This window comes from Anomaloglossus baeobatrachus, chromosome 1, assembly GCF_048569485.1.
Source record: "Anomaloglossus baeobatrachus isolate aAnoBae1 chromosome 1, aAnoBae1.hap1, whole genome shotgun sequence".
NCBI classification, from domain to species: Eukaryota; Metazoa; Chordata; class Amphibia; order Anura; family Aromobatidae; genus Anomaloglossus; species Anomaloglossus baeobatrachus.
The window spans coordinates 636,245,297-636,317,385 of NC_134353.1; the positions used below are offsets into that span (position 1 = coordinate 636,245,297).

Below are 72,089 nucleotides of genomic sequence, written 5' to 3' on the forward strand. Positions count from 1 at the left end.
TGTCATGAACGTATACCACAAAAGAGTTTTTTTTATAGTATAATCAGAATTTTACTATTAAAAAGTCACAAATTAGGACACTTTCCGCTATCCTACAACCTTCATCCAGTGCAGTGCTTAAGGTTAAAGAAGAGGATTACAGTCAAGAATCTAAAGACGATTTGACGCAAAGGTTATGAAAGTATAATTGTAAGCGACACCGTCTATCTGTGTTAACATAAAATATCTTTATTGCACTTGTAGGTTTACATTTACAATCACACAAAAAAGCACAGGAAAGAATTGACAGTACGGCATTCAGTGCATGGTGTACAGGCTCGGAGAGGAAAGTATTTACATAGCGTAAGCGGAGAGATGACAGGTAAAGTGGTACGGGAAGAAATAGAGAAAACGTCTTCGGGAAAAGAGCCTATTCCAATGATGTTATTTAACCTGTGGATAAAAAGAGCAAAAAAGAATCATGTTAATGTGGTTTAATATTAGGTTAAATAGTAACACAATTTTACTCAATATCTATATCACATCTATATCATTTCTTTTCTTCTATCTACAATTAGGAAAATAAAAAATTAAAGGAGCACCAAATAAAAATGATTGTGAATGAAAGCCTCAAAATCACTGGACCTAAAGATCACCGTATATAAATGACAAAACAAAGCAGCGCGCCCATCAAATCTAAATGGAGAAATAGGCCTTCTTTATTAGCAGAAAAGGGAAGGGTTGGATCCAGCACCATTCCAAATTAGATAAAAAATTCCATTTCTTTTATGAGTTCACTTTAAAAAAACACATGAAGACCACAGATGAAAAATTCAAGTCATAGGTAGCCTTTACGCGTTTCGGACTTCATAATTAAAACAAAAAAACTTTTGATTAAGGACTCGTTTTGTTTTTATTATGAAGTCCGAAACGCGTAAAGGCTACCTATGACTTGAATTTTCCATCTGTGGTCTTCATGTGTTTTTTTAAAGTGAACTCATAAAAGAAATGGAATTTTTTATCTAATTTGGAATGGTGCTGGATCCAACCCTTCCCTTTTCTGCTGTCCATTATATGCTGGTCAGGACTAACCAGCGGATCTCGTGTACCCCTAGGCTCTAGCAGTATTGGGTGACAGGTGAGCTGATTTTTTCTCTTCACTCCTCTTTATTAGCCTATGTATGCAAGCTTGAAAAATGCCCATACACATAGGGCTAAAATGTTATGTTCATGGGCAAATAAAGGAAACCTATTAGGCCACCTAAATATGATGGAAGTGCCCCCTATCTACATAGCTGATTACAGAAAGAAATCCTTTCTCTAACATTCTCATCATCAGTGGCCATCTTACATACCCAGAAGCACCAAATACATTCACAACTATCGCTAAAAATCTCAAATGCATATTTCATACCAAATAATCTATAAATTATGTTAGGCTAGGTATACTCTGTTAAAATGGTAATACCTAATAATAGTTATGATCCCTTAAAGGGATTCTGTCACCAGGTTTTTGCTCCCCCATCTGAGAGCAGCATAATGTAGAGGCAGAGACCCTGATTCCAGTGATGTGTCACTTACTGAGCTGTTTGCTGTCATTTTGATAAAATCAATGTTTTCTCTGATGTAGATCTAGCAGTTATACAGAGTTCATGAATATGCTGGGTTACCTGATAGTACGCCAAGTTGTCCTCTATTGATAATCTACTGCTGATTAAAAAGTGATTTTATCAAAACTACTCTAAGGGTACTTTCACACTTGCGTTCAGCGGAGTCCGTCACTATGGAGAATAGAGCAGTCCGTTAACGCACTGCGCTATTCTCCATAGACTTGTATGGACAACGCACTGTAACGCAAGTGTCAGCGCTGCATCCGCTGGATGACGCAGCGTTGTTATTTTGACGCTGCGCCGGGCGGAAGGAACGCTGCATGTAACTTTTTTTGAGCAGCGCAATCCGCAGGATTTCACTGCGCATGCTCTTTTTTTTTAATCACAAACTTTATTTTGTTACTCGGTGGCCGAACGCTCAGGTGAGTGCCCGCCCGCCGGCATGCCCGGCCGCAGGCATGTGAGAGCGCTCAGCTGAGCACCAGACTGCCGGCTATTGAGAGCGATCAGCTGATCGTTCACAATAGTTTTCTGCCGGTAAAACTGTTAAGAAGAAAAAAAAGATAAAAAAAAAAAGCTTTCCGTTGTTTTATACGATCCGTAGCATCCGTTGTGCCACTATATGCAACGCATCCGTTGCATCCGTCACACAACGCAATGCTACGGAAGCCATCCAACACAAGTGTGAAACTTGCCTAAGCAGCCCAGTAAGTGACACAATGCTGGAATCAAAATCTCTGCCCCTATTTTATGCTGCTCTCATATTAGATGGAAAAAACCCGCTGACAGATTCTCTTTAATTAAATACATTAATTGCATTTTAGCCCCCTCATCCCCCTCTGTTACACAATTATCCCTATTTGAAATATAGATGATATGGGGGGAGGGCACCTAAAAATGATTACCAGAGGAATTATGAATTACTTATTCCTTATCATCTGCTATGCCATGGTATGGAGGAGTGTGAATGGCGCATGGATCAAACATCCATGCTGCTGTTTCTTTATTTAAACTCAATGATAGTAGACACTTATGTAGCAGAGTACAGTTTAAGTAATTTCAGTAACGTTTGTGTACAGTAGTATCTTGCATAATCACTCCCTGCTCCATGCAGTCTCTTCACTCCCTGTCCATTCAGTCTCCTCACAGTAGTTTTATGAATGAAAAGAAATTAGGAACTCTATACTCTAGTTTATAATGATGAATCAGACCCCCAGCAATCAATCACCTATCTTGGTTGATTATCTTGTATAAATAAAACCTTAAATATAACTAATTATGGGTAATTTCCCATTTTCTCTAGATAGTAGAATTAAGGGAAACTTTAAAAGAGAACATATTAGCAGGTCCTTCTAAACATGGCCTGACCATGAAACACTCTGTTTCGTGAAAGTTAATTTTTTTGGTTCTAACATTTGATTCTGTCTTTGGTAAGGGCTGTCTTATCTAATAAACTCATAATAAAAGATAGTTATAGGTATTTGACTAAACCACCCATCACATATATACAGTAATTCTCCATGTAGCATTGCACCAAGAATATATGAGGTTAGATACTGTCATATATGTAGATGTGTTGGCACATATTTATCTTAAAAGGTCATCTCAGGACCAAGAGAACAACTCATGTATTCTCTTTAGTTCATTGTTGTATATTATTACACTACATCATTATCTATGAAAGGACAATCTAACCTAACGCTGGCAAGCCACATGTATAGCATAAATGATCAAGCTTGAATTTCAACTAAATCCCAATATGTTAATATTCCTAATCTCTAAATCCAAATTCACACATCCCTATTTCATGGTACGGATAGGCAACTGGTCTCCTGGTATGAACTTAACAGCCTCAAAGTCATATATGAAGATGTTAACTTCTTGTGACTAGCCCGTGCATTGTGGTCCGTACTTGGATTGCAGAACATGAGTGTGTGAATCTGACCTTAAAAAGGTTGTCCAGTGTATAAAGGTTAAAAACAGAAAAGCAGAGATGATCACCATCATGGCCTCCAAACCTCCTGATCCAAAGCTTAGCCAGTGCCAGCTGATCTTTACTTCCTTATTCCATCTTGTTTCATCGAAAATGGCAGGAAATAACCGCTCAGCCAATCACTGATTTATTTAGGTAATCATTGAGGCCAGGGATTGGTTGAGCAGAATTTTGTACTCTTTACTGTTTGGTGATTTGGGACCAGTTGGAATGGGATTTGTAGGGGATCATTATTGATTTTTTTATATATATATATGTAGGCTGAGGTCTTTGAGAAATTATTTCTATAATATCTTCAGCACCGCCCTTAAAAAACACTGCAGCCTGCTAGAGGTCCAAGCTTAGGTTTCCCATTTAATAACTGCTCCTGAATGTATCATTTTATGAAATTACATAGACTGAGACTTTATCACTCTCCAGTTTCTATGAATCGCACCTTGAACAAAGTGACAGTGGCACTGTAGAAGAGACTCAGAAGGAATAGCACTATGAAAGTGGAGGCTGTGGTCCACAGGTTATCAATATCATCATCTTCCTCTATGTAAAGTATACGGGCTGTGGGGATGTGATAAAAATATGAACATTAATACCACCTAGTACATAAACCTCTGAAAGACATGGGTATAACAAAACAAATGGGGGAACTTTAGGCCATGTTCACACATTGCGTAATTGCAGTGTTTTTTTCATGTACCAAAAACCAAGTGTTTGGTAGGAAGAAAACGAAGGACAAGATGAGTGTTTTTCAAGCATTTTTATGTGCGATTTCAGTGTTTTTACTTGCGTTTTTCATCCAAAACTCTGATAGAATTAATTTGTTAAGTCTTTACTAAAATGTAGGACTCCAAATATGAGCAGAGATAGAGCGTGTGCATGAGATTTCCGAAATCTCATTCATTCTGATAGCACTGTAAATGCAACATGTGAACATACCCTAAAAGGAAACATACATTACATTCATTCACATAGACACATAGAATTGTCATGTTCCCTCACATCTCATGGAAAGCCTATAGAATAATGGACACCAATATCTATAGCAGGGATAAACTAATATTTGAGGTGGGGATGGGAGGGCACAACATCAGATACAGTTTATATTTGGGAACTTTTATATTAGATTTTTAGGCCAGTAAAAGTAGTATGTCCTAGTGTTGCGGTCAAAGGCAATGATTTAGTGGGTGGTAGCCTGAAACCTGGTCTTTTAAAAATGATAATGAAGAAGCCCCAGGTGCTTGTGTTTCCAACTTTCCTTAAAATACAAAATTTTGTTTTTTTATCTTTTTACTATTAATTAATCACCGATACAAGGAAAATTCCAAAATCATTAGCAAGCCACCTGTAATGTAAAACTATGTGGTTTGGTGCATTTGACCACATTTGACTGATGCCATGGATGAATGTGCTCTTTCGTTTCAAGGGTGGAATCATAATTTGAACCCAAGTAGGAGATGAAATATTTTGGTTTCTTTTCAACCGCCACTATAAAATTATGGACACAGCACACTACTGCACATCACTTTTGCACTGATATACCTCTATCAAGGTTTTTTCTGTTGATATCACCATAGTTTTATTAGCTAAAATGTCCAGTTTAATTTGGCACAGTCATTTGACTATTAAACTATTAGAGCATCTTTCTGAGTGCATGCACGTAGGATTAATTCTGGAAACCACCTAGGTGGTAAGACATCATCAGATATTATAATGTCCGTACAGCGCTGCGGAATATGATGGCGCTATATAAATAATCATAAATGAATAAAAATATAGGTATGCCAAATGTATTTATATTTTTCAGACATGGGTACTGGTAGTATACACAACGCTAACGTCGTGCACCGTTAAATTCACCTAGTAGACCTTGAAATTTGTCTTTTTATGTCAAGACATACATGTTCAAATCATTTCTTTGTATATGTATATACCACATTTATGACTTGAAGTTTGCACCATTAATAAACCACCATTCTGGTTTGTATTATAATCATTAGAAAGTGTATTGAAAAAATATTCTTTATTTTTTTGTCCACATCCTTCGCCCTATTATTGTATGTTGTATGCTTTTGTTTTTACTACATTTATCGGCTCTACCGATCCACTTCCAATGGCTGATGGTGATCATTAGACATAAGAGATGACTCCTACATATATTATGTACATAACTAAATCTTGTATAATAAATGCAGTTGCCATTTACTTGTTGACAAATTGTATAATTTTAGCCTTTTGTTTTTTATTTGATTGATAATTTATATAGGAAAGCCATAGTTTTCTGTTCTAACATGCCAGCTTTTCCCTAATTGTTCCAGTTTCTATCATTAGGGCTTGGAATGTATTATCGGTATTAATATGTATCTTAATTCTGGATAGACCCTAACTGATGGTTCAGTCCAATGTAAAACATCACCCTACTGAAATATTATGAAAAATGGACTATATATGGTCTTATTTGTCCTCAAAACTACACAAGAAAGGCAGCAACACACACTCCAGACATAAAAACAAACATTTTATATATATTTTTTTTATTTCTACTTTTCATTATGCAGACAGAGTTCAATCAAGTTAATGTACAAAAAAAGACTAACAAACACTGTAATGACATTTCTTCCTCTTTCTCATTCCACACATGACATGGGGGATACAAGAGGTAGACCTTTTTTGGAAGGAATATTAATAGGAATCAGACATAACGAGGGACACATTCACGGAAGTTGGTTTACCAGTAGTTTTGTCAATGCTCCTCTGGGTGGCCTGTAGTGGTAATGATTCATGGGCAACCACACAGGTATAAGATTTTCCAGAGTTCCAGGCGTCAATGTTTGGTATAGTCAATGTGCTATATAGGAAGTAGGATTTCTTGCCAGAAGAATAAGGCTCCTGCATAGGTTTCGTGGTCACGACATATCTATCTTCTACCTGATCGCTGCTTGTCCACTTGACAAATATGTCTGATGGATAGAATTTCTTAACCAAACATGTCAATGTGACAGATTCTTTTCTATTTAGCTCATCTTGGTGTGGCGGGTAAAGGAAAACTGTAGGTATCTGAGGTTCCTGGCCTGGAAAAAAAAAATTAAAAACATATTGATCATCTAGGCTGTATTAGCAATGTAAATTAATATATGGAATCATGTATATATTCTTGTTAAAGCTTGATTTTTGACTAATGAAATATGAGAATCCTATATTGGAGGTTGTGTAATATCAAAATTAAAGAGGCTTAGCAACGAAGGAATTTTAACACAAATGTGAGAATATTACATGTATACCTGAAAGAAATCTATTATGCTTTGGAGATTTTCTCTAAAATCATTACACGTATGGTAGAAAATGATGTCTCATAGAGAAACCATTCAACAGCATATGACATACCTATAGACCTACACAGACCTCATGAAGTGCCTATAGACCTACAGAGAACCACATGAAGTGCCTATAGACCTACAGAGACCCACATGAAGTGCCTGTAGACCTACAGAGACCTACATGAAGTGCCTATAGACATCCAGAGACCCACATGAAGTCCCTATAGACCTACAGAGACCCACATGAAGTCCCTATAGACCTACAGAGACCCACATGAAGTCCCTATAGACCTACAGAGACACAGATGAAGTGTCTATAGATCTACAGAGACCAACATGAAGTGCCTATAGATCTACAGAGACCCACATGAAGAGCATATAGACCTATAGAGACTCTGCATGCCACTCTATAGTGCATTTGACAAATGAATGTGTACAGACTCTTACATGGTTTGGTCGGGATTATAAGGAGATGGAATGGAAACAAAGCCACACCTGTATATGGGTTGTGTCTGGTATTGCAGATTAGTCTCTTTGCAGTCAAAGGATTATTCTCCTTAGTGATCTTCCACCACACCTCTGCCTACTAGCTTCCGCCTTGCCTAGGGGGGACAAGGGGTGCGCTCCTGAATAGTTGACAGGACAGTTCAGACTAGCTGCATAGTGGCAATGCTGGCCTGAATTGTGTGCTCTCACATCCTGAAAGCAGTAGCAGCTTTTCCTCTGTAGCATAAGAGCAGTGCATGGATACTGAAGCTCACCGGAATCAGGAACCTGGTCAGCTTCAGAACACTGCTTTCAAGTGCACACTTTTTGCTTAGGAAGCCAACCACCTCAGAATTGGCCGGTAACCTAGGCAGTGTGCCATAAGCTATAAAATGTAACATTTCTCCATTATTGAGACCGGAGAGGTACATAGGAGTAAATTGTAAAGTTCCCTATTTTTACAAGCAATTTGCAATTTTACACATTTATGGTAAGAAAACTCTGTTAAAAGGGCTAAGCTGCAACACCACACACAACCTTTGGTTTGCTGTGGGACTCTTTTTAGAAGAAAGCAGCCATGCCTTTGTAAGTCTGGAAAAGCATTTAAGATTAATACAAGTAAAATAGTTTAAAACATGTCCTTTGGGATTCCAGGATACAAGATACCATCAGTGTGTCATTACAAAGCTTACCATTATCTTTCGCTAGGGTTATTTTCTTTGGAGAAATAAGATCAGGATGTTTCACTATGCACTCAAATGACTTTGTATTCCAGTCATCAGCACATACTGTAGCCGTGGCTCTGATTGAAAATGAGCCATCTTTGTAGTCAGGATTATCAAGACTGGTGTCAAGCTTGATGTCAGACCCCAATTCATACCAGGAGGCATCTAGTCCTTCCACACTCAACATGTTGGAGATGACACAGGTGAGTGGCGCCTTCTTATTTAGAAAGATGCTCTCAAAAGATGGAGGAACAACATCGACTTGGATGAGTCCAGGCGCTGCTGATGAATCTACAAAAGAAAGGACGTTTTGTACAATAAAAGAAGTTTAGAATATTTCTTGTACCATTGATAAAGGGCTGAGATTTAACTATCTACTGTGGTGAACTACAAAAATTACAGACGAAAGATCTTTGCAAACAGTTTGAAAATAATAAATTGCCATTTAACTTACCACATGCTAAGGACTTGCTCAGATTCCTAATTTCATTGAAGCCAGATGCAGAATGATCAACTACACAGGAGAAAATGGTGTCTTCATCCCAGTCCTTTTTAGATATTGTTATAAATGAGCTTAAGACATATTTTCCATCAGCATTTGCACTGGCTTTATCTGTCCTGGTGTTGAGGGTGGTCTCCACGAATTTTTTCAGCCATTTCACTTTGATGTCATTAGGATAGTAGTTACTCATGATACACACAATTGTTCCATTACCATTCGTATTGAAGTCCTCTTTTACAGGAGCAGCCATGGTCACTACTGGACCTACAGTTTGACTTGGAACTGAAATCAACAGATTTGGTACATTTGTCAATGCAAGGACACTCATTCTATCATACTTTCTATTAAATAAAGTTAAGGGGGTTGTCCAACAGTGAAATATTTTTTTTATTTAACCATTGATTGATGAATATAATAAATTGGAGGTATATTCATCTTCAGTCACCCTAGCAGTTTCAATGCAGACCACTCCTCGCGGTTGCAGAAGCAATATCTGCCTCATTTGGTAGATACAGTACCGCTGCAGCCTGTGATTGATTGCAGAGCTCAGGTGATTAGGAGTGATATTTCAACAATGACACACTTTTCTAGTCACCTGACCATTAAAGCCAATTTTAGGTTGCAATGGTGCTGGCACTGCCAAATGGGGCAGACACCTCTTCCAGAGTCGGTAAAGACCTTGGTTATGGCCTGGTCACAGGGGTGCTGGTAGGCACGTATCCCTCGGTTTATTATATTTAATCAACCCAACACTATTGAACAAACCCTTTGAGATAATGCCCATCAAGTGAACTACAACAAACGTGATGTTTTCTTAACCCAACGATTTTCTCTTTTTTTATTTTTTTTTTAAAGCAAATGATATGAATTTCAGGTGTTTTTATCACAAATTTTTGGGTGGCATATTTTTCTTTTGCTCTTTTTTCCTATATAAGGACTCCTATGAGAACATACCATATCTAAAGTATGTGCAATTGGAAAAAAAATGCCAAAGTTCGAAGAACAAAGAAGCACTGTGCCTTTTTGGTAAAACGTTTGCCCAATTCATGAAAGAAATGTCACCAGAATTCTGCTGTAAATCACTATGGAAAGTCACAAAGTTTTAGAGTATCATAGAGTTATAGAAAAATCTTGTGACTTTTGACATTTTCCAAAATGTGTGGAGCTCATGAAGACTGGCATGTGTGTGATGTAATCCTAATACACAAGGTTAATCATTTAATGATTTTTGAGTATGAAAAATTTCTTAACTAAAATTATTTTGAAGAATTTTACTTACTAATAAAATTATATGCCCTAGTGAGAGATTCAACCTAAGGGGCAAACATAAGTTCTTGGTCTGAGGCCACATCATGAATTATACAAGTTAAAGGTAAAAAAATATATATTAAAGTTTGTATATATGATAGACGATGAACTATATGTCTGAAATCAAGATGGGATGCCATACAAGCAAAGCAGTGCAACTAGCGTGAGTCTATAGTCTACTGCAATGTTAGCATGGCTTAGCTGGAGTTGGAATTCAAGCCCCTATTTCTGGTCTACTGCTTCCAACTACTGAGTTCCACTATTTCTAAAGTGCAATACACTTTAAAGACATTCTATAGTTGTTAGAGATGCCATTCTGTGTAATTCAAGGCATTGCACATTGTAGCAGAAATTTCCATCAAAGGTGGCTCAAAATGGCCTCTTGAATATGCCAACCCAATGTTCAACTACCCTTCAACAGACGTATGTACTTTGTACTTATGAATAGTGACAAAATCTGAGGATCATTCAATATTCTTACCTTTATTCTCAAGTTTCACAACCTTGGTGTTTAATGAATGCTTTGCCATACAGTAATATGGGTCAGGGTGCTTCCAGCTTTCGGACGTCACTTGGATTTGAGAGCTGGCTGCATAGGTACCACTGGATTGCAGTATTGATTTGTATGTCTTGAAGCCATTGGTAAAGCTGTTATTGGACTTATCGTTCCAGCTGAAATTAATTGTTTCTGGAAGGAAATCTCTGGCGAAGCAACCAATGGTGACGGTAGGTTCCTGAGACGTGCCGCAAGAAATGAGTGGAAAGAGAGATGGTGCCTGCTCTGTAGCTGAGAACACAAGCAAAAGGTGGAAGGCATGAATTCTGGGTTAGGAGGTGAAATTTGCCAAAGCTAAGAGAAGATGGTATGAAAAGAGCTTAAATTAGCTGTAAATTAGCAGTTATAGCCAAAAATTAGTGATAAGGATAGAAAAGAACATAATCTATAGAGGAATGTTACATAGGAAAACACTGCACCAGATGAAGGATTGCAACTTCTGAGAAATTCTATAGAACTATGATAATGCTGAAATGTGGATTATTGCTTGTCTTATGGATTCCCAGAATACATTATACCAGTAAGAAGACGTCATACCACTCTATAGACCACACAATGTATGCCATGTTTTAGCAGGAATGAGTTTTTCACGATATTCTAAGACTTGGTGATGGGTGTGAAGTAGTGCCTGTATAAGTAACAGGCTATTTGTTTTATCCAGTAATTAAATTATTATGGAATTTTAATTGAAGTAACTATTCACCCTGCTATTCTTGAGAATTTGCTCATTTACATTCCTGTGTTCACTAATAGTTCTGCAAACAAGCGCGATCACCTCAATATGCAATTTCCACCTAGATACCTATCCCCATGGATCAGAGGTCATGTTCTTATGAGCTTTGCGCTTTTTTATAATATGACAAAATGGCAGCTCACAGTAAGATACACATGTGAAATCCATGTATGTGCACACTCTAAATGTATAGTAATTTAGTACCGGAGATATGTAGCCCTACCTTTGTTACATAGCTTGCAGTGCTAAGATATGACCTAATTGATGAGATCCTATAATACCTGCTCCCATAAGTTTCAGCTGATCAGTGCTACTGTATATAGTAACAAATATACATTCTTCTTAATTACACTGGTACAATCCTAGCACTGCCAGGATGCTGAATGGCATTTTTCTTGAGTAGTTCATATGTAAAATGTCTAACCAGCTGTAATGTATTACTACTAACTCCTCACCATCTAATGAGGCAGGCCCACTGTATGTTTAGTCTATCGGTCTGCATTACTGTATGGTTCCATGTACTGCTCCTGTTCGGGTGTACTATGGTCCCTACTATTCCTTCTGAGGCTGCCTCCATCAGGTCATCGGTGTACTATGGTCCCTACTATCCTTTCTGAGGCTGCCTCCATCAGGTCATCCTGTATTCTATCTGTTCATCCATACTACATGAAATGGTTCTGGGTACTGTCCCCATGTGATTGCTGCTATTCTTTACCCGGAGCTATTCTGGTCCAGCTTTGTGCTCTACCGAGCTATATTGGACTTGCTGCATTCTGCTGCCATGTTGTTTATCTACTATGCCTTCTGTTATGCTATACCACACTATAGCTGCAAGGTTTCTTCTAAGTTGCCCAGTAAATATTCTACATTCTTCTGTGCTGTCTGGTACGTAAATTTCTGTGCGTATATGGTCCCTGCAATGCTTTCTTCTATGCTGTACTATATGTCCTTGATTTTTGCTATACTGTGCCTGCAATATTTTCTACTGTACTGTACTAGCTATGCTTTTTTCTATGCTGTACTATACTGGCTATGCGTTCTTCTATGCTGTATTGTACTAGCTATGCTTTTTTCTATGCTGTACTGTACTAGATATGCTCTCTGTTAGGCTGTACTGTACTGGCTATGCTTTCTTCTATGCTGTACTGTACTGGCTTTGCTTTCTTCTATGCTGTACTGTACTAGCTATGCTTTCTGTAATGCTGTATTGTACTAGCTATGATTTTTTTTCTATGCTGTACTGTACTAGCTATGCTTCTTCTATACTGTACTGCACTAGCTATGCTTTCTTCTGTGCTATACTGTACTAGCTATGCTTTCTTCTATACTGTACTGTACTAGCTATGCTTTCTTCTGTGCTATACTGTACTAGCTATGCTTTCTTCTATACTGTACTGTACTAGCTATGCTTTCTTCTGTGCTATACTGTACTAGCTATGCTTTCTGTTATGCTGTACTGTACTAGCTATGCTTTCTGTAATGCTATACTGTACTTGCTATGCTTTCTTCTATGCTGTACTATACTAGCTATGCTTTCTTCTGTGCTATACTGTACTAGCTATGCTTTCTGTAATGCTGTACTGTACTAGCTATGCTTTCTTCTATGGTGTACTGTACTAGCTATGCTTTCTTCTATGCTGTACTGTACTAGCTATGTTTTCTGTTATGCTGTACTGTACTAGCTATGCTTTCTGTAATGCTGTACTGTACTAACTATGCTTTCGTCTGTGCTATACTGTACTAGCTATACTTATTTCTATGCTATACTGTACTAACTATGCTTTCGGTTAGACTGTAGTGTACCTGCTATGCTTTCTTGTAGGATGTACTTTACCTGCTATGCTTTTTGTTAGACTGTACTATACTAGGTATGCCTTCTTCCATACTGTACTATACTAGCTATGCTTTCTTCTATGCTGTACTGTACTAGCTATGCTTTCTTCCATACTGTACTATACTAGCTATGCTTTCTTCCATACTGTACTATACTAGCTATGCTTTCTTCTATGCTGTACTGTACTAGCTATGCTTTCTTCTATGCTGTACTGTACTAGCTATGCTTTCTTCTATGCTGTACTGTACTAGCTATGCTTTCTTCCATACTGTACTATACTAGCTATGCTTTCTTCCATACTGTACTATACTAGCTATGATTTCTTCTATTCTGTACTGTACTAGCTATGCTTTCTTCTATGCTGTACTGTACTAGCTATGCTTTCTGTTAGGCTGTACTGTACTGGCTATGCTTTCTTCTATTCTGTATTGTACTAGCTGTCATTTCTGTTATGATGTACTATACCTGCTATGCTTTCTCCCAAGCTGTATTGTACCTGCTATGCTCTTCTATATATTGTACTTGCTATACTGAACTGGCTATGCTTTCTTACAAACTGTGCTATACCTGCTATGCTTTTTCCAGAGCTGTACTGCACCTCCTATTCTTTCTCCCAAGCTGTACTGTACCTACTATGCTATTCTCTATATTTTAGCTGCTATACTGAAGCGGCTATGCTTTCTCCAAGCTGTACTGTACCTGCTATGCATTAACCTAAGCTGTACTGTCCATGCTATACAATTCTCTATATTGTACCTGCTATGCTGAGCTGGCTATGCTATGCTTTATATCATGTTGTAGTATACCTGCTATGCTATTCTCTATATTGTACCTACTATGCTGAACTGGCTATGCTTTCTCCAAGCTGTACTGTACCTGCTATGCATTAACCTAAGCTGTACTGTCCATGCTCTGCTATTCTCTATATTGTATCTGCTATACTGAGCTGGCTATGCTTTATCTCATGTTGTGGTATATTTGCTATGCTATTCTCTATATTGAACCTGCTATACTGAGCTAGCTATGCTTTCTCCCAAGCTGTACTGTACCTGCTATGCTTTGTTCTAAGCTGTACTATACCTGCTATGCTATTCTCTATATTGTACCTGCTATGCTGAACTGGCTATGCTTTCTCCCAAGCTGTACTGCACCTTCTATGCTTTCTTCCAAGCTGTACTGTACCTGCTAAGCTATTCTCTATATTGTACCTGCTATACTGAACTGGTTATGCTTTTTCCTGAGCTGCAGTGTACTGACTCCACTTTTTTCTGAGCTGTATTTTTTGGCTAACTATTCTATCAAGCTATGCTGTGCCTGCTATGGTTTTTGCTGAAAATTGGTATACCTGTCATTTTGAAGTGAATATACTTTCTGCTGAGCTTTACTGTGCTGGCTATGCTTTCTATCAAGCTGTACCGTGCTTGCTATGTTATCTACTTTTCTGTACCTGCTATACTGAACCAGCTATGTTTTTTGCTGAGATGAACTAGACCAGCTATGCTTTCTACATTGCTGTACCATTCAGGCATGCTTTCTATGAAGCTGTGCTGTGCCTGCTATGTTTTTGATCCCAAGTTGTAATCTACCTGTTATGCTATTCTCTGTATTGTACCTGCTATACTGAGCTGGCTATGCTTTCTGCTGAGCTGTACGGTACTTTCTCCCAAGCTGTACTGTACCTGCTATGCCTTCTCCCAAGCTGTACTGTACCTGCTTTGCTACTCTCTATATTGTACCTGCTATGCTGAACTGACTATGCTCTCTGCTTAGCTGTACTGCACCTGCTATGCTTTCTCCCAAGCTGTACTGTACCTGCTATGCTTTCTCCCAAGCTGTACTGTACCTGCTATGCTATTCTCTATATTGTAGCTGCTATGCTGAACTGGCTATGCTCTCTGCTGAGCTGTACTGCACCTGCTATGCTTTCTCCCAAGCTGTACTGTACCTGCTATGCCTTCTCCCAAGCTGTACTGTACCTGCTATGCTATTCTCTATATTGTAGCTGCTATGCTGAACTGGCTATGCTCTCAGCTGAGCTGTACTGCACCTGCTATGCTTTCTCCCAAGCTGTACTGTACCTGCTATGCCTTCTCCCAAGCTGTACTGTACCTGCTATGCTATTCTCTATATTGTACCTGCTATACTGAGCTGCTATGCTTTCTGCTGAGCTGGCTATGCTTTCTCACAAGCTGTACTGTACCAGCTATGCTTTCTCCCAAGCTGTACTGTACCTGCTATGCTATTCTCTATATTGCACCTACTATGCTGACCTAGCTATGCTCTATGCTGAGCTGTACTGCACCTGCTATGCTTTCTCCCAAGCTGTACTGTACCTGCTATGCTGAACTGGCTATGCTCTCTGCTGAGCTGTACTGAACCTGCTATGCTTTCACCCAAGCTGTACTGTACCTGCTATGCTTTCTCAAGCTGTACTGTACCTGCTATGCTTTCTCCCAAGCTGTACTGTACCTGCTATGCTATTTTCTATATTGTACCTGCTATACTGAGCTGGCTATGCTTTCTGCTGAGCAGTACGGTACTGTGCTTTCTACCAAGCTGTAGTATATGGGCATACTTGCTAGCCTGCACTGGGATTTGTAGAGCTGTATTGTCCCTGCTTTCTGTAAAGCTGTACTGTACTGGTTGTGCTTTGTTCTGAGCTGTACTGTAATTGCTGTGCTTTCTAGCAATCTGTACTGTAGCTGCTGTGCTTTTTGCTATGCTATTAACTATACTGTAGTTGCTATACTATACTGTCATGCAATCTGCTGAATTATATTGCTATGCCTACTGTCAAGTATTTTCTATGCTTTCTGCCAAGATTTATTTTACTTGCTATGATTTGCTGAACTGTATTGTTCTGGCTATGCTTTCTGCTGATCTGTATGCTACCCGCTATTCCTTTTGGTAAGCTATGCTGGACATGCTATGCTTTCAACCTAGATGCAATGCTAGCAATGCTACTGTTCAGCTAAATTAGTATGGAAAATATATATTGCATAATAGATTAACAGAGTTATCAGAATAACACGCCAAACACAGTATATAAAATATTAATGCTAAAGTATAATCACTTAGAGCTAATCTGAAAAGATTTAAAAAGCCAGGATCTTGCAAACCCCATGATTTCGAATAACTAATCTATGTATACATAAACAATTAATGCTACTAAAATGATAGTAATACAAATAGACACAGTAAATATAAACTTTCCTGATGGAAAACTTTGAAATATACTATGGTATACAGCATGATTATGCAACAGAACATATGCTGACATAAAACCTTCCTTAACCAATTTTATTCTAGACTTAACGGTATTAAAAGTAGTAAAATAATCTTAAAATGTTTACATAAATGTTTACCAGACACAAATTCCTTGCTATTTGTGTGTGAAAAAAAAAGTACACACACAAACATAAATATATATATATATATAAATATATATGTATACATATATATATATATATATATATATATATATATACACAGTATATATATATATATATATATATATATATATATATATATATATATATATATATATATATATATATATATATACTGTATATGTGTGTGAATCAAATATGAATATAGATGAGGTAAATCACAAAATGTCAAATTATGGCAAATTCAAATGTGTGTATACAGTAAAAAATGCTTAACATTCAGCAGTTGAACAATAATGAACAAGCATGATAGTTAATATAAATAATTCTTGTTGGAAATTAAAAAAAATATATTTATGTACCAGTTATATTATAAATTTTATTATATCTAAATGTATTAAATTACCTAAATATATATTATATTAACTAAATATTAAGGAATTTAATATATATAATACATATATATTAAATTAACCTTAAATGTGTAAGTGTTTCAACTATAGAGATATGTGTACAGGTTTTTATCGTGTCAAGATCCCTGTCCTGTATTAAGTGCTACTTTTTCATTATATATATATACATATAGATAGATAGATATACATATAACTATGTATATATATATATATATATATATATATATATATATAATATATATATATATATATATATATATATATATATACTGTATATATATATATATATATATATATATATACATTTATCTATATATATATAAACATATTATGTATCAACATAAATGGCATTTTATAAGTACAGAAGAATTTTCATGATAAAAATATGTACTATACATGTATATATATATATATGTATATATATATATATATATATATATATATCTTAAAATGCTAGCCTGTTTGAGGGTTATTTTAATGTTTTAATTTATAAACACTTATTAGTTTTTTATTTTAAGCTAATAAACACTAAATCAGAAAATTTGTATTACTGTTTTAATGTTATATTACTTTTTTTAAAAAAAGAATGACAGTTAGTCATTTAGGAAAATTAATCAGCTGACAATCTAATTTAAGGCATTGTTTTTCTCGATTCCTGCCAGCTGTGATCATGGAGTCACTGAAGTGAGACTTTCATACCCAATATTAGATACTGAAACTAGATGAGAACACATCTGGAGGTTTCAGTTACTGCACAGATCACCTGCTAGTTTAACGTCTCTATTTTATGGAACTGATACTTAAGATAATAATTTTATCAAAATGGTGAAAATTCAAATTTGGAAGAAATCTATTCATCTATTTTTCAATACTACGTTATATATTCTTAAATGTGGCATAATATTTCATATTATTTCAGATCAGTAAATAACGTAATATGGTGTTATTGTACATATTTTCTTATAATTATTTAAGAAAGTCTTTATCATTTTATATAAATTACATAAAAAATATGAAATAGGATAATTCTATTGATCAAAAATAATCATATAACGCGATTAAAATTTAGCTACTGTCATAAAAAAATAACATTTTGTTCTATTTAAATTCTGGCATAAATTAAACATGTTGTTTTATATCACCATGTTAATTTTTTTTTTTGTTACATTTATTATTACAAATTTAACTTAATCATAATTTTATCCCCAGTTTTCATAGTTAAAAAATATATATAATAAATTATCAGGGTCTAAATGTTAAAATCTTAATCAGTAAAGGCAAGATTCACAAAATAATATGCAGTTTTAAGTTAAAATTAATCTTTTTACAGTATAAATAATCACAGCACAGACTTATTTATGGGAATATGCAGAAAATACAATTCTTAAAAATAATGAAAAAAATAATAAATGATTTGTCTTACCTGATCTGATGTTACTGTGACCATGATGCAATGTCCCCAGGTACACACAAAATAAAACTCTAAACTGATTTTATAAATAATTCTGTCTACTATACACAAGTTAATATTACTTAAGTTTTTCCTCCCCTGACTTAGGGAGTTTGAAAAGAATTGATTAGAATTTAAGACTTTCGGAATAGGTTCTATACAAGGTTTTAAAATGGGATAAGTCTCTTATGACAATTTCTATAATTTAAAATCTAAACGATTAAAATTCTAAAGTCACAAAAAGACATCCAACATAGAATTCTACCGAAATCAAAAATAATTTTCTTTATGAATTTCTGTTTTACAGGTAAAAAAACAAAACAAAACTTGATGAGATAAGAAAATACAAATTTTACCTGATGTGACTGTGACCGTCTGTCCATTTCCCCAGATATCGAAAGCCCAGTACACAGTGTTACTATTAAATGTGTCATCATTACAATATTTCCCCCAGACACTTAAGACAGTTTAATATTAAATCATGAAAATAAATCTAAAAAAACCTTAATTTCAAGTTGTAAGTGGCATAGAAAGCAACAGAAAACTGGTCCTAGATAAGGTAAATCATTTAAGACTAAATCATTTTTTCTTGAAAGAAATAAATGTAAGTTATCACATTTTCAACAAAACAGATAAGAGAATAAAGGTGTTCTTACCTGATGTTACGGTGACCAGGGTCCCGGGACCCCACTTATCGAAGTAGTCACAGTGAGACAAACTGCTTTCACTGATGACAAATACTACTTGACTAACCCTCTACTGTCTACTCAGTGACTGTTACTATATCACTACATATATCAAAGCATTATATGGAATTTTTGTATAATAATCTCCATAAATAATAATAATAATATACGTATTCCAATTCTTCAACTATTTTACATTCACTGTTAACTTGCCTAAATGCCTCATTTCTTAAAGGGTTAAACATAGTATGAAGAAAAACTACAAAACAAGCAGAAAGAGACATAAATGTGAAATAAAAAATGAGCTGCCTAAAGTTACTTTAACTTAGTCCTCAAAAGTTAAGTTAACTTTTTCCCTAAATGGCCAATTAAGTCTACCTGTCTTATAATCTTGTCGTCTTTTACATGCCATTAAACAAATTATTAGACAGGTGAAACCAACCAGTTTTGACATTAACAATATTAAAAACATTTTGTTAGGTCACAAAAAAGAGAAAAATGTGAGTATTTACCAGATGTGATGGTCACAGAAATTCCAGGTCCCCATATATCAAATCTGTTGTACACGTTGACTAATCTAGCATCTTGTCTTTATAAGAACTTTTTAAAGATATGGTTTTTTTGTTTGTTTTTGCAATCTGTGAAAATTGCTTGGAGAAACAGCCCTCTACCCTCCCTAATCATTCCCACAAGGCTTCAAAATAAAAGATTAGGTCACTAGCAGAATCATGACAGTTCAAGTGCTTTACAGGCAATGTCATAGAGTCATCAAGACTAGTCTATTGAACACATGTGCTACATTTGTCATGATAGAGAAGAAGGCACCAAGTTTGCTAAGAAGAACTTGCCACTTCATGAATTCGGCACATCTCATAAGTGGCATGCACATCCATTCCCCATGCCAGAAATGTTACTCTTAACTTTTCTGGCATATATTTCTGCCCGTGATTTTAATTAATTGTACAGACGGGCATAACCACACCCTGTTCTGCATGTCTTTCCAGCTCTGCCAATTTTGTTAAAGTTGATTTTAACTGGCGTGAAAACACAATATTTTTACACAATTCCACCTTTCGAAAAAAAAAAACAACTAAAAAATTAGCTAAAACCTTGTCTGGAAAGGATCTGTACATAAGGGTGCTGAATCCTGGAGGGGATCACACCTCCCAATGTATACAACAAAATGATATGTGCTTTTCAGGTGTACATTAATTTAATATTAAAGATGTGCGGGCACTCTTATTTTGTAGCTTAGGTGGAGTTCATGTATTTATCAATAATAATGAATGATAATTTTATTGATATAGTGCCAACAAAGTACACATCATTTTATTACTGAGCTGAGACATGTAAAGACAATAAGGACATTACAAAGTAACATAGTTCAACAGTTACAGGAGGAGTGAGGGCCCTGCTCGCAAGTTTACAATCTACAATTAATAATAATATAATAATCTTTATTTCTATAGCGCCAACATATTCCGCAGCGCTTTACAATTCAGGAGGCTCATATACATATCATATACATAAACATATACAAACAAGTAACAATTATAGAAGATACAATATTTAAAGGGAAAAATGGCAACCCTGCTCGTGAGAGCGTACAATCTACAATGAGGTGGGGGGAGGGGCAAGGTACAAGTGCTTATTTACAATGACAATCCAGCCATCTCATGGGGGATAGATGATGGCTTCCTGGACCAGTTGGCCAGAGCCTTGAGATGCATTTGGGTGCCATGGAGTTTGACGTGGGGTTATGTTCTGAGAAGTTGTAGAGGGATTAGGTGAAATTAGTTTGGCTAGGGAGTGTGATAGGCCGCCCTAAAAAGATGCGTTTTTAGGGAGCGTCTGAAGCTGAGTAAGTTGTGATTTGTCCTAACTTCTTGGAGTAGAGCGTTCCAGAGGTTTGGTGCAGCTCAGAAGAAGTCTTCGATTCGGGAGTGGGAGGTTCGAATTAGTGTGGATGTTAGTCGAAAGTCATTTGTAGAGCGTAGAGAACGGGTGGGATGATAGACAGAGAGGAGGGTGGAGATGTAGAGGGGTGCTGCACTGTGGAGAGCTTTGTGGGTGAGAACAAGCAGTTTGAATTGGATCCTGTGATATATGGGCAGCCAGTGCAATGACTGGCAAAGAGCAGAGGCATCCGAGTAGCGGTTAGCCAGATAGGTGACCCTGGCTGCTGCATTAAGGATGCACTGTAGAGGGGAGAGTCTAGTTAGCTGGAGACCAATTAATAGAGAGTTACAGTAGTCAAGGCGAGAGTGGATCAGGGCCACAGTGAGGGTTTTTGTCATTTCCATTGTGAGAAAGGGGCGGATTCTAGAGATGTTCTTGAGGTGCAAGCGGCAGGTGCGGGCAAGAGATTGTATGTGGGATGTGAAGGAGAGATCAGTGTCAAGTATAACACCCAGACAGTGGGCCTGCGGCCTAGGACTTATCGTTGTGCCACACACAGAGAGGGAGATGTCAGGTTTAGGAAAGTTGGGAGATGGAGGGAAAAGCAGAAGTTCAGTTTTGGAAAGGTTAAGTTTCAGATAGAGAGCAGACATGATGTTGCAAACTGCAGTCAGGCAGTCACTTGTGTTCACTTGTGTTCAAAGGGGGACACATCAGAGTCATGGCTAAAAGTGTTGGCACCCTTGAAATTGTTCCAGAAAATGAATTATTACTACCTGAAAATTATTGCAATTACACGTCTTGTTATACACATATTTACCGTATTTTTCTCATTATAAGATGCACTTTTCCTCCCAATTTGGGAAGAAAATGAGGGGTGCGTCTTAAATCCGAATGTAGCTTACCGGGTGCTGTCAGCGCTGGTCAGTACGGCGCTGTTGTGTGCATCGGGCGGCGCCATTCTGCTCGGCTATGCTCGGCGCGTGGTTGCTCTGTTCTGCTTGGCGCGTGGCTTCTGGCTTCTCTGTTCTGCTCGGCGCGTGGCTGCTCTGTTCTGCTCGGCGCACTGCTGCTCTGTGCGGCGGGTGGTCATTCTGAAGATGTCGGCGGTCAGGGATGCAAATAATGGCACCTAAAGTCAGCGCGTGCGCAGATGGATTTCTCAGCTCAAGCTCTCATCTGGGCACTCGACTCCGACCGCCATTATTTGAAGCCCTCACCGTAGACCGCCGACATCTTCAGAATGGCCGGTGACTCACCAACCCTCGCCCCCGCACAGAGCGGTGCGGCGTCACCAGCCCCGCAGAGAGCGGCATCACCAGCCCCACACAGAGCGGAGCGGCATCACCAGCCCCGCACAGAGCGGCATCACCAGCCCCGCACAGAGGGGCGTCACCAGCCCCGCACAGAGCAGACACCGCAGTGAGTATCTGCGCCTCACTCTGTACCATTGCCAGCATCATCATACTCTAGTACCGCCTCTGCCTTCTGTGACTCCCGCTCCACTGCTGCCCCCTCTCCCTGGTAAGACACCACCAGTTTATAAAACGGACCCCATTTTTTTCACCTTTTTTTTTCTCCAAATTTGGTGTGCGTCTTATAAAACGAAAAATACGGTATTTCCTTTGGATGTATTGGAACAACACAGAAAAAATTAAAAAACTGAGAAAAAACGGCAAACTGGTCATAATTTCACACAAAACTCCGACACTGGGCTGGACAAAATTGTTGGCATAATCAGCTTAATATTTGGTTACACACCTTTTGGAATAAATTACTGCAATCAATCACTTCCTATAAACATCAATAAGCTTCTTACACCTCTCAACTGGAATTGTGGATCACTCTTCTTTTGTAAACTGCTCCAATTCTCTCATACTTGAAGGGTGCCTTCACCCAACAGCAATTTTAAAATTTCTCCACAGGTGTTCAATGCAATTTTTCTGGACTTATTGCTGGCCACATCAGAAATCTCCAGCACTTTCTTTTCATCCATTTCTGGGTGCTTCTTGAAATGTGTTTGAGGCTATTGTCCTGCTGAAGACCCATAACCTTTGAGGCAATCCCAGCTTCTCTGACATTGGGTACTACATTGCCACCCAAATCTTTGGTAATTTTCAGATTTCATGATGTCTCAAACACAGTCAAGGCATCCAGTGCCAGAGGCAGCTAGACAACTCTAAAACATCTTTCAAACTCCAACATATTTGACTGTAGGTACTGCATTATTTTCTTTGTAGGCCTCATTCCATTTTTGGTAAACAGTAGAATTATATGCTTTACCAAAAAGCTCTATCTTAGGCCTGTTTCACACGTCAGTGATTCTGGTACGTTTGTGCTTATTTTTTTTAAACGTACCAGAATCACTGACATACGCAGACCCATTATAATGAATGGGTCTGCTCACACGTCAGTGATGTTTCACTGACCATTAGTGATGAGCGAGTACTAAAAAGCTCGGGTGCTCGAAGCTCGGGCCGAGCGTCCCAAGATACTCGTGTACTCGGCCCGAGCAACGAGCCCAATGTTATCCTATGGGAGACCCGAGTATTTTTGTGAAATGACCCCCCGGCAGCATGGAGAAACCCTAAAAATGTCACAAAAGTCTCAGAAGAGTGCTCAAATGACATGGCAACAGCATGGGGAAGACCCCTTGAAGCATTTATCACTCAAAAGTCACAGCTGTGAACAATTTTGTCCGCGTTTCACGCCATTTTTACGGACTCACCAGAAAACCTTCCAAAATGACCCCAAAATGATTTTTCATGGCAGAAATGTTAAGGGCACATACCCTATAGTGAGATAGAGCTGGTGTATGTTACTTTTTGAGATTAATACATGAAAGATTTTACGTGAAAACATTGTGTGGCACTCCGATGTCCCTGAGAAGAGACGTACATGAAGGCCTCTTGAGTCTAATGTGCCCATTTTGAGGAAGTGAGTCTTTGTAGTATTTTCCTTTGCCAGGGCAGTCCAAAATTGTGAGGTTCACCAATGCCCCTGCATACAGACGTGCATGATGGCCTGTAAACTTGAAGTGCCCATTGTAAGGAAGTGGGTCTATTTCAGTATAGCCCTTTGCCAGGGCAGCCACAAATTGGGAGGCTCCACATTGTCCCTGGATAGAGACGTGCATGATGGCCTGTAAACCTGAAGTGCCCATTGTAAGGAAGTGGGTCTATTTCAGTATAGCCCTTTGCCACGGCAGCCAAAAATTGGGAGGCTCCACATTGTCCCTGGATAGAGACGTGCATGATGGCCTGTAAACCTGAAGTGCCCATTGTAAGGAAGTGGGTCTATTTCAGTATAGCCCTTTGCCAGGGCAGCCAAAAATTGGGAGGCTCCACATTGTCCCTGGATAGAGACGTGCATGATGGCCTGTAAACCTGAAGTGCCCATTGTAAGGAAGTGGGTCTATTTCAGTATAGCCCTTTGCCAGGGCAGCCACAAATTGGGAGGCTCCACATTGTCCCTGGATAGAGACGTGCATGATGGCCTGTAAACCTGAAGTGCCCATTGTAAGGAAGTGGGTCTATTTCAGTATAGCCCTTTGCCAGGGCAGCCACAAATTGGGAGGCTCCACATTGTCCCTGGATAGAGACGTGCATGATGGCCTGTAAACCTGAAGTGCCCATTGTAAGGAAGTGGGTCTATTTCAGTATAGCCCTTTGCCAGGGCAGCCAAAAATTGGGAGGCTCCACATTGTCCCTGGATAGAGACGTGCATGATGGCCTGTAAACCTGAAGTGCCCATTGTAAGGAAGTGGGTCTATTTCAGTATAGCCCTTTGCCAGGGCAGCCAAAAATTGGGAGGCTCCACATTGTCCCTGGATAGAGACGTGCATGATGGCCTGTAAACCTGAAGTGCCCATTGTAAGGAAGTGGGTCTATTTCAGTATAGCCCTTTGCCAGGGCAGCCAAAAATTGGGAGGCTCCACATTGTCCCTGGATAGAGACATGCATGATGGCCTGTAAACCTGAAGTGCCCATTGTAAGGAAGTGGGTCTATTTCAGTATAGCCCTTTGCCAGGGCAGCCAAAAATTGGGAGGCTCCACATTGTCCCTGGATAGAGACGTGCATGATGGCCTGTAAACCTGAAGTGCCCATTGTAAGGAAGTGGGTCTATTGTAGTATAGCCCTTAGGCAGGGCAGCCAAAAATTGGGAGGCTCCACATTGTCCCTGGATAGAGACGTGCATGATGGCCTGTAAACCTGAAGTGCCCATTGTCAGGAAGTGGGTGTATTATAGTATAGCCCTTAGGCAGGGCAGCCAAAAATTGGGAGGCTCCACGTTGTCCCTGGGTAGAGACGTGCATGAGGGCCTCAAAACATTAAGTGTCCATTTTAAGGAAGTGGGTGTATTATAGTATAGCCCTTTGCCAGGGCAGCCAAAAATTGGGAGGCTCCACATTGTCCCTGGGTAGAGACGTGCATGAGGGCCTCAAAACATTAAGTGTCCATTTTAAGGAAGTGGGTGTATTATAGTATAGCCCTTAGGCAGGGCAGCCAAAAATTGGGAGGCTCCACGTTGTCCCTGGGTAGAGACGTGCATGAGGGCCTCAAAACATTAAGTGTCCATTTTAAGGAAGTGGGTGTATTATAGTATAGCCCTTAGGCAGGGCAGCCAAAAATTGGGAGGCTCCACGTTGTCCCTGGGTAGAGACGTGCATGAGGGCCTCAAAACATTAAGTGTCCATTTTAAGGAAGTGGGTGTATTATAGTATAGCCCTTAGGCAGGGCAGCCAAAAATTGGGAGGCTCCACGTTGTCCCTGGGTAGAGACGTGCATGAGGGCCTCAAAACATTGTTCCCATTGCAAAGGAGCGGGTCTCCTGTCGTTGTAATGTCCATTCTGCAAAGAATGGGCGAAAAAATTTACCACTGGGGGTATACCTGAAACAAAGGCCTAAGTATTGCAATTTGTAACGGTCATCATCATGGTGGCGCATGAGGAGAAGGAGGAGGAGTCCAGCGATTATCCAAAGTCCAGAAGTGTGTACCCATGGGTGAGTGGAGGTACATGGCAAACTTTAAATTCCGCTCTCATTTGCTGGTGGTGTGGTGAAGTCTGGCCCAATCCAACCCTTGTTCATCTTGATCAGAGTCAGCCTGTCAGCATTTTCAGTTGACAGGCGGGTGCGTTTATCTGTAATGATTCCACCTGCGGCACTAAAAACACGCTCTGACAAAACGCTAGCAGCAGGGCAGGCCAGGACTTCCAAGGCGTAGAGAGCCAATTCATGCCACGTGTCCAGCTTGGATACCCAATAATTGTAAGGCACAGAGGAATGTCGGAGTACTGTTGTTCGATCTGCAAGGTACTCCTTCAGCATCTGGGCAAACTTAGGATTTCTTGTGGCACTACCCCGCACCTCAGGGGCTGTGGTACGTGAGGGGCTGAGAAAACTGTCCCACATCTTAGACTGTTCCCCTACCTCTGGCGGATTGGACTTGTGCCTCTCTCGGCTGTACGCCTCGGTTGTCCACTGATTCATGACCTATGCCGCTAGCGTTTTGTGAGGGGAATGCTTTGCCTACTTCCGTGAGTATGGCCTTCCGAAACTGCTGCATTTTGGTTGACCTCTCCTCCACGGGAATAAGAGACAAAAAGTTCTCCTTGTAGCGTGGGTCTAACAGTGTTACCAACCAGTAATGATTGTCGGCCAAGATGTTCTTAACGCGAGGGTCACGAGACAGGCAGCTTACCATAAAGTCAGCCATGTGCGCCAGACTCTTAACAGCCAGGACTTCAGTAGCCTGACCAACAAGATGACTGAACATGCTGTCCTCCTCCTCCTCCTCCTCCTCCTCATCTACCCTGTCCTCTGGCCAGCCACGCTGAACCGAGGATATGACTGGTGTGCATGTCATATCCTCAATTTGGCCGGAGAGTTGCTCCATGTCTTCATCCTCCTCCTCGTCATAGTCCTCCACTGCACGTTGTGATGAGACGAGGCTGGGCTGTGTGTTATCACCCACACCCACTACTGTTTCTTGCTGCAACTCATCGCGCTCCGCCTGCAATGCATCATGTTTGTTTTTCAGCAGAGACCGTTTTAGAAGGCAGAGTAGCGGTATGGTGACGCTAATAATGGCGTCATCACCACTCACCATCTTGGTGGAGTCCTCAAAGTTTTGGAGGATGGTACATAGGTCTGACATCCATCTCCACTCCTCAGGTGTTATGTGTGGAGTTTGACCCATTTCCCGACGGCTTAGGTGATGCAGGTACTCAACAACTGCCCTCTTCTGCTCACATATCCTGACCAACATGTGCAGAGTTGAATTCCAACGCGTGGGGACATCACACACCAGTCTGTGAGCCGGAAGATGCAAACGGCGCTGAAAGCCGGCAAGGACGGCTGAAGCAGTAGGTGACTTTCGAAAATGTGCAGACAGGCGGCGAACTTTTACCAGTAGATCAGACAGCTCTGGGTATGACTTTATAAACCGCTGAACCACGAGGTTGAGCACATGGGCCACGCATGGAACATGTGTCAGCTGGCCTCGCCTCAAAGCCGCCACCAAGTTCCGGCCATTGTCACACACGACCTTTCCTGGCTTTAGGTTCAGAGGTGTGAGCCAGTGATCTGCCTGCTGTTTCAGAGCTGTCCACAGCTCTTCTGCATTGTGGGGTTTGTCACCTATGCAGATTAGCTTCAGCACAGCCTGTTGCCGCTTCGCCGAGGCAGTGCTGCAGTGCTTCCAGCTTGTGACTGGTGTGGAGGGCACAGTGGATGAGGATGCGCAGGAGGAGGAGGAGGCTGAAGAGCATGACATTCCGGAGCTGTAGAGTGTGGGTGAAACACTGACTGAGGTAGGGCCTGCAAACCTTGGTGTGGGAAGGACGTGTTCCGTCCCTCGCTCAGACTGGGTCCCAGCTTCCACAATATTAACCCAGTGTGCCGTCAACGAGATGTAGCGGCCTTGCCCACAAGCACTTGTCCACGTGTCTGTGGTTAGGTGGACCTTGGGTGAAACAGCGTTGTTCAGGGCACATGTGATGTTTTGTGACACGTGGTTATGCAACGCGGGGACGGCACACCGGGAGAAATAGTGGCGGCTGGGGACCGAGTAACGTGGGACAGCTGCCGCCATCAGGTCACGGAATGCTTCAGTCTCCACCAGCCTAAAAGGCAACATTTCCAGCGCAAGCAGTCGCGAAATGTTAGCATTTAGAACTGTGGCATGTGGGGTGTTGGCAGTGTATTTGCGCCTGCGTTCAAAGGTTTGCTGAATGGATAACTGAACGCTGCGCTGGGACAAGGACGTGCTTGATGATGGTGTTCTTTCTGCGTAGGCAACTGCAGGTGCAGGAGTGGAGGAGGCTTGTTCGCAGGCAGCATGGACAGAGGATTGGCTCGCATGCACAACCAGCGAAGACGTAGCAGTGACATCAGCAAGCACTGCTCCTCGACTCTGTTGTACTTCCCACAAAGTCGGGTGCTTGGCTGACATGTGCCTGATCATGCTGGTGGTGGTCAGGCTGCTAGTTTTGGTACCCCTGCTGATGCTGGCACGGCAGCTGTTGCAAATGGCCTTTTTTGAATCATCTGGATCCAACTTAAAAAACTGCCAGACTCGGGAAGACCTAACATTTGTACAGGCACCTTGTGTCGTCGTGTTGTTCCGGGGAACGGTTGCCTGACTTCTGCCTGGGGCCACCACCCTGCTTCTTACTGCCTGTTGTGATGCTACGCCTCCCTCCCCCTGTGCACTGCTGTCCTCGCTCTGCATATCCTCCTGCCAGGTTGGGTCAGTTACTGGATCATCCACCACGTCGTCTTCCTCTTCCGCACCCTGCTCCTCCTCCTGACTTGCTGACAATTGTGTCTCATCATCGTCCACCACTTGTTGAGACACGTTGCCAACTTCGTGAGAACGTGGCTGCTCAAATATTTGGCCATCTGTACAGACGATCTCCTCATGACCCACTTCAATATGAGCTGGCGAGAGGCCAGAATGTGTGAATGGAAACGTGAACAGCTCTTCCGAGTGTCCAAGTGTGGGATCATTAATGTCCGAGGAGGACGTGTACTCAGCCTGGTGGTAGGAAGGAGGATCAGGTTCAGAAATGTGCGGTGCAGTATCACGGCTACTGACACTTGACCGTGTGGAAGACAGAGTGTTTGTGGTGGTGCCAATCTGACTGGAAGCATTATCTGCTATCCAACTAACAACCTGTTGACACTGGTCTTGGTTCAAGAGCGGTGTACTGCTGCGGTCCCCAAGAATTTGGGACAGGACGTGCGAGCGACTAGATGTGGCCCTTTGTTGTGGCGAAATTAGAGCTTGCCCACGACCTCGGCCTCTGCCTGCACCACCATCACGTCCACTTCCTTGTTCCTTGCCAATGCCCTTGCGCATTTTGCAATGCTGTGCACTGCTGACGTGTATATTCACTACTTGTGCGTTATATCAAAGTGTGTGGAAATTGCACACAAGTGCACCTGTACGCTGCCACCAACAGGCACACACGTGCGGTTTTAAAAACCAAGCACGGACGCAATAATAACCTAACAGGTTTTTTTGGGGAGCGACAATTACAGACAAGTCAGACACTATCTGGACTGTTTTACACTGTGTACACCAGCCCCAGATATGATGAAGGCTGGTATACGGTCACCACTACCCTGCCTGCCTGCCTGCCTGTATACTGGTACAATAGTCCTGACAAGGACTCTTTTGGTCACTAGCCTGTATTCAGACCTGGCTATACCCTGCCTGTATATAGCAACAGTAGTCCTGAGAAGGACTCTGCTACTGTACTCCGACCTGGCTATACCCTGCCTGCCTGTATACAACTAGAATAGTCCTGAGAAGGACTTTTGGTCACACTGTTTGCAGCCCTGCAACTGAAAAAGCTATAAAGGGCCGCAAAGCTTTCCCTGAATCAGCGACACTCTCCCTACACTGAATGTCTGAATAGCTGTGAGCAGAGCACAGCGCGCCGGCCGATATAAAGGCTCGGTCACGCTGTGCAGGCCGGCCAATCACTGCAATTCCACAACTAACAGGGCTGTGGCATTGCAGTGGTCTGCCAGCCAATCCCTGCATGAGGGCTGGCTCTCAAAAGAGCGCCAACATGCAGAAATGAAGACCACGAGTACAGCACGAGTATCGCGAGATTACTCGGTCCCCGCCGAGCAGCCCGAGTACAGCGATACTCGTGCGAGTACCGAGTAGTGACAAGCATGCTCGCTCATCACTACTGACCATGTCTCCGTGCAGCATTCACGCGTGTCCGTGATTGCCGCATGGAGACATGTCCATTTTTTTCTGGCATCACTGATGTCCCACGGACCACGCAGTGGTGTGGTCCGTGAAACACGTGCCAGAAAAAAAACGTGCTTTTAAAATAAAAAACATTTTTACTCACCCGGCTTCAGCGGCGCTCTCTGCAGCCCGTTCTGCTTGCTGCTTCTGAGCCGGCTCATTACTGTTGCGCATATTCATGATGTACGACACAGCCGAGCCGGAAGCAGCTGCTGCGGGGGTCAGCGCCGGCCGGATGCTGCACTGCGGGAGTGATCAGCACCATGGAGAGCGGGAGCGCGCACAGGTGAGTTCATCTCTAAGTGCAATCACGGGCCACGGAAAACGGAGCCCGGATTCCACTTAGACAACCCACGTGTGCCGTAATTCACGGCACACGGAGGGACATGTGCGTGTTTTACACGCCAGTGAAAAACGTCAGTGTTTTTCACTGACATGTGAAACGGGCCTTAGTCTCATCATTCCAACAAGGATTTTGGATTACTCACGTACATTATGGCATATTACAGTCTAGCTTTTTTATGTCTCAGTGTCAGCATTGGCTCCTCCTGGCCTTTCATTTAATTCAACTGTTGATGGATAGTTCACTCTGAAACCGATGCACCGTGAGCTCGCAGGACAGCTTTAATTTCTTTGGAACTTGATTGGGGTTGCTTATCTACCATCCACATCTTGCTTTGCAACTTTGCATCAATTTTTCTCTACAGTCCATGTGCAGGGATATTAGCTATAGTGCCATAGGTTGTAAACTTCTTGATTATGTTGCACACAGTAGACAAAGGAAAATCAAGGTCTCTGGAGATGGACTTGTAACCTTGAGATTTGTTATATTTTTTAACAATTTTGGTTCTCAAGACCTCAGACAATTTTCTTTTCTTTCTGTTCCACATGCTTAATGTAGCACACAGACACATGATTGCACACAATGCAAAGACTGAGTCAACTTCTCCCTGTCACAATCCTACCACGCAGCATGTCTAGGATGCTATAGAGATTATGCTGTGACTGGTACCTGGATGTGCTGGACTTTCAGTATGCTGATTTTCAGTGCAGTCCTCCATTCTGGTATGGGAGGTGCTGTGATGCTCATCTTTCCAGCGATTGCTCTGTTACTTAACTGAGCAACCTCTCCCAAAACTTTTCCAGTTGTACATTCTATGTGAATAGTGTTGTTGGCCTGCATACCAGTGATCGAACTGTTGTTTGACTGCCCTCTGTTTGCTCCCTCTACTTGACATGATCTCCTGGTATTTCGACCTTGGACTATTACCTGACCACTTCTCAGTTGACTTCCTTTTATTTATTACATGTCTTCCTGAAAATATGACCTGGATTGTTACCTGACCATGCCTATGTAAACTCCTGGAATCCACTTCGGGTCCTCATGGTACCTGACCTTGGTTTATCTGACTACTCTTCCTTATGAATTACCCGTAAGTAGTGACTGGCGTCACATTATGACTGGCCTTACCTTTTTTTTGTCCATCCATGGAATTAGTATGTACTCTTTCTGACATGGTGGTGAATCTGACTCAGTTGGTCCATGATCTAGACATGGAGCATCAGAAGTTAGAATCTTCATAGACACAGTTGCAGGGGCAGTTTACTAGTTCTTTGGGTGCTTCCCGGAATCCCCCACTACCATCTACAGTCATGATTTCTGGATTATCCGAAGTGCAATTGAGCTCTCCCGAACCAGTAGAATTTTCAGGGAAAGTTGCAAATTTTTTTTTACCTTGTGACCCCAGTCCTCAGGGAATGGGTTTCAGCAGGTGGGAATAATCATGTCTCTATTACAGGGGGGCATCAGACATGGGCATTTTCTCTGTCTCCACTAGCTTCAGAAGGTCTTCGATTGACGTGTTTTTTGACACTTTAGATTTGATCTATGATGAACCTGACAAAGTCCATTTATCAGAGGCAAGTATTACGAACTTGACATAGGAAGGCTGCACTGCTGAGGACTATAGTTTTGAGTTCCGACAATGGACATCTGAAGTCCTGTGGAATAATAGAGCTTTCAGATGTCAGTTCCACAGAGGCCTTTCGGATACTTTAAAAGATGCTCTGGCTCTATATTCTCCATGTTGTTCATTGGGAGATGCCATGATTCATTCTATCTGCATGGATCGTAGGATTCGGGAAAGATGTGAAGTTCGACAGAAGATTCCATTCAGTCCCCCAAGTCTTTTTCACTTACCTGAGGTGGAACCTATGAACATGGAGAGATGTTGTCGCTATCTTGAACTTTACCTCTGATTGACATGCACTTAAGTAAACAACCGTCGGGAAATACCTAAGTCTGGGTGATTATCGAGGCTGTCAGCAAGACTTCCAGGTACGTCTTAGCTCCTTAGATAAAGTATTATTGAATGTGGAAATATTTTTCCAGAATTGATCTTTATCAGAATTTGCTTTCATTGACTGTGGGTTTGCAGCTAATTTTATTTGATACTGGAATAGTTATGAAACTAGGTTTAGGGACACTTAGGTTTGAAGGACCTATTGTTGCCATTGACAAGATGCCATTACTTCAGAATATTGCCCAGCTTGTAACTTTGGAATTCACACTCAAATTTGGATCTCTTCATACTGAGGCCATCTCCTTTTATGTGTTGGATAATTTATCTGCAGGATTGATATTAGGAATCCCATGGTTGTAGATGCTTCTGAATTTGGGGTAGGGGATGAATTGTCTGTAAGTCCTAAAACATAAACCAACTTGTGGCCATGTGCCTTTTTCTCTAAGAAACTTTGATGTTGGGAATCGTGAGTTGCTTTTCATCAAACTGAAGAATGGAGCCATTTTTTGGAGGGAGCTTTTCATCAAGTCATAGTCATGGTGTATATTGAATAAGCCAAATGGTTGACCTCTGGGAAGGTCAGATGGTCTTTATTTCTCTCTAGATTTAATTTTTCTGTCACGTTAAGGCCATAGTCTGGAATCCGTATCTCCCCTAGAATATCCATCATCCATTTTTCCTCAGGGTATTCTAGTTACCATGGTATCTTTGGAGAGATCCGTGATGCTCAGTCGGCTCCTTCCAGCACTCCTGAGTCCAAGTTATTTGTTCCTGTCTATCTGAGGTTATGTCTGTTGCAGGAACTTCACGACTCTGTTTTGAGTGGTCACACTGGGGTCACAGCTACCCAGAAGACTATTGCCAGACTCTTTTGATGGTCATCCATGCATAATGATATTAAGCATTTTGTATCTGCTTGTGAAGCTTGCGCACATGCTAATGTATGTCATAGCCAGCCGACTGGGCAATTGGCTCCTCGCCAATTCCGGACAGACCATTGACCCATTTGTCCATGGATTTCAATACTGATTTACCTGTGTTTGGTGGGACGACTGTTATGTGGTGCATGACCCATTTAGTGAACAAGCCTACTTTGTTCCATTATCAAAGTTACCTAATGCTGAAACAGTTTCAAGGATGTTTATCAATCATGTGGTAGGATTGCATGGAATCCCTCTGAATATTGTGTCCAATTGTGATGCAGTTAATTTCAAAATTTTGGCGGGCATTTTGTGAAAGATTGGGGATTGATTTGTCATTGTTCTCTATGCGGCTTTTTTTAAAAAGTTATTTAAATAAATAATTAAAAAAAAGGTTTTCTAATTTTGATACCCAGCCATGATAAAAACGACAGCTGGGGGCTGGTATTCTGAGGCTGGGGAGGCCCTTGGTTATTGCCCCGCAGCCTAAAAAAAGCAGCCTGCATCTGCCATGAATTGTTGCATCCATTAGATTTGACAATTGCAGCACTTTACCTAGCTCATCCTGATTGCCTTGGTGTGGTGGTAATCGAGGTAATATAAAGCGGTTAATGACTAGAGATGAGCGAGCCTCTAGAGGCTCGAGTTTGTTTCGGTTCGTCGAACGGAGGCCGCGTTCGAGTTCGGTTCGGCCAGCCGTTCGAAGAACCTCTTGAGCCCCATTGAAATCAATGGGAGGCAAACACAAACACATAAAAACACATTATAAATGTACAAATACAGTTAATAAACATTGCCATAACACTTACCTGTCCCCGCGATGCGTCCTGCACTCTGTCTCCTGCCGCTTTTCCTTCCGATAATCGCTGCGTCCTCCAGCACTGATGATAGGACCTATTGTGACGTCAAAATAGTATGTGACCAGTCACGTGTCTATTAGCTCATTGGCTACAGACTGGTCACATGGCTAGATGTCATGCTAGGTCCTGTCATTGCATCTCTCCGGTACGCGGTGCACATTTGTGTATCTCCATGTACCGGCGACATGCTCTGGCACACGGTCGACTCCCCGTTCTGCTTCCCCGTTCTTTTATTGACCAGCTGCCACAGCCGGTCAATAACGGAGATCACCATTACTAAAGCAACGCGCCTGTCAGCGGTGATGTCACTGCTTACAGCCAGCAGCTTCTGGTCACTCACGGAGTGAAAAGACTGCACAGGAGCAGCGACGTCCTTCCTCCCATGCAGGGCTGTCTGATGTAGCAGAGCTGCATGGGTTGAAGGAGAAAGATGACAGAAGACCATGGATCGTGGAGGGATGAGAGGGAGTAATAAACATGGAGTCTCTAAGTGTGTCTGTGTATTTCTTTCTATTAAAGTATTTTTTCTCTGTGTGGTGACTTTTTTTAACCCTTTATTGGAGATTCTTAATGGCCGGGTCAAACTTGCCTGACATTAAGAATCTCTGGGTTAATACTAGCTAGTAAAACAAAGCTAGTATTAACTCATTATTACCCAGCAAGCCACCGTCACCAGGGCAGCTGGAAGAGTTGGATACAGCGCCAGATGATGGTGCTTCTATGAAAGCGCCATTTTCTGGGGCGGCTGCAGATTGCAATTCGCAGCAGAGGGGCCCAGAAAGCTCGGGCTAACCCGTGCTGAGGATTCCAATCCCCAGCTGCCTAGTTGTACCTGGCTGGACACAAAAATATGGCGAAGCCTACATCATTTGTTTTTTAATTATTTCATGAAATTTGGAAAATAATTTAAAAAAATGGGCTTCCCTATATTTTTGGTTCCCAGCCAGGTACAAATAGGCAGCTGGGGGTTGGGGGCAGCCCGTAGGTGCCTGCTGTACCTGGCTAGCATACAAAAATGTGGCGAAGCCCACGTCTTTTTTTTGGTGGGCAAAAAACTCCTGCATACAGTCCTGGATGGAGTATACTGAGCCTTGTAGTTCTGGAGCTGCTGGCGGCTGTGATTGGTTGCAGTGAGACAGCTGTCACTCAGCTTGGGGACGTGTCTGACTGCAACCAATCATAGGCGCCAGTGGGCGGGGAAAGCACGGAATAACTAATTGACTTATGAAGCGGCAGCCAGTTTCTAAAGAGGAAAAGACGCCGCAAATTTATGACAGACGTGGAGCGAGACGCCCGTGATCCGTGAGTAGGAAAGGGAGAGGGATTGTGCTGGGGACGCAGGACGTATTCAGATAGCAACATGTGCACATAGCCTTACTGTGAAAAGCAATGTTTATGGTGATCAAACCGTTCTCGAACCTAAGGCTATGTGCGCACGTTGCGTACAGTCACTGCAGAAATTTCTGCAGCGATCTGAAGAGCACACGTGCGCTTCAAATCACTGCAGAAAATGTCCGTAGTGAAAAAAAAAACCAAACAATTCCATGCGCTCTGCCTGCAGCTCCTGCCATAGACAGAGGAGGGGCTGCCGGCAAAGTGCACGGAAGAAGTGACGTCACTTCTTAGAATGCGCGCTTCGGGCAGCAGCCGAAGCGCTGCGCTCTAAGATGCCACGTGCGCACGGCCCCTGCACAATCTCCATAGATTATGTAGGGGACTCAGGACGCATGCAGTTACGCTGCGCTACAAAGCGCAGCGTAACTGCATGTAATTACACAACGTGCGGACATAGCCTAACTCGAACTGTCAAGCTTTTAGCAAAAAGCTCGAGTTCGAGTTCAATCTCGATCACCCCCCAAATTCACTCGAACATGAAATTGGCGAACTTCGAACCTCGAACATCGCTCAACTCTATTAATGACAGCTCACAGCTGCCACTAAGCGCCAGATTAGTAATGGAAGGCGTCTATCAGACCCCTCAATTACTAATACTAAAAGTGAAAAGAAATAAACACAAACACTGAAAAAATTCTTTATTTAAAAGAAATACACAAATACCCATGCTCTTTCTCTAATTTGTTAACCCCAAACAACCAGGTCTGACATAATCCACACAAGGACCAACGTCAGTCCTGGCTCTGCTACATACTGAAGTTGCAGCACGTGGGCACATTAGAAACGTGACTGTCCGCTGTGGCTTCAGTTACAGACTGACTGAGCCCACAGCTGTGAGCCATGACATTGCTCAGTTTATCTACAGTCACAGCTGGAAGTTCCCATGGTACCTACCTGTGACCGCAGGTAAATTGACCTCAGGTGACCTCATTAAATTCAGTGATCTCACCTCAGGTAAACTCATTCAGTTCAATGAGACCTGCAACTTCTGACAGAAAACGTCATTTTTTTTGGAAAGAGATGCAGATATGGTGCTAAAATTTATACACCAAATTCCTGCATCAAATCTACACCTTCTGGCAAAAAAATCCACTTCTAAATGCAATGAAATTTTGATGCAATATTGTATCATTTTTTTGCCAGAAGATGCTAATTTGGTGCAGGAATTTGGAGTATATATTTCAGCACCATATCTGCATCTCTTATCAAAAATATGTGGGTTGCTGCCAGGAGATGCAGGTCTCATTGAACAGAATAAGATCACCTAAGGTGAGATCCCTGAGTTTAACGTGGTCACCAAAGGTCGGATTACCTGCAGTCATAGGTGGGGTACAGGGGAAGCCTCCAGCTGTGACCGCAGATAGACTGAGTGATGTGACCACTCAAAGCTGTGGCTAAGTCAGTCTCTGCCTGAAGCCACAGTGGGCGGTCACATTTTCTAATGTGCCCGCTTGCTGCGACTTCAGTATGTAGCAGAGCCAGGATCGTCATGGAACTTTGTGTGGATTACATAGACGCAAATTATTTGAGGTTAATAAATTGGAGAAAGAGCATATTTTATTTGCATTTTATTTTGAATAAAGATTATTTTCTGTGTTTGTGTTCATTTCTTTTCACTTACAGAATTAGTACTGGAGGGGTCTCATAGACACCTTCCATATAATCTAGGCCTTAGTTGCAGCTGTGAGCTGTCATTAACCCCTTATATTACCCCAATGCCACCGCACCAAGTCAATTGGGATAAGCCAGGTAAAGTACCGGAATTGTCACATCTAATGGATGCAACAATTCAAGGTGGCTGCAGACTGCTATTTTTAGGCTGGGGAGTCCATTAACTATGGGCTTCCCCAGTCTGAGAATACCAGCCCCCAGCTATTGGCTTTATCATGGATGAATATCAAAATTAAGGGGGACCGCAAGCTGATTTTTAAAATCATTTATTTAAATAATTAAAAAAAATCCACATAGGGTCCCTCTTATTTATACACAGCCAAGAAAAGCACACAGCTGGGGGCTGCAGCCAGTAGCCATCTGCTATATCTGCACTGGGTATCACAATAAAAGGGACCCTACGCCAATTTAATTATTTTATTTATTTTTACACCATGATAGGGATGCAGACAGCGTGTGTGATTCCAACAATCACAGATGTTGTCACACAGAGTGGGACATAAGTGATATGGACCATCTATATAAGGGACATAGTTGTTGGGAAAAGAAGCATGAACTAATGTGCAAAACCATTCACCAAAAATTTGATTCAAATTTGTGGCGCAAAATAAGTTGATTAATAGGTGGTGTGAGCTGTAAAGTTAGATTAGATGGTCTTAGAATACACTAGGTTTATCAAACAGCATAAATCACTCATAAATGTGGCACATTTTGATTCTCTTGGTCAAGGGTCTCAAACTAAAATGGGGTTCTGGGCCACTAATTAATATCCCATTAGGGTGTGGGCCACATTGTTAATTTCAGACTGGGGCAATAGCACAACTTTGGTTGTGAAAGAGACAAAGTACATTGTGCACCTGAATATAGTGTAGATATGCTGCACACAATAGTTAGCCACTGTGCAGTCCACCATTCGAAATATAAATTGAAAAGTCAGCACTGTACCCCCATACACTATAATTAGCAATATTTCCCTGCAAATAAAAATATAAATTAAATTAACAACTTCCCTCAACCCATTTTATTACAAGTCTCTGTAGGATCTACTGCTACCAAACCTCTGCAAGAAAAAAATTCTAGTAGAATATAGAAAAGCAATCTTAGTTTGAAAGCTGTAACATTAGAGCATCTACCAGGTTCTGCTGTCTGCAAACACTTTGAGACTTGCTGTCCAGATGGGAGTCTTGGTGCTTTTATTAACCAGATGGTTAACTATGCAATAACAACATCAACTGTAACTATCAGAGCCCCCAGTAGTCAGATTCTCCAACATTATGGAGAAGTGCCAAATAAGATCATTCACTGAGGCTATAGGATAACATAAAAAAGTGTTATTGTACCATCAGAACATGTTCCCACGAGTATTTGTAAAGACAATGTGTGCATAGTTCTGCCCTGTGTCATAAATGTAATTTGCAGAAAAAGAGCTCTAAAGGGAAACAGACAGCAGATTCTTTTTGTCAGGACCACAAGCAGCATAAATCAGTAAATTGAGGTCAACCCAATGGTTACACATGTGTACCTTACACTCTAAAATGCAATGTTTCAGAGAAAACATTCTTCAAAAGAGCGGCTGGGACCTGGGGACAAAGAATCTAGGATGAAATGTTCTGCAGTTTCTAGCTGAAGCACTCCCCTAGAAGGTATGGTGGATACGGAAGAAGAAGCTGGTTAGCTTTGAAACGCGTAGAATAAATCACATGCTCTCCACTTTTTTCAGGCTGATCACTCCCCTAGATTGACAGATTTCGACCTGTGAGTGTATATAGTGTAAGTGTTTGTGGATATTTTTATACACCTTTTTTATGAGTTTTTCCCACCTGAAAAGCCTAAAGGAAATGCATGGAAAATGGTCAAAGAGCTTAGTGAGTTTGGAAAGAAAAATCCACCAATGACCTTTCCATAGAGTGGATGTATATTAAACCCCAGTACAGTCAAACAACTAATCAGTCCCACTCTCCAATACTTTCAATAAAGCGGAAAGAGCTATATACTCATCACTGAGCTCCAGCTATTGAATTTTAATTGGTGGACACCCACTGATCTAAAATGTGTGACCTGTCTCGTAAGCACCATATAAGACTTCTTATTGACTAAAATACCATTTTAAAGGTGATCATATCCATTACACTAAATATCCTTAACTCTTTTAGGACTGATTTTGAAGTGCATATTGTTTCTTCTCTATTTATGTTGAAAACCAAATATTGAGTTTTTCTAGTTTTTTACCCCAAAAACTATTGTATTTAGTTCAGAAGATAATTCTGTAATTAGACCTGTTCGGTAAAATATTGGGCAGATTACAAATCAGTACCTATCTAATGTGTTTATAGCAACTATGCAAAAAAAGAAGAGAAAACAATATGAAGTGCAGAGGCTCACAGTCAGTCCAAAAATTGTAAAATCCAAATTACTCCACTGTTTTCAGAGCCTGTCACTTATACTTTGTCCATAGTATGGGTAACAACGTTTTTTTTTCTTAGACCATTTTCCTAAATCACCCTCTAGCCATTTTAAAACAAGAAAAAGTATTAGATGTTTGACCTTTTCTAAATAAGAGATTTAGTACCATTTATATTTTTTAAAATGTAATTAAGAACAACTTCAATTTAGACGACAATTTTACGGAACAATCTAAAATCATACACCAAAGATTTAGGACAAGACACAAAAGAAGGGACTAGATTACTTGATAATAGAGATGATTGAATCTTTTGAAATCTGAATTCAACAGGTTTAACTATTTTTTCTCAAATATTTGATTTGGAACAAGTCAATTTTCTGCAAATTACAAAACTGCAAAACCTCCAATTACCCTGAAAAGAGGTGAGCAGAACCCTGAGGTCTCACAGGACTTTTCCTAATCCTTTTCAAGCTCTTTAAGGCCACGTACACACATTGAGTATTTGGTTGAGTTTTTTACCTCAGTATTTGTAGCCAAAACCAGGAGTGGGACAATCGGAGGAAAAGTATAATAGAAACAGATGCAGCACGTATTTTTTACCCACTCCTGGTTTTGGCTACAAATACGGAGGTAAAAAACTGAGCGTGGGAACGTGGCCTCACACGAACACATTCTTAGTAATGTCAAAAGGACCTCATAAATGGATGGTAATTCGGGAGTAATCAATAGCCCACTGAGTTTCACAGTCAACACATTGACCTTGGAATTTTTAACTAAAAACTGTCTAAAAATTCTCTCTCAATCATTTGTGAGATCTTCTCGTTCAATTTTACACATTTTTCTGAATTGGAGGAATAGAAGGTTGCAAATCATTAGTATAATTAAAATATATATATATATCTTTTTAGGACTCAATGTAGAAGTAAACTATGTAATAGATAAGTGACATGAAAATCAGATAGGTTTTTGTACAGGGATGCAACACTGTGCTCCCACCCCACACATTGAAGCAGCGCTGAACAATAACCTCTGCTTTCCATCTGGCATTCCATTCTAGCATGGATGACGAAGGCAGGAAATCAGAGTGTTTTTTTAATATAATATTAAGCTTAAACGGATTATCTCACATAACTCCTTTCACATGGGAGCTGATTTTGTATTATATACCTGTCATTAATCTGGTTCATAGAGGGAGTCCCAAGCAAAAGATTTAACCTATAACTTCCATAGCCAATAACAGAGTGCATCTGACATCTAACAGCCTAATAGACAATAATATCTGTAGCCAATATTCAGAGGCGTATCAAGAAGGGGGCTGGTGGGCATGTTCCCCAGGCACAACTGTCAGGGGGTGCCTTCAGGCCGGCTGATGCGGCGGTCTCAGAATTTCCCCTGGGTTGCGTTTGCCGCCCTGTAGTGGGTGCAGACTATTCTGAGTCCAAGCTGTCAAGCTAACAGCCCAGACTCAGAGAAAGTGCAGTGCGTGGCTCCAACTGATCAATTGTCAGCGTATCTTTCAGACGCGAGGACAATTGAAGCGGTGACCGCCAGCGCTGACTTCTGGGTCAGAGCGACCTCTGTAGTGTGATCCAGTCAGCTGATCACACTCAGCTGACGCAGATGTCAGTTCCGCAGCACAGAGGTGGCAGAGAACCCTGGTTATAAGTGCTTCAGTGGAGCTAAAGACATGGAAGAGGAACAGTATGGGGTGAGGGGCACATATCTATGGCACAGTATTTGGGAGAAAAAATGGGGAGGGAGAAGTATCTATGGACAAAGTATGAGAGTGGGGAGGAAAAAATATCTGTTTACACAATATGGTGGGAGAGAGAATGGGGAGGGGGAAATATCTCTTTATAAACCACAAACCACAATTATAAACTACCTTAAAAACAATTACTTTATTGAACAATTATACTACAAACATAATACATATACTAAATATACACACTTGAATCTACATGCATAAGTGGGAAAGAATATCACATGGGAATTAATTGATGACCGCCCTGTCCCAAACTAAATGACGATAGAACATTGTTGACCATTAGACCCTTTAAGATGGTGCACACACTATATCTTGTAAACACTTTGGTGATGCACTTTACCCACTGTTAAATAGGGGCACTGGGGCTGCTAAATAGAGAAGGGACATTATAGGAATTAGTCGACGCTGAACAATGGCCTCATTTGATATTAGGACGCCGACCCCCGTATTCAGGTAGGGGAAGTGTAAGGTGTGACAGGAATTAATTTCCCACCTGTGCATGTAGATTCAAGTGTGTATATTTATTATATGTACTATATTTGTAGCATAATTGTTCAATAAAGTAATTGGTTTTAAGTTAGTTTTATAATTGTGGTTTGTGGTTGACCAACTCTACCTTGGTACCTTATATTGGAATTTGGAAATATCTGTTTACACAGGAGGGTGGGGGAGAGGATAGGGAGGGGGAAATATCTGTTTACACAGTATAGTGGGGGAGAGGATGGGGAGGGGGAAATATCTGCTTACACAGTATAGTGGGGGAGAGGATGGGGAGGAGGAAATATCTGTTTACACAGTATGGTGGGGGAGAGGATGGGGAGGGAGAAATATCTGTTTACACAGTATGGTGGTGGAGAGGATGGGGAGGGGGAAATATCTGTTTACACAGTATGGTGGGGAGAGGGTGGGGAGAGAGAAATATCTGTTTACACAAAATAGTGGGGGAGAGGACGGACAGCAGGAAATCTCTATTTACACAGCACGGTTGGGGAGGGGAAAATATCTGCTTGTACAGTATGGTAGGGGAGAGGATGGGGAGTGGGAAATATCTGTTTACACAGTATGATGAGAGAGAGGATGGGGAGGTATCTATGGACACAGTATGAGGAGAGAGGGTGAGGGGTGATGTATATAGACATAGCATGGGGAGAGAGGATAAGGGGTAAAGTTCTAATCATTAGGCCTCAGCCCCACTTGTGCTATATGATAATGACCCTTGGCTTCCGTTCTGCTGCGAGCGTCAGCTGAGTGTTATGTGACTTGCAATCGGATCACAGTTGCGGAGGACAGGGAGCACTTTCTCCCTCTTCCCCATGTCCTGTCTCTGCGTAGATCGCACTACACTCTGATCCCATCCGAGTGCAGTGCGATATTTCACATGCACACATAGACTTGTATGGGTGTGTGTGAGCCAAGATTCGCTGCCAAAATTAGCATGCAGTGATTCTTCTCTCATGCCAATATTGCATGAGAAATCAATCACAGATGGACACTGACCCATAGTTTTACACTAGTGCGAGTGCAATGCGATGTTTTATCGGAATGCACTCATCCGTGCAAAACACAAGTGGAACCGAGGCCTTACTGTAGTTCCTGTATGGTCTGCAGTCTGATGATGACTGAAAACTCACAAGTATCTCTTTATCATTGCTAAAGGGAATCTGTCACCAGGTTTTTTCTCCCCCATCTGAGAGAAGCACAATGTAGAGACAGAGACTCTGATTCCAGCGATGTGTCACTTATGAAGCTGCTTACTGTCATTTTGATAAAATCCATGTTTTCTCAGCTTCAGATCTAGCAGTTATACAGAGCTCACAAATATGCTGGATTACTTGGCAGCACACCAAGTAGTCATCTAATGATAATCTACTGCTGATTAAACAGCGATTGTATCAAAGCTACACTAAGCAGCCCATTAAGTGAGATATTGCTGGAATCAGGCTTTCTGCCAATACATTATGCTGCTCTTAGATTGGGTGTTAAAAACCTAGTAACAGATTCCTTTTAAGGATGTACTGGAAATTGTAGGTTCAAGCAATACAAATGTAGATTATATGGGTCTGACCTGACATTACAATTGTTGTACCATGTACTGCTTGTGGTTCTGATGATGTATTTCTGTATTGATGCGGTGTTTCTGAACTGATGGGGTTATATGGATGTATTTCTGTACTGCTGGTGGTTCTGATGATCAATTTCTTTACTGCTATTGCTTCTGGTAATGATTTTCTGTAATTCTGATGGATCTGGTGATGAATTTATGTATTTCTGGTGGTTTTTATGCTGTTTATGAACTGATGGGGTTACATGGATGTATTCCTGTACTGCTAGTTGTAATGATCATGAATTTCTTTTCTGCTTGTGGTTCTGGTGATGAATTTCTGTATTTCTGATGATGAATTTCTATACTTCTGGTGGTAGTGATGATGAATTTCTGTACTGTTGGTGGTTGTGATGTTGTTTTTCTGTACTGCTGGAGGTTCTACTTATGTATTTCTGTACTTCTGGTGGTTCTGGTGCTGTTATTAGTTCTGATCCTTTACACAAGCAACAATTCATAAATTGTAAGATTACTTTTAACATTGGTGACCTATCTAGAATACGTCATCAGTGTCTGATCTGTGAGGGTCCAGGGTCCCCGCTGATCAGCTGCTCTCAGTGCAGGTGGCCGGAAATGCTTATTTCCGAATTTGATCCATCTTCTGATACTGTCCGCGGGCAGCTACTGTACATCATCCTCATTGATTTGAATAGGAGGCTGATGCCACTATCAGAAAACGGAGCAGTTAACACAGGTTATTGGCGAAGGTGCAAGATGCTGGACTCCGGCCAAACAGACATTGGTGACCTATCCTAAGGATAGACCATCAACATTAAAGTAGTGTACAACCTCTTTAATAAAGTATTGTGCCGTCTGACAAATTAAGGGTTACTATGTTTTTATTTATGTTAGGAGCATTAAACAGGTTGTCCCAGTTTGTGATGAGCCTGCAGTCACTCCATGTGTCATTCCATGTGACTGCAGACTTCTGAATTCTCACAGTGTGCACACTGCATGCTGTCAGGATTCACTGGTGCTGGCAGTGAGAGTGGGAGGTCACAAAAATGCAGGTTTACGATTTACATACATGCGGTCATGTGCCGACTAGACATGCGTGGCCTAGCTCACTGAAAATGATATGGCCAGAAATATACAAATCTCATACTTATGTTCACATGACTGTCCACTCTCGCCACTGGAACTGGAGAATCCTAAAAGTGTGTAGTTTGCGCTGTGAGAATTTAGAAGCCTCCAGTCACAAAGAGACACTGCAGATGTTCATCTCAAACCTGGACAAGCCCTTTACTTACAATATTAAGCAGTATAGCATTCCCAGTTCTACCAGTGGGTAATATACTCACTGTCAGGAATCAGCTCTGCTCACTGGCTCCAGCAGTCACCTCATGGCCACTCCACTCATATGTGATTTTTCAAACTTGCATTTCACAATTAGCTTTCCTTCATATGTTTCTCGTTGCACATTGAGAGAATTATTAAGAGAAGCTCGTCATCACGTAACTGTAAGTGTGCAAATCACATATGAATGATTGGTCACATAACAATCACCCAAACTGCTTGGTGGGCAGGAAGGGGGGCAAACTGAATTCTTAGCCCCGGGTGCTGGAAAGCTTAGAATACACTTCTGCAATATCCATCAAGATTTTATACTGTACATTGTAGTGAAAAGAAAGTTCAGATGTAAGATCTCTGATTCTTTGTATATCCAGTATATATTAGTCCCAACATTTCAGTTTTACCTGCATCATGTTATCTCACTTACAAATTATACAGTTTTCAATATCAAATAAGTCTTGTGTTGGATACATAAGGCAGCAAATTGCCCTTAGCTACATAGTTACTTGTAATTTAACCCTTTCCTGACATTTCAAGTATGTACATCGAAAGTCACATGCATGATACCAGCTCAGGAGCTTAGCCTATGTCATACCCAACAGATGATAGCTGTCTTACACAGCCAGTATCTGCCTGTAACAGCTATGTCTAAACCGTTAACTCTTTAAATGCTGCTTTCAAGCTCTGACAGCAGCAATTACAGCACATGGTCAGGTGCTCGTTGTTCTATGTGCTTTTCACCTTTCCGCATCACCATTTCATAGCGCCGATGACTTGCCATTAGCGGTGACAGGATCTGCTGAGATTCTAATTTGTCAAAACATGTGGATTTTACAGGGAAGTTTCATACATAGTGTAGTTATTATCACTGAATTTAAAAAATCTTGTTATGCCCACTTTGCCCCCACAGACTCATCAGTAAAGACGATAAACCTTCATTCCAGCTTCTATTGCCATAATACCACCACTGATCTCCATCTGAGTACCAAGTGGGCATCACCATGAAGAAGCCTTCACAAAAGAACCTCACACTGATCCCACTTCGGAGTTTATGATGTGGGGTAGCTGTACCCCTCTCGTTTTTAATCCAGGCACAGTAACAGCTCGGTATTACACTAATTTGGTTGAGGAACCACTGGTATAGTAATTTCTCCAAAGGGTCTTAGGAAATGATTTTCAACAGAACAATGCCAGGCCACATGTTTCTTGTGCTACTGTGAGTAGCCTGTTTGTACATGCTAAATGTCCTACCATCGCGTGCACCGTCACTGGACTCATTTCCCGTCAAGCACATTTAGAACGTCAATGGTCGGCAATTAAAAGGTAAATGCCAGCAGCGGACTATGATGATTTGTGTGCTCAAGTAAATTCAGCGCTGCAGAACATCCTTCAGACAACCATTAATAACCTAATTGATAGCATTCCCAGTAAGTGTGTGTATTTCTGTATACTCAAAACTGTTTATACTCAAAACTGAGTAAATCAATGTTTTGAAACTTTTGTGTCCATTTTTTGATAATTTGTATATGATTAACATGTCCATCGATCCTGTGATTTCCATAATTCCACAACTTTTCCTTCTTGGTTTGCCAATTTCAATATTAAGGAGAGTAGGTTAGCAATGGTTTAATTAGTGGATCCTGCAATTGTGTTTCCTTACTGACTGAGTCTATATTATTTCTGTTACACACCTGTCTCTTTTCAAGGACTGGACTCTGCTTCCTTCCCTTATGGCCACCACACCACAATGAAATTCAGTTGCCCAATGAACTTCAGTGACTTCATCACCTAAAGTGTTTCAATGTCAACTTAGACACACATGTGTCTGATTATTGACTAAGCTATGAGTTCAAGGCTATGTGCGCACACTGCGTTTTTTTGACGCTGCGTTTTTGTGCGTTTTTGGCCGCTAAAAACGCACAAAAACGCACCTGCGTCGAAAAAAAGGGGCAGAAAACGCACGCGTTTTGCCGTGCTTTGGTGCGTTTTTTTGCTGCGTTTTGCTGCGTTTTTGCTCACTGCGTCCTTATGCGTTTTTTATCAGTGAACAAAAAAAAAAGGTCTGATGTCATTTCCTTCTTCAATGTGTTCTTCATTCTCCACTAGTGTATGCAGAAGAGCAGACAGCTGCAGAACTACAAGGCTCAGCATACTCCATCCAATAGTGTATGCAGGAGAGCAGACAGCAACTGCAGAACTACAAGGCTCAGCATGCTCCATCCAGGACTGTATGCTTGAGGGAGAGTCAGGGGGAGCAGACCTACAAGGCTCAGCATCCTCCATCCAATAGTGTATGCAGGAGAGCAGACAACAGCTGTCGAACTACAAGGCTCAGCATGCATCCTCCTTCCAGGACTGTATGCATGATTTCTTTGCCCCCCCAAACAAAAAAAATGACGTGGGCTTCGCCATGTTTTTGTATGCTAGCCGGGTACAGCAGGCAGGTACGGACTGCCCCCAACCCCCAGCTGCCTATTTGTACCCGGCTGGGAACCAAAAATATAGGGAAACCCTTTTTTTTTAAATTATTTCATGAATTTCATGAAATAATTTAAAAAAAATAATGACGTGAGCTTCGCCCAATTTTTGAGTCCAGCCGGGTACAACTAGGCAGCTGGGGATTGGAATCCACAGTGCAGGGTGCCCATGCTTTCTGGGCACCCCCGCTGTGAATTGCAGTCCCGCAGCCACCCCAGAAAATGACGCTTTCATAGAAGCGCCATCTTCTGGCGCTGTATCCAACTCTTCCAGCTGCCCTGATGCCGGGTGGCTCGCCGGGTAATAATGGGGTTAGGGCTAGCTGTATAGCTGGCCCTAAGCCCGAAATTCATGGTGTCACGCCAATATTAGACATGGCCACCATGAATTTCTAGTAAAGATAAAAAAAAACACAACACAGAAAAATATTTTTATTAGAAATAAAACACAACACAATTAGTGACTCCATCTTTATTGAAATAAAGAACCCCCCCTCCGCAGTAATCCTGGGTCAGGGTCCCGCGCCGTCCAATCCGGATCCAATATCATCTGATCGGTTTGCTGGAAGGCAAAGCGATCAGATGATGTGTCAGGATCAAGTGCCTGAATCCCATCACACATCAGCTGAGTGTATAAAAGCCGATTATACAATCAGCTGATGCATCGGTGCAAAAAAAATAATACTCACTTATGTGCTGATTACCGGCAGCTCCTGCAGCGATGGGGCGGGAGTCTGATCCCGTCCGATCGCTGCAGCAGCTGCCGGTAATCAGGGATGAAGTCTCCTGACGCATCCGCTGATACCAGCAGGGCGCCCGCGTCACCGCGATACTTACGATCACCTGATGTGTCAGGTGACTGCATCAGGTGATCCATCACCAGGTCCTGCATCCATCGGAGCTTTCCCGGCCGTCTGCACACTGCCAGAGCGGCGATACCGTGAGAGGAGATGGGAGCGGGCATGGCACCGGGAGGCTGCAGACAGGTGAGTATAACTTTTTTTTTTTTTCTACTGTTAACTTTTGTTTTCGCAGCCGCTTCCACCTCCTGCCCGTACATGGCGCCGCACGGCAGCATACATGCACAGGACGGGAGGTGGATGCAGCGGTGACGGTACCGGGAGGATTCACGCTTCTGTATTTACTGACAGAAGGAATCCTCTTCCTGTACACGTCACTTTACTACCCACCTCCTGCGTTTATAGCTGCGTTTTTGGTCTTAGAAACGCACCAAAACGCAGCTATTTGCGTTTCTCATTGCGTCTTTCAACATCCCATTGAACTCAATGGATGAAAAGCGCAGTGAAAAACGCGGGAATAATTGACATGCTGCGTTTTTGTGGCACCACAAAAACGCAGCTGAAAAAAAACAGATGTGTGCGGACAGCAAAAATGAAAACTCATAGACTTTGCTGGGGAAGCAAAGTCCTGCAGTTTTGAGGCCAAAAATGCACCCGAAAAACGCGCAAAAACAACGCGAAAAACGCACTGTGCGCACATAGCCTAAGGCTATGTGCGCACACTGCGTCTTTTTGACGCTGCGTTTTTGTGCGTTTTTGGCCGCTAAAAACGCACAAAAACGCACCTGCGTCGAAAAAACGCGGCAAGAAACGCACGCGTTTTGCCGCGATTTGGTGCGTTTTGTTTGCTGCGTTTTGCTGCGTTTTTGCTCACTGCGTCTTTATGCGTTTTTTATCAGTGAACAAAAAAAAAAGGTCTGATGTCATTTCCTTCTTCAATGTGTTCTTCATTCTCCACTAGTGTATGCAGAAGAGCAGACAGCTGCAGAACTACAAGGCTCAGCATACTCCATCCAATAGTAAAACAGGTTTTTTGCCCAGCTCACCTGTGCAATGGAAGCCAGTAATCCTGGGCTGTGCACGGAGAAGGGTTTGGAGAGCCAGTCCATGTGCATAGAAAGTGGTTGAAGGATTTCACCAGCACAAAACTCCAGGCGTATTGTACTTTAAAATAAAAACTTCTTTATTTTCTTATCATTAAAAAGTCCATGCTACAATGGTAAGCCCATGTCAGAGAGGACGCGTTTCGAACATCCAGTTCTTATTCAGTCTCTCAACTGACTGAATAAGAACTGGATGTTCGAAACGCGTCCTCTCTGACATGGGCTTACCATTGTAGCATGGACTTTTTAATGATAAGAAAATAAAGAAGTTTTTATTTTAAAGTACAATACGCCTGGAGTTTTGTGCTGGTGAAATCCTTCAACCACTTTCCATCCAATAGTGTATGCAGGAGAGCAGACAGCAGCTGCAGAACTACAAGGCTCAGCATGCTCCATCCAGGACTATATGCTTGAGGGAGAGTCAGGGGGAGCAGACCTACAAGGCTCAGCATCCTCCTTCCAGGACTGTATGCAGGATTTCTTTGCCCCCCCAAACAAAAAAAATGACGTGGGCTTCGCCATATTTTTGTATGCTAGCCGGGTACAGCAGGCAGGTACGGGCTGCCCCCAACCCCCAGCTGCCTATTTGTACCCAGCTGGGAACCAAAAATATAGGGAAGCCCTTTTTTTTTTAAATTATTTCATGAATTTCATGAAATAATTTAAAAAAAAAATCACGTGAGCTTCGCCCAATTTTTGAGTCCAGCTGGGTACAACTAGGCAGCTGGGGATTGGAATCCACAGTGCAGGGTGCCCATGCTTTCTGGGCACCCCCGCTGTGAATTGCAGTCCCGCAGCCACCCCACAAAATGGCGCTTTCATAGAAGCGCCATCTTCTGGCGCTGTATCCAACTCTTCCAGCTGCCCTGATGCCAGGTGGCCCGCTGGGTAATAATGGGGTTAGGGCTAGCTGTATAGCTGGCCCTAAGCCTGAAATTCATGGTGTCACGCCAATATTAGACATGGCCACCATGAATTTCTAGTAAAGATAATAAAAACACAACACACAGAAAAATATTTTTATTAGAAATAAAACACAACACAATTAGTGACTCCATCTTTATTGAAATAAAGAACCCCCCCTCCGCAGTAATCCTGGGTCAGGGTCCCGCGCCGTCCAATCCGGATCCAATATCATCTGATCGGTTTGCTGGAAGGCAAAGCAATCAGATGATGTGTCAGGTTCTAGGGGCTGAAGCACATGACACATCAGCTGATTGTATAAAAGCCGATTATACAATCAGCTGATGCATCAGTAGAAAAAAAAAAAAAAATACTCACTTATGTGCTGATTACCGGCAGCTCCTGCAGCGATGGGGCGGGAGTCTGATCCTGTCCGATCGCTGCAGCAGCTGCCGGTAATCAGGGATGAAGTCTCCTGACGCATCCGCTGATAGCTTAAACCGGCCGTCACCGCGATACTTACGATCACCTGATGCGTCAGGTGACTGCATCAGGTGATCCATCGCCAGGTCCTGCATCCATCGGAGGTTTCCCGGCCATCTGTACACAGCCGGAGCGGGGGTGGCGATACCGTGAGAGGAGCTGGGAGCGGGCATGGCACCGGGAGTCTGCAGACAGGTGAGTATAACTTTTTTTTTTTTTTCTACTGTTAACTTTTGTTTTCGCAGCCGCTTCCACCTCCTGCCTGTACATGGCGCCGCACGGCAGCATACATGCACAGGACCGGAGGTGGACGCGGCGGTGACGGTACCGGGAGGATTCACGCTTCTGTATATACTGACAGAAGGAATCCTCTTCCTGTACACGTCACTTTACTACCCACCTCCTGCGTTTATAGCTGCGTTTTTGGTCTTAGAAACGCACCAAAACGCACCAAAACGCAGCTATTTGCGTTTCTCATTGCGTCTTTCAACATCCCATTGAATTCAATGGATGAAAAGCGCAGTGAAAAACGCGGGAATAATTGACATGCTGCGTTTTTGTGGCCCCACAAAAACGCAGCTGAAAAAAAACAGATGTGTGCGGACAGCAAAAATTAAAACTCATAGACTTTGCTGGGGAAGCAAAGTCATGCAGTTTTGAGGCCAAAAACGCACCCGAAAAACGCGCAAAAACGCCGCGAAAAACGCACTGTCCACACATAGCCTAATACTGTCACATGGAGTTTTGCACAAACTGCGCTGACTGTCATGGCCACGTCGGGCTCTGTTCACATTGCAGATTCTGACACTCCGCAAGATGGGTTCTTTGGTGTCGGGGATCAACAGAGACAGACTTGGGCGTCGACCTGCTCTGTACTGATTCATAGGCAGGCTAGCAAGAATTAGGGGTGCTTTACACGCTGCGATATCGCTAGCTATAGACAGCGATGTCATGCGCGATAGCACCCGCCCCCGTCGTACGTGCGATATGTGGTGCTCGCTGCCGTAGCGAACATTATTGCTACGGCAGCGTCACACGCACATACCTGGTCAACGATGTCGCTGTGACCGCCAAACAATCCCTCCCTCAAGGGGGAGGTGCATTCGGCGTCATAGCGACGTCACTGCGGTGTCACTAAGCGGACAGCCAATAGAAGCGGAGGGGCGGAGATGAGCGGGACGTAACATCCCGCACACCTCCTTCCTTCAGCATTGCCGGTGAATGCAGGTAAGGAGATGTTCGTTGCTCCAGCGATGTCACACATAGCGATGTGTGATACCGCAGGAACGACGAACAACATCGTACTGGTGGCAGCAGCGATATTAAGGAAATGAACGACGTGTCAACGATCACAATTTTGGAATGATTTTGCGATCGTTGATCGTCGCTCATTAGTGTTACACGCTGCGATGTCGCTACCGGCGCCGGATGTGCGTCACTAACGATGTGCCCCTGACAATATATCGGTAGCGATGTCGCAGTGTGTAAAGTACCTCTTAATCTCTGCTAGCCTGTTTGTTAGGCTCCTTTGATCACATGTAATGGGGAAGCCAATCCCATCTGCTCCCCTTTGATTTAGGAAATCAGAAAAAACGGAATCATATTCCAATTTATTAGATATAAAATGTATACATTTTATTAGATATAATTCATAAATTAAACAGACAAAGAGGGGGGAGATAAAGTGCAAGATAATAGGGCAGCAATTACCACAGAGCAAAAGTTCTTGGGAAGCACAATATCAATTTATATGCAGACGGCAGCATGTACATAGACCGGCAGCATTTAAGCAACCCACATATGATGAAACACCGTAGCTATAGTAGACCGCGGGCACAGGAGACAACCCAGCAAGTACAAAGGGTAAAAATCTAACCAGCCCTAAGGTCACACTGCACACACAGGTGAGAGCACTCACTGTATTATCACATATAAATCCAAGTACCAGATATACACTGTGCTCACAACCTGTTTGTGTGCTGCATACCAATGCAGGAGGAATTATTCTTTCCTTACCAAGAGGCTGGTAGGATTTTTTTATACATAAAAGGGTTAATCCAAATGCGGGTTAGCTCGTGTCCCAGTGGTCAAAATCCCAGTGCCACGGTGATAAGGGAGCCCGCTACGCTGTCAGTAACATGCTGCAATCATACAGTAGACAAAGGTAAAAAGGTTATTTGCGCTTACCCATTTAAAGTGACTCAGCGGTAAATGCTGTCCTAGGGGCTCCAATACAACATCTTTCTGGTGGCAGCAGCGATATTAAGGAAATAAACGATGTGTCAACGATCACAATTTTGGAATGATTTTGCGATCGTTGATCGTCGCTCATTAGTGTTACACGCTGCGATGTCGCTACCGGCGCCGGATGTGCGGCACTAACGACGTGACCCTGACAATATATCGGTAGCGATGTCGCAGCGTGTAAAGTACCTCTTAATCTCTGCTAGCCTGCTTGTTAGGCTCCTTTGATCACATGTAATGGGGAAGCCAATCACATCTGCTCCCTTTCGATTTAGCTGGATGAAACCTTCTACCCATGACAGCTATAGATTCTATGTTGGTCTGTGTGGTGTGGGGTCCTAGATTCTCTACTGAAAATTTTGCTATTTGCTTGTTTCGATTGTGGAAGTTTACCCCTGTTGTTTTGTAGCTTCCTTCCAACTCTTGGGTTTCCTCCTGAATCTCTTATTGTCTTTACCAATGTCTGTGTGTGACATATGACAGAGTTTTGGTTTTCCCTTGTCTGTCTTTATCTGTGATTTTCATTACACTCCTGTCCCATCCCTCCCTGGAGAATGGGTGAGGGGGAATCAGATTGGGACTGGTCAGGAGCAGGGCCAGGAAGGAGATTCAGACATCCCAATCATTAGGGATATCCCTGAGAATGGGAATAGCATAGCTCCCTTTAGCTTTAGGGATAGTTTAGGGGCCCTGGTTCCCCACTATGCCAGAGTCATCGTTACAAACACCGTGAGCTTTGAGGTTTGCTACCTTCAAGTTCTTCCTACTTTAATCATCTCTGCAAACTCCTGTGGATTCTACAATCTATATCTACTTTTTGGCTCAGAACTACTGATTATTAGAGTAACCCTTTATTTGCTGTAAGCATAGCACACTCTCTACTGTAATTGTTCACATTATGCTGCAGTAATTTCTGAACTGACTATACTTCTTCAGATCCTGTGTTTGTCTTCACCCCTGGCTCTGTGTCATCTGTTATGTCCTGCTCTGCTTGCCTCCCATCAAGCTTAACTCATTGACCTGGTTCTCACTGCTCCATGAGCCAACTGGCAAGTCCTACCTGCTATGCCATTGCCTCTGGACTGAGCCTTTATCCTGACCTGTGGCTTAGTGAATTAACCCCACAGAGTGAGCCCTTAAGAAAAGTAGTTAAATGCAACTTTGTAGTCTTCAGTCATTATTATGTTCTGATATTTTGTCCTTTGACAATTTGTATTAATTATGTGCTCAGTAAAATGTATAATTTATACAAGCCATTCATTTTTGCTTTAGAATATAATATATAAATTATACATGAGTGTTAAATGTAAATGTAGTAGGAAAGTTTAAATGAATTAGGAAAAATCCAGCTCGGCTGTATAAAATCTTCAGCTTTATTTGTATATGATTAAAGCATCTTCACATGTATACTTATTTCCTAGAACATCAATGAATTTCGGGTGCACTCAGTAACCATACGCACTGATCTATGCCTGATTGATTTTGAGAAATGTTAAGTTTCCCACAACAACAGATAACCTGGTCTACATGGGTGTCCGGAAGCCTCTAAATAAAAAGTGATTGCAAAATGTTATGTACCCCAAAAATGGTACCAATAAAATCAACTTATTCTGCAAAAAACATCCCTCAAACAGCAAACTTGGCAATAATGTTATAACTCTTAGAATATGGTGGCAATACTACTTTTTGTATATTAAAAAAAACATTTTTAGTGTGTAAAAGTAGCTGAAGAATAAATCAGTGTATGGTGAAAAATTAAAAACACTTCTTGAAATGCTGTTTATTCGTTCATTCTGCCTCCCAAAAATCAGAAGAAGGCTCAGTTCACAATGATCCTTTTCTCTTTTTATTCTCCACAGTGCGCTTACATCAGGGTTTCTGTGTACATCCCCAGAAAATGTGATTCAGATGAAACCCCCACTATAATGAGACACACAGAGTCATTTTGTACTTTGTCTGGCCTCTGTTCTGGCCGTGTCCCGTCATTATAGGTTTCTTTTTAGTGCACAAAAGTGTGGTAAAAATGGTCAAAAAACGCTGCAAAAATGCTGAAAGAAATGATATGCCGCAGTTATCAAAAATGAAGCAATTTTCCAGTTTAGTCAGGAACAAAAAAGCTGTATGTGCGTGAGATTTCCGAAATCTCAGCTCTTAGGCTATGTGCGCACTAGGCGTTTTTGCCGCGTTTTTAGCGGCGTTTTTTACCGCGTTTTTGTGCTGAAAACGCAGTGACATTGCTTCCCCAGCAATGTCAATGGGTTTTCAGAAGTGCTGTCCTCACACAGCGTTTTTTTTTAGCTGCGTTTTTGTGGTGACCACAAAAACGCAGCATGTCAATTATTTCTGCGTTTTCCACTGCGTTTTTCACTCATTGAATTCAATGAGATGTTAAAAACGCAATGAATAACGCATATAGCCGCGTTTCTATGACTAAAAACGCAGCTATAAACGCAAGGGGTGGGCACTACAGTGACGTGTACAGGAAGAGGATTCCTTCTGTTGGTAAACACAGAAGCATGAATCCTCCCGGTACCGTCACCGCTGCCTCCACCTCCCGTCCTGTGCATGTCAGCTCCGTGCGGCGCCATGTCTGGGCGGGAGGTGGAGGCAGCGGCGAAAACCAAAGTGAACAGTAGAAAAAAAAAAATGTCATATACTCACCTGTCCGCAGGGTCCCGATGCCATGCCCGCTCCCATCTCCTCCCGGTCCCGCCGCTCTGGCTGTGTGCAGTCTCCCCGGGGCAGGACCTTGCTTGCAGGACCTGGCGAGGGATCACCTGATGCAGTCACCTGACGCATCAGCTGATCGCGGTGTCGCCGGCTTTTTCGCGCCCGGCCGGCTATCAGCTGATCCTGCCGTCAGGGGACTTCATCAGCTGATTACCGGCAGCTCCGGCAGCGATCGTATAGGATCAGACTCCTGTCCAATCGATCGCTCCGGGAGCTGCCGGTAATCACCACAGCACATAAGTGAGTATTATTTTTTTTTTTTTTTTTCTACTGATGCATCAGCTGATTGTATAACCGGCTTTTATACAATCAGCTGATGTGTGATGTGATTCAGGCACTTGATCCTGACACATCATCTGATCGCTTTGCCTTCCAGCAAACCGATCAGATGATATTGGATCCTGATTGGACGGCGCGGTACCCTGACCCAGGATTACTGCGGAGGGGGGTTTATTTCAATAAAGATGGAGTCACTAATTGTGTTGTGTTTTATTTCTAATAAAAATATTTTTCTGTGTGTTGTGTTTTTTTTTTTTCATTACTAGAAATTCATGGTGGCCATGCCTAATATTGGCGTGACACCATGAATTTCGGGCTTAGGGCTAGCTGATAATATACAGCTAGCCCTAACTCCATTATTACCTAGCTAGCCACCCGGCATCAGGGCAGCTAGAAGAGTTGGATACAGCGCCAGAAGATGGCGCTTCTATGAAAGCGCCATTTTCTGGGGTGGCTGCGGACTGCAATTCGCAGTGGGGGTGCCCAGAAAGCATGGGCACCCTGCACTGTGGATTCCAATCCCCAGCTGCCTAGTTGTACCCGGCTGGACTCAAAAATTGGGCGAAGCTCACGTCATTATTTTTTTTAAATTATTTCATGAAATTCATGAAATAATTTAAAAAAAAAAGGGTTTCCCTATATTTTTGGTTCCCAGCCGGGTACAAATAGGCAGCTGGGGGTTGGGGGCAGCCCGTATCTGTCTGCTGTACCCGGCTAGCATACAAAAATATGGCGAAGCCCATGTCATTTTTTTTTCTTTTTGGGCAAAAAACTGCATACAGTCCTGGATGGAGGCTGCTGAGCCTTGTAGTTCTGCAGCTGCTGCCTGCTCTCCTGCATACACTAGTGAATGGAGGATGCTGAGACTTGTAGTTCTGCAGCTGCTGTCTGCTCTCCTGCATACACTAGTGAATGGAGGATGCTGAGACTTGTAGTTCTGCAGCTGCTGCCTGCTCTCCTGCATACACTAGTGAATGGAGGATGCTGAGACTTGTAGTTCTGCAGCTGCTGTCTGCTCTCCTGCATACACTAGTGAATGGAGGATGCTGAGACTTGTAGTTCTACAGCTGCTGTCTGCTCTCCTGCATACACTAGTGAATGGAGGATGCTGAGACTTGTAGTTCTGCAGCTGCTGTCTGCTCTCCTGCATACAATGAACATTTTGAAGAAGGAAATGACATCAGACCTTTTTTTTTTTTTTTTTCTCATCAACAATCTTTAATGGCATTGTGCACTGATTAAAAACGCAGTGAGCAAAAACGCAGCAAAAAACGCACCAAATCGCGGCAAAAACGCATGCGTTTTTGCCGCGTTTTTTTAGCCGCGGGTGCGTTTTTTAGACAAAAACGCACATAAAAACGCAGCTTGAAAAAAACGCCTAGTGCGCACATAGCCTTACTGGTACTGTAAAAAGCAGCTTTTAATTTGCATAAGAAAATACAACAAATGCTACAAAAATGCAATGTGTGAACATAGCCTAAAGGCTCTGCCAATGTCGTAAAGTACGTAGAAAAAGTTAATTGCATAAACTCATCATCACCATCCAGCTATGGAGTTTCTTGCACTTAGTATTGTTACAGCGTCAATAAAAAGAATTCATCATAATCCATGTAATGAAGTCTGGCAATGCTTACCTGTTTCGAGCATCATAGCATAATGGACATTTCCATTGATGACCTATCCTTAGGATATGTTATCAGTATCTGATCGGTGAGGGTGCAACACCAGGCATTTCAGTTGATCAGCTATTCCCAGTGTTGGCGGCAACGGAAGGACTCAGTTATAAAGTTCATAGCTCAGCTCCATTATTTGTATGGTGTCTGCGGCTGGGTACTGCACATCTGCCCCCTATGGATTTGAATAGAAAGTGGATCTGCAGAAACTGGCTGTGGCCATTATACAGTTGATGGAGTTGTGTTGTGCAGCTTCGCAGCGCAGAACTCCTACCCGACTATGGCATTGGATACACCTGGTAAGTGGGTGTGATAGTGTGGCGCCCTGGACTAGCCCGGTAGCCACAGACAAAACACACACACACCCCCACCCCCGGACAGTTACATTAGTCAGACACAAAACCCTTGTTGCCTCCCTCCAGGGTCTGATGTCCACACCAGGTGGGGCGGAGCCAGGCGGTTGGCCCCACCCACCGAGGAGTTCACAGGCCTGGAGGCGGGAAAAGTGGCAGTTTAGTTCAGGAGGTGGAAGTGAGAGGAGTGAACACTTGAGGTGTCTGGGTCGGACCCTAGACACTGACAGCAAGGTTGGCAGATGGTGGTGGCCGTCTGCAGGAGTTGGTGGAACTCCGCAGAGCCGTAGGGACTGGGGCAGGGTGGTGGCCCACCGGTACCGGGCCGGGGAACGGAGTGAAGCTAAGCACACCCAGGCAGGGCCATCGGACCCCGACCAGGCTTGGAGCCGCCGTTAACAGTCAAATCCGAGTGTGACAGGAACCCCAGGGGTTTCCTAACAACCAAGTCCCGATTGAAGGCTCACACCGTGAGGACATACAGCCACTGCCACCGGCTAGAAGTCCAAGGGCCAGCACCTGCGGGCAAAACGGGCTCCTCCGGCATCCATACACCGGGGAGCGGACTACCGTTGGGAACCCATCGTAGTCAAGACAGTACACAAAGGTGCAGGGAGAGACAGCCACCATCACCTGTCCGGGGAGAGACACTGCAGGCAACTGCGGGACCTGTCCATTCAGCCGTTTGGTTTACCGGAGACTTTGTGCCTCTTTTGCTGAGTGAGTACACCCGTGCCATCCGCCACTGCGCCGCGCTGTCCCTGCAACCCTGCACCTCACCGACCCTGACTCCCCGTCACACCACCGGGCCCCGGGACCACCAACCCCTACCCACAGAGGGGGAAAACAACATCCCAGCTGCTCCCTACCATCGCTCCCGGGATCTCCGTCACCAGCAGCGGTGGTGCCCACCCTCACCACAACCCAAGGGTGGCGTCACGGACTAAATCTCCAAACAAACCATCCCCCTCTTTTCACTCACGGGCGAGGAGAGCCGCTCGAGTCCCCGGATCCGGCCCACCGCTCGAGCCACCGAGCAGCAGCCGCAAAGCCGGACCCGAGCGTTAGCAAGCGCAGCGCCCCGCCGCCCGCGACACTAGGTGTTGCACCCTCACCAATCATCTATTCATGACCTACTTTTCCAATTTATTTATTTTTACACTCCACTCCAGGACCCAGACAGTTACTCTCAGGGCAGCAAATCACACATGCTGGCACAGAAGGTGGGCGGGGGAAGCAGTGAATATTCATAAGATCTAATGAGCGGACCTGGAAGCAGTGTGACAGCTGTGCAGAAACTCAGTAAGTGTAACTGTCCTGTTTTAATGCTCATTTTGCTTCCTTTTGAAACCCCCTATCCCTTAGTACGACCATTTATAACAATCAAGTTCGGGCCTCCATAGATTTATATGTTCGGCATCCATGGTCAAGTTCAGGGTCAAGTCAGCGAGTTCGCCCATCACTAGTAATGTTACATCTACCCACCTCCCTCTCTCTTTACAATGGCCTACCCAGGTCATGAAACCACTGTCAGAAACGATAAGCTCTACAAGGGACATCTGTGGTTACAAAATATGATAATCTCTGCACCACTTTTATCGCTCATAGTAGTTTTCAAAGACTTTTTACAAATTTAGGCTATGTTCACACAGGGTGATTTTCATGCCTTTTTTCTGTATTATAGTTTCATTGGTTCATGCAAATACATGCTAATACTGCTTTATACTGCCAAGAGATGAGTTTTTGTTGTAAAAAAAAAAAAGCACCAAAACCGATGTGTGAACATAGCCTTAGTTTTTGCACTATAAGGCTAATTGATATCACAGATTCCTGGTATAGAGATTCCTCATAATATAAGAGAAGCCTTACAACAGCATTTATACTTTCCCAGGATAACAGAGGTTGCCACAATTAGGTATTTTTCCAACCCACAGACTCAACAGTTCTCAGGAAATCATACCCCACTTTTACGCGTAGTTGGTAAAGATCTTACTGAATATCTTAAATTTGAAACAGCATGGTTATGACATTTTGCGGCAATCAATATGGTGACTCTTCCCAAGGAGGAATTTACCAATTCACGACCCAAATTCCAATTTTCAAAATCTCCATAAGTTACTGACCAATAAGCATGGAAATATAAGCAAGCCAAAACGTTGTAGCCATTAGTATACTTGCACAAAAAAAGGTAGATTGGGATTCCCTTGTTATTGTGCATCACTGATGGTTAAGTTTAGATAGTGGAGAAACCCTCAGAATGATAAATACTGGGCAATGATAGAGAATAACCACCCAGACCAACCTTCCACCGAATCCCAATTGTGGTTTCTTTAGTTGAATCAAGCCGCCTGCCATCCCGTCCCTTCCTCTCCTGCTCTAGGGATTTACTGTCTACGAAGAAGATGGTAATTTCCAAAGCCGTCCTTCGATTTCATAACATAAGTTCCCTTATCTCTAATTGCACACATTATGTCTGACATTGACCTGTCAAACTGGATTAATCTGGACACTACTAATATATCTTTAATATGGGATGACAATTAATTACTTAATGTCTTTCACAGAGGTTTTACCTAAATGCGATATCTGAAAATGTGACTAAAGTTTCTACAAATAAGGTATTTTATCATTCAGAACAAATTATCCCATAATGCTCCTAAATCACCATGAGTTATTTTTCCATAAATATGGCAAAACCTCTAATGGGGTGTCAAAGGCATAGCTATATCTAATGGACATGCACTTTAAAACATAAAAGTCTTTGTAACTGGGAGAAAGAGTTGGGAATATCACTGGACCAAACTACATGGAATAAGGGTCTTTATTTTAGCCAATAAATTATCTAAAAACTCTGCTCAATTACAATCCACTAAAAAGATACTATCACATTGCTATTTCACTACCCAAGACTCTTCCATTTTATATCTTTGATTCTCTTCACTGTACACAGAATAAGCACATATTTGTTATTGCTTTAGTAAAAGTCTGATCCATCAAAATATACAATAAATTAATCCGATTGGTAAACAGCGCAACAAGAAAGTAGAATCAAAACAGCAGAATTGCAGTTTTTTGGCAGTTACAACAACAGGAAGAAAATAATGGCTTGGCTAGGTCCTTCCCGGAGGGATATCTGGCTATTCTCTGTGTCGAGACTCCTAACAAAGACTCCACGGACCTTTTTTGATTAGGAAGAAAATAAGAACAAAACATCCTATATACTCCAATAAAATAATCAATAAAAGCATAATCTTGGGGCGCAATAAACAAACCCTCACACAGGTCCATAGCCCAAAAACTGAAAAAGTTAAGGCTCACGGAATGTCCAACATGTCTGATATTTTTTTCCCCACTTAAATAATACAAAATCTATGCATGTTTGGTATCTACGTAATCGTACTGACCTGCAGAATCATACTGCTAGATCAGTTTTATGGTAACTTGAACGCTGTAAATAAAAAAACTGTTGCAGAATTAAACCTTTTTTTTGCAATTTAGAATTTTTTGCCCACTTACTATTATATTTTATAATAAAATGGATAGCGTCATTCAAAAGTACAACTCATTCCCCACAACTAGCCCTAACATTGCTATAGAAAAATTAAAAGTTATGGCTCTTGGAACAAGGGGAGGACAAAACGAAAACGCAACAACAAAAAAAAAAAAATCACCCAGTCCTTAAGGGCTTAAATAGGACAAGTGGATCTCTTCCAGACTATCTATTTAATTTGAACCAGGTAACAAGAACAAATCTGTGCTTTGTGCGGCTTTATTTTATTGCTATACCTTTCTTTACCTTTCCCTATTCCTTGTTGTGATGGTTTTTTTTCAGAATTATTTCCTTTTGCTTTTATTTTAGAAAATGAATAACTGGGTCCTTGAACTTGTCTACTGTATATCATCTCATGGACTGGTCGCTTAGTCGACAGCTATATTGTGTTTGTTGTCCAGAATGTCTTATATGGACCTGTTAGTACAATTTGCTATTTTATATGGTATGTTATTAGACCAATAAAAAAGTATGCTCAAAAAATGTGTAAATAATAATAATAATAATAATAATATTATATGTATAAGTATATTACCTACACAAACTTTACTACAACAATATGCACTGGATACAAAGAGAAAATCGGCAAATTTTTACTTTTATGTAATAGTTAAAGATCCTTGGAACTGATAGTAGCAAAGTAGACCAGGTTAGAGGATGGGGAAGGTTTTTGTATCACCATGCAGCAGAGTGAGCCGTAGTTATCACACTGATAAACACCAATACAAAAAATCTCATCCCCAATTTAGGCAATGTTTTATGCCAATTTTATTTTCCTTAATTGATTTTTAATCCATTGGTAATTAAGCATAACATTTCTATCATTCTGTAATAAATTGAAGGATATATAATACATATTGTTTATGGTACTGCATTAATGTACAGTATAACACTATATGGAACAAATACATTTCTATGTTGTAAATTAGTTGTATTATTTAGATATTTTAACCAGAGAGTAACACTCATAAGTCACAACCTATAAATGCTACTTTTTATAATGCTGTTAAGAAATTAATAAACACAATATATACTCACTTTATAGTAGTGTTATTCTCTTTTTCATAGTATAAAGGTTTTGTCCGTGTTGGAGGCATTCTTACACACAATGCGATATCCTCAGCACAGAATTGTGTACGATATATATAATAATTTATACCACCAACTGTAAAAAAAAGTTGTGGGGAGGTCTATTTACCACATGTTGGATTCTTTTTCAGTGTGTCCCAATGGTATAAAAAGAAATCATCATTTCATAAGTGATTTCCTTTGACAAAAGATACATGCTTCCCTCTGACCTCTAAGGCTAGGTTCACACCATGTCTGAGCATTATGATGACTATACAGCTCAATACATGCAAAGGTATGCTGACCAAATGTATACCAAAAAGACAGTCTATTGACATACGATCGTCTAATAATATGGGCATGTTAGACCTATACATTGTGAGAATGGCAATGGTATAAACTGAACCTAATCCTCCAGCTAGAATCCTCAAAAATATTAATTACTGTACAGACGTAGTAGCCAAAAAACTGTAGACACAAAGGTTTGAGGTGAGCTTTGCATTTATGCAAATCAGTAGCGTTTCTGAGTCCAGTGAATGATATAAAAAAGTATAGCAAAGTTAGAGATATAACCTTTGATAGGAAAAATATTGTAAAATTAAAAGATATACACACACAGATCCAATTCCCTCTGACATAAATACTCACCTCTTAGCTTGAGTAGTTGCCAGTAATAGCCTGCTATACATTGGTATTGGTGTAGAGATGTGAACCTTGGGAAAAAGGTCACTTTGGACTTGTTTCTAGAGGCAGCTACCTGGAAGTTTATTTTACCCTTGTCTGTTTAATTCATTGTGTCTTTATCATAGAGCAGGACTAGTGTTCCTGTTTCCCTGCACACTAGTCAGGGCCAAGTTGAAGGTAAGTCAGGGGTTGGAAAGTAATCAACACATGGGGTGAAAGAACACATCTAGGGACATCAGGGAGCTCAGTGTTAAGGTACATGTCATTGGTTGCCCTTCCTGTGTGTCTCTAGTGGCAGTGTACCCTTTTTCATTTATTATATCTCGCCATGCGCCGTTTGGCTCCTTAGTGGAGTGTGATACGTGGTCAATACCTGGGCCATCACAGATCAGTGGTTCCCAGTTTGAGCAATAGAGTAGTTTTTAATTTCCAGAGTCATTGGATAAGACTCTCTCTTCTGTAGAATATAAGCTCCTATAGCGAGCAGGGAGCTCTCTCTCAGTGGGATCCTCTCTTTCTCGCTCATGAACTTGAAGCCCTTAGCGTACATGCCCCATGATGAAGGTTACTCGTGCTTTTGATGATGCATATTTTTTCTGCATCAAAAATACAACATTTTACAGTTCATGCAAAATTGTTCGGATTAATAGAAATCTGATGTCCACTGTTCCTCTTTTTACGCTGCATAAACTGACCTGCGGAGCACTTTTCCACAACATGTCATTTTCTCTTGCAAGTACACTGAGTTTTATGTGCAGATTTTCCCCATAGACTTGCATTGTATGCATAAACTACGAAGTAAAAAATGCACAAGCATTTTTAGCGTATTTCTGCATCAAAAACGCCTGTAATTTGCACCTAAGAATGTCAATACCAGGAAGTTTTAAAAACAAAGCAGCTTTATTTGAAACATCTGATCAGCAGAAGCAAACAGACAGTGTAGTCATAAAGTTCCCTAAGGGGACTAGTAAAATTAAAAATTGTAAAAAAAAAAAAGTTTTAAAAAATATTAACTTTTCTTTTGCCCCATTAAAAATAAAACAATAAAAAAAGAAAAATACACATATTTGGTATCGCCACGTTTAGAAATGCTCAATCTCTCAAAATATAAAATCAATTAATCTGATTGATAAAGGGTGTAGTGAGAAAAAAGCAAAATGTCAGAATTACATTCTTTTAGTCACCGTAACATTGCAATAAAATGCAATAATAAGCGATCAAAACATTGTATCTACCCAAAAATGGTATAATTAAAACATCATCTCATGGCACAAAAAATAAGCCATCACTGTGTAGCACCCCTGAATACATCAGGGTGCTACAGGGAACTCCATCCTGTAACACAGCATGCAGGGCCCACCCCCGTGATTCCAGGTTCCCAACAACGGTGTCACTAACATCCGCACTACAAATCACAACCACACCTCACACCATGATCTGTACAGACACACCAGTGGGTTGGTCATGTTGGAGCACGGCCGCCCACCTAGGGGTTAGGCAGACTGGTGGGAGGGGAGACAAGGAAGTGAAGAGTCAGTTCAGTAGTAGCCCTCAAAGAGTGAGAAACTGGGGAGTTGGAGCTCCCAGGGAGGCGACAGGTTGGGTCGCAGATGGTCGTCCGGGACCACAGGAGTTGGGGACCGGTATCAGGAACACTGGACAGGGGTGTAACAGACGCAGTCTAGTCTAGGAGGACTAGCTGCACCCAAAAGCCCAATTACCTTACCGGTACCGAGCACGGTGGGGTACAGGATCCTAGATCAGGGAAGAGCTTCAGGCGCCTTGATAATTTGTAGCACCCCTAGAAATATGTGCAAGTAAAATGACAGAAATTCACTGCCATTTGATTGACAGGTGCAACAGGGGTGGGAATATGTGGGTCACGTTTTTCAAATAGCAGTACATTTCTGTAACTTTACTTGTAAATATTTCTGAAACAAAACATCCAATCTCAGAACAAAAGTAATGTTTACATTTAGAATCCTAGCGCCAGTATAGTACTGGCTTTACTTTATCTATGAAAATCCCGCTGTTTGGTTCTCTTTAATGCATCTCATAGGTACTAGTGGTCAAGCTCCATGGAAAACAGGTGTAACAGAAAACCTCTCAATGCAAGAGAATAACAGAATGTAAAAAAACCCAGATAATTACATATTTGCTTATTTTAATACTGTCTAACTAATTCAATTTAATAACATGAGAATACCACTGTAAGTTAAAAAAATGAAAAAGAAAGTGAAAGGATTGGGGAAAGAGAGAGAGCAAGAAAGAGATAAAGGGAGGGGTACAAAAATTTGGGAAAAAAAAGACAAACCAGGGAGCATGTCACATGGGCTAGCTATAAACCAATGAGGGAGCTAGGAGACCTAAGTGCTTGGGTCACAAATACAGACAAGATTTTCTGGAGTTTACTGAAATTTGAACCAGTAATACCAGGATTCGTAAAATTGTTATGAGAGTATTTTTCAGAATAAGCTGTCCTGTGTGGAGATGAGCGGAGTTGTGGAAGCTGGCTCAGCGGGGTCAGCTGTACCTTAAATTAAGATTGGTTTGGGACCCAAATTTGACCTGAACCCCAATGGAAGTCACGAACTGGGCAGTTCGGGTCTCCATCCCCATGCAACCAGACAAAAGCAGATCCTTTCTGGGGGCGGGTGAACAGGCTTGTTCCATTTTTTTTGTTTGGTGCACACTACATCCAATCATGATGTTGTTATCCCCAGTGCGAGACATTCAAACACTGCAAGAGGCTCGCACTGCGTCGAGGACCACAGTGATGCTCACGTGAGTTCTGTTTATGCGTAATGCACCCAAACTAAATCCAAACTTTGGTTTTTGTGTAAAGTTTGAGTTTGGTACAAGTACCGAATACTGGACCTCGGGTTTGATCATCTCTAGTCCAGTGTGTGCATGAGAAATAATGCTATATCTAGATATTATATGAGATGTATTCTGCATTTTCATTAGTTTTGCCCTCCACCTACTTTATTTCTTAATTTGCAATCTACTCTGTGCTGCCTTCATAAGACTAGCTTACATAGATCATTACCAAATACAGCATTGTATATGTGGGGCCCCGAGGCTCGGTGTCGGTGCAGCGGTGCATTACCTTCAGGGACTCCACTCGGCTGGATCTTGTCACAGGTAGGAAATCTTCTATTTTGATTGTCGTGACGCCACTCTCAGAATTGCGGTCAGTGGGGACCGCCACTGCAGGTTAGGGGTGCCTGGGGCTGATAGTAGGTGCAGTCAGTTGTAATAGCCTCCTGAGAGTGAGGCATGCCCCAGGGTCCCGGGTAGGTGTGTGGAACTACAAGTCGCAGAATGACTCACACGCACAAGCAGGATGTCTTTCAGGGATTTTACTCACTGATGGTGGCAGGGTGAGTAACCCGGGCGTAGCTGGGATGAACCAGGCTGGAACCAGGTGTCCTTCAGGCTGACTTATGAGGGTGGCTACCAACTCGCCTTCCTTAGCCCGTTGTGTTTTGGGGTAACCCCTGCTTGAAGCCCTGCTGGGGTCGCCCAGGGAAGTTGCTGGTGCCTCTCTCCCCTTCTTTTTGGCCCGTTTGCTTGTAGCCTGGACCAGGTCACTCCGGCTGCTTGCCTCCTGTGAGCTATGGGCCCTAACTTTGGCTACGTGGCTGCGGACTCTGTGGTGTTGTCTTGGGGGTGTAAAGTGCCCCCTCATGCAGGTTTGGCAAAGGAAAGGTGAATCTATCCCTGCACTGGGACCTGCTACCCGTTTGGGCCTGGTTCTCCCTGACAGTCTCCTTACTTTCCACTCCGTTGCTCTCTCTTTAGCTGTGTGTGGATTTCGGGCAGCACTCCCAGGTGACCGTTCTCCCCCGTCGGTAGTCACTGCGCGTACGTTGTCAGAATTGTGTAGAGCTACAGGGTCTGCTTCTGCCCTCCCTGAACTTCACCACTCCACTGTCCTCGGCTCACTCTTCCCTCCTCTCCTGTTCTTGCCTACGTCACCTAGCAACCAGGCTCTCTACCACACCCCTCGAGTGGAGATGGAGGCTTCGCCCCCTCCACCCCTCGAGTGGAGATGGAGGCTTCGCCCCCTCCTGGGATCCCCAGGGGTCCTCTCAAAGGTACATGTGTGAGACCTGATCACTATGCGCCTATGTAGTCACACCTCGGTCAGCCTTCTGGATTACCTGTTTTGTACTGTCCCCAGCATGGGTGCAGTACTCAGTGGTGCCTGACCAGGTCAGGGGCGCCACATATACAGTGACGTAATCCTACTCTTCAATACTTTTCTACCAGACAAAGGTAAGTAGAAGCACCATGAAGGAGATTATATAGCACTCCTGAGCTGTGTAGATGTGATTCAAACTCTTGGTTCAGATATAAAACGTATTAGACATCTTGACATTTCTGTGTCTCCCTCTGCTTATTTCCTCTCCTTGCTCCTCAATCCTCCATACTGTCACCTCTCAATAGGGTGTAGTAGATTGTGTCATGACACCACTGGGAGATGGTAGACTGTCTTGTCTGAGCGACACAGATTTCAGCTGCTTTTTTTAAAATGTATGACAAGTGCAGGAGGCAGCGTGCTTGATAAGTGGAAAATTAAGCCAATTTCTCTGATAAGATATATTACATAGCTTCTCTTATTTGTCTTTACTATTGGGGGTAGAAAATATATATAATAAAACTTAACTTAAATAAAACAATATCCCTGTCAAACACTGTCACATAGCCCACCTAATACACCTTAGCTGTATGATTAATTCAACAACAGCAAAGTCCATGCCCAACACACCTGAGCCGGATGGGCTGATTAAGCGCCAACGCTCTGGATTACATGTGAATAATGTTTGGCATTTTAGCCCCTCTTTGCTCTCCCCTGCCACCATTGATAAGGCCTAATACGTGTAGATAAACCTTTTTCCTCCCTCCTCACTTTATTTAAACCCCCCTGGTGGCCATTTTAAAAAATTCTATATGGGTATGGTTTCATTCTCACTGTCCCTTTGACTTCCAGATCCCCTGAGGAGTCATATCTTGATGAAATGCTTTGGAAGGAGGAACGTGAATGGTAACTGATAACTGGGAATCTGGGGAAGTGTGTGGCAGTTGTTATCTGCTCTCCCAGTGACTAATCCCCATCATTGTTATTGGTCTCAAGACATCAAACAGTGAGACTGTTCCTTTATTTTTCAGTCATCTTATTTGTCCTATTTGCATTTTGCTGTTGTTGAATGAATTATACAGCTTAGGGTACCTTCACACTTTAGCGATGCAGCAGCGATCCGACCAGCGATCTGACCTGGTCAGGATCGCTGCTGCATCTCTACATGGTTGCTGGTGAGCTGTCAAACAGGCAGATCTCACCAGCGACTAGTGACCAGCCCCCAGCCAGCAGCGACGTGCAAGCGACGCTGCGCTTGCACGGAGCCGGCGTCTGGAAGCTGCGGACACTGGTAACTAATATAAACATCGGGTATGGTTACCCGATGTTTACCTTAGTTACCAGCGCACACCACTTAGCTTAGTGTGTGCAGGGAGCAGGAGCCGGCACTGGCAGCGTGAGAGCTGCGGAGGCTGGTAACGAAGGTAAATATCGGGTAACCACCTTGGTTACCCGATGTTTACCTTGGTTACAGCTTACCGCAGGCTGTCAGACACCGGCTCCTGCTCCCTGCACATTCAGGATTGTTGCTCTCTCGCTGTCACACACAGCGATGTGTGCTTATCAGCGGGAGAGCAACAATAAAAAAATGAACCAGGGCTGTGTGTAACGAGCAGCGATCTCACAGCAGGGGCCAGATTGCTGCTCAGTGTCACACACAGCGAGATCGCTAATGAGGTCACAAAAACCGTGACTCGGCAGCGATCTCAGTAGCGATCTCGCTGTGTGTGAAGCACCCCTTAGGCTGCTTTTACACTACGTTTTTTTAACATGCGTCCTGAACATTTTTTTAACGCAAAAACGGTTCCAGTGCAAATGCGTTTTCATTTCAATGCATTTGCAATTGACTCTTGTAGCATTTTTGAGCTGCGTCCAAATACTGCAAGTCACTGGATCCTGACTAAACTGCACGCAAACGCGTATGAACGGTGATATGCTGATAAACAGGATCCAGAAACCAGCCTGGCATGATCACAGTCTCTCTCTCTCTGTTCTCTCCTCTCTCTCTCCCCCACTCTCTTCTCCCCCTCTCTCCTCTTTTCTCTCTCCTATCTCTCTCTCCCCTCTTCGCTCTCTCCTCTCTTTGCCTCTCTCCTTTCTTCTCCTCTCTTCTCTTCTCCTCTCCTCTCTCCTCTCCTCTTTTCTCTCTCCTCTCCTCTCTCCCTCTCTCCTCTCTCTGCTCTCCTCTCCTCTCTCCTCTCCTCTCTCCTCTTCTCTCCTCTTTTCTCACGCCTCTCTCCCTTCTCCTCACCCCTCCCCTCTCCCCTCTCTGCTCTCCTCTTCTCTCCTCTTTTCTCTCTCTCCTCTCTCCCTTCTCCTCTCCCCTCCCCCTTCTCTACTCTCCTTTCCACTCTCCTCTCTGCTCTCTCCTCTCTCTGCTCTTTTTTTGCCCCCAGCTGCATCTGAGTTTCCAGTCTGTCACGTTCAGTTCCCCTCACTCCCGATCACATGACTCCAATGCCTGCCCATAAACTACGAGTGACAGGATCCTGCAAAATAACACATGCGTTTCTCTTTGCAAAAACAGGATCCACCTTTGCAGCAAAAAAACGTTCATGAGGCATGTTAAAAAAACGTAGTGTGAAAGCAGCCTTAGGTGTGTTTTGTGGGCTATGTGACAGTGTTTGATTTGATGGTGATATTGTTTTTTTTGTCACCGACCACCATGGTACCTCTTCACACAGGTTTTTCCTTATATGTTTGTCTGTTATTTGGGTACTCAATTTTAACTGTGTTATTAAAAGATGTTTTATTATATACATTTTCTATCCCTTGCTGTATTATCCCATTGTCTATGGTAGACATTTGTTACTTGCTGAATGACTTTGTCTTCACTATTGTTTTATGCAAAGTGTGCTGAAACCTCAGTTCCATTTCGAGTCTTCCATATGCATCATTTTATTAATTTTCAAATATACATGCAGATAAGTGTCCTTTGTTCAGTACATCGGATGCAAGCTTTGGCTATTACCATATTGTGCAGTATTGAATGTTTATACATAAAAAAGGGAATATCATTGTGATGTAAAAATGAGAGCTCTGGACCAAGTTCCATTGTTAGGTCAGTTATTTTCTTAATCACCTGCTCCCTCTTCCTTCAAAAGAGCTGTAGGTTCTCACAGGACCAAAAAAAAAACCCATTAAGGAAGTCTTTGTCCTCTTCCCCTCTTCTTCTCCTAAAGCCCGCTTTACACGCTACAATATATCTTACGATGTGTTGGCGGGGTCACGTCGTAAGGGACGCACATCCGGCATCGTAAGGTACATTGTAGTGTGTGACAGGTATGTGCGATTGCGATTGAACGTTAAAACGTTCATCGCATACACGTCGTTGAATCCTGACGAATTGCACGTCGGGTTGTTCAATGTTTCCGAGGCAGCACACATCGCAGTGTGTGACACCCCGGGAACATTGAACAGATCTTACCTGCCTCCCGCGGCCCCAGCCGGCAATGCGGAAGGAAAGAGTTGGGCGGGATGTTTACGTCCCGCTCATCTCCGCCCCTCCGCTTCTATTGGCCGGCTGCCACGTGACTTCGATGTGACGCCGAACGTCCCTCCCACTCCAGGAAGTGGACGTTCGCCGCCAAAATCAAGGTCGTATGGATGGGTAAGTACGTGTGACGGGGGTGATTCGTCTGTGTGGCACATTCAACAAATTGAATGTGCCGCACATATGATGGGGGCGGTTACAATCGCATACGATATCGTAACGTGTAAAGCAGGCTTTACTGTCAGGGTTCTCAGGGTTCAGTCATAGGCCCCCTCCTTTTCTCTCTATACACTGCCCCTAATGGAGAAACCATCAGCAGATTTGGCTTCCAGCACCATCTCTATGCTGATGACACCAACTGTATACATTGTCTCCTGACATCACCTCTGCTTTATTACAAAATACTAGTGATTGTCTGTCCGCTGTCTCCAACATCATGTCCTCCCTCTATCTAAAACTGAACCTGTAAAAAAATGAACTTCTCATGTTTCCTCCCTCTCCCAACCTTGCAAAACCCAATATTACCATTTCTGTATGTGGATCTACCATTATACCCCAGCAGCACGCCCGCTGTCTTCGGGTTATAATTGACTCCGATCTCTCCTTCGCTCCCCACATTCACTCACTCATGTCACCTCCACCTCAAAAACATCTCTTGAATTTGACCTTTTTCTTACCATTGACTCTGCAAAAACTCTTAGGGGTGCTTCACACACAGCGAAATTGCTACTGAGATCGCTGCGGAGTCACGCTTTTTGTGACGCAGCAGTGACCTCATTAGCGATCTCGCTGTGTGGGACACTGAGCAGCGATCTGGCCCCTGCTGTGAGATCGCTGCTCGTTACACACAGCCCTGGTTCATTTTTTTATTGTTGCTCTCCCGCTGATAAGCACACATCGCTGTGTGTGACAGCGAGAGAGCAACAATCCTGAATGTGCAGGGAGCAGGAGCCGGCGTCTGAAAGCCTGCGGTAAGCTGTAACCAAGGTAAACATCGGGTAACCAAGGTGGTTACCCGATATTTACCTTCGTTACCAGCCTCCGCTGCTCTCATGCTGCCAGTGCCGGCTCCCAGCTCTCTGCACATGTGGCTGCAGTACACATCGGGTAATTAACCCGATGTGTACTGTAGCTAGGAGAGCAGGGAGCCAGCGCTAAGCAGTGTGCGCAGCTCCCAGCTCTCTGCACATGTAGCTGCACTACAACTCGGGTAATTAACCCGATGTGTACTGTAGCTAGGA

The 72,089-nt window shown here is 42.4% G+C and overlaps 1 gene segment (V, D, J or C); it reads right to left on the reverse strand.

Annotated features, from left to right (window-relative positions):
- Positions 1-233: 233 nt before the first annotated feature.
- Positions 234-22,870, reverse strand: LOC142317106 (immunoglobulin heavy constant mu-like). The segment is given in 9 exon segments: positions 234-432; positions 4,019-4,137; positions 6,309-6,647; positions 8,072-8,395; positions 8,559-8,888; positions 10,396-10,701; positions 19,488-19,559; positions 19,958-20,045; positions 22,754-22,870. Coding segments are annotated over 9 exon segments (1,704 nt in total).
- Between the last annotated feature and the right edge of the window lie 49,219 nt (positions 22,871-72,089).